General features: G+C 35.0%; 3 pseudogenes; 1 reads left to right on the top strand and 2 right to left on the bottom strand.

The window, feature by feature from the left end:
- Positions 1-47,706: 47,706 nt before the first annotated feature.
- On the top strand, positions 47,707-48,651 carry LOC101326600 (tubulin beta chain-like; annotated as a pseudogene).
- Positions 48,652-67,188: 18,537 nt separating this feature from the next.
- Positions 67,189-71,347, bottom strand: LOC101317475 (elongation factor-like GTPase 1 pseudogene; annotated as a pseudogene).
- Positions 68,696-68,778, bottom strand: LOC117308886 (U4 spliceosomal RNA; annotated as a pseudogene).
- Positions 71,348-72,089: the final 742 nt, after the last annotated feature.

The raw sequence follows: 72,089 nt of genomic DNA on the forward strand, positions 1-72,089 counted from the left end.
TTCCAGGATACCACTTTGCATTTAGTTATATTGTCCCCCTCATCTCCTTTGCTCTGTGACAGTTTCTCAGTCTTTCTTCATTTTTTGTGAACATGAATGTTTTGGTGAGTACTGGTTAGATATTCTGTAAAGTGCTCTCAATCTGAATTTTTCTCATATCTCTCACAATTAGGTTAGAGTTATGAATATCGGGGAAGATTACCACAGAGGTGAAATGCCTTCTCTACATATCATATCAGGGTGCATATGATAAAAATATGACTTACAACTAATGATGTTATATTTGATCACTTGGTTAAGGTTTGACAGGCTTTTCTATTCTACAGTTATTATTTCCTCCTATATATAATTTATTCTTTAGAAATCAGTCACTATTAGTCTAGCTCACCAAAAGACTCTACCTCTTAGTGAGGGGCATACCTACATTTATTATCTGAAATTCTTGTATAAGAAAGATCTGTCCCTTATCACCTATGTATTTATATATTTATTTATATCAGTATGGAATTGTGCATATTTATTTTATATTTTATGTTAATGATAGGCAGGATAACGGCTCCCCAAATAAGTCCAGGTCCTAATTCCTAGAACCTGTGAACATTACTTTACATGACAAAAGAGACTTTGCAAACGTGGTTAAGGTTGACTACCTTGAAAAGAAGTGATTATCCTGAATTATCTTGGTGAGTTTATTCCTCTCATACAAGTTCTTAAAAGTAGAGTACTTTTTCCTGACTATGGTCAGAGGAAGATAAGACTTAGGAAGAATAGTCCCTGGAATGCAACAGTGCTGGCTTTGAAAATGGAGGAAAGGGGCCACTTGTCAAGGAAAGTGAATGACCTCAAAACTTCGGAAAAGTCAATGAAACAGATTTTCCCCTAGAGTCTCTGAAAATAATACAACCTTCCCAACACCTCAGTTTTCAGCCAATGAGCATTTTGTTGTACTTCTGACCCACAGAACTGTAAGATGATTTATGTTGTTTTAAGCCTCTAAATATGTGTTATCACAGCATTCATAGAAAACTAACAGAATGTAATAACCTAACACTAGAAAATTTATTTTACTGCACAAATCTTTCAAGTTTTTGTCATTGGGAACCCTTTCATGTTGGTCCTCATATTCTCTTCACCTTTCCAACTCTGCTTATTGAGGAAATGTCCTGCTTTCTGGTACTACAAAACGCTCTCGATTCATCTTGCATTTTCCTTTCACCAGTCCTAGAATCAGCCATTTTTCCATGAACCATGATTCTGTTTACTGTAGGATAGTACTTAGAAACCAGGATCTGAGTTCTGGGTATTTTTGTTGCTGCTGGTGTGTCACTGCTTTTAGGCAGTCTTAACAGACAGAAGTAGGAAATATATCTAAATATAAAAACTCACACATACACACATATTTATAATTATCATGTCATCTATATATCTGTGTGTATATTAAACTTAAGATTGATGTATAATGATATCTCTGACTTTACTGCATTTTGACCGTTTATTTGAAACTTCCTCTACTGCTTATTCCTAATGTTTTTTTTTTTTTTCTTACAGTGAGAAAACTGGCTCTCATCATCCTCCATTTATTTCCTTTTCTCAACACTAATTCACAGAAAGTACTTTCAGAATTGTTAATTTCAACTCAGGTGAGAAAAATAAATTACCACCTAGAGTACAGAGTTCTGTTTGCCTTTGGCATTGGAGTTTCCAGTCAAATCAACATTATTCCAAAATTATACAGGTCAGCTTCTTTCCCACCATGTCCTTCAATGAGATCATGTCATCAATGCGTGAGAGAATTCTATTAATCTGTGACAGTATAGATTGCATCATGTGATCCTCATTATCCTGTGTGCACTTTTAATTTTTATGTGTTAAACTACACTCTTTGTGATGAACAATTGTATGCTGTTTTAGAAATGTAGAGAAGTTATCAATTCATCACCCTAATAATTCCACTGTGTATTCCTTTTATAGACAATCAACTCTTCAGGGAAGTTCTGAATCTTCCTTTCATCTCTATAGTTTTGCTTCATCTAGAATACCGTGTGAATGAAAACACAATATGTATCCTTTTGTATCTGGCTTCCTTCTGTTAGCAAATTGCATTTAAATTCAGCCATATGGGTCTGTGAATTAATAGTTCAGTCCCTTTATATTTCTGAATAATATTCCATTGCATAGATATACTGTTTATTAATTTATTTGTTGAGGAACATCTTGATTGCTTCCAGTTTGTAATTATTATGCATAAAGCTGTTGTAAACAGTCACGTACAGGATTTCTGTTAACATAATTCCCAATATACTCTTGTTACATAAGAGTACAATTGCTGGGTCATATAAGTCTATGTTCAAACTCATAAGATACTACCAAACTGTCTTCCAAAGAGGATGTGTCATTTTGCATTCCTATAGCCAGTAATGGTAATTTCTTTTGCTCTGCCTCTTCATCAGCATTTATTATTGTCTGTGTTTTGTATTTTAATCATTCAAATAGGTGAGTACTTGTCACAATGTGGTTTTAATTCACATTTCCTTAATGATAAATGATATTGGACCTCTTTTACATACTTATTTGCCAATTACATATCTTTTGTAAAGAGTCTGTTCAGATGCTTTGCCCACATTTTATTATTTTTCTTTTATTTTCTCATTGATTATTTTAGAGAGATCTTTATATATTGTGGATGAGTTATTTATCATATATGAAGTTCCAAATATTATTTTGTGTTTTGTGACTTTGCTTTTATTTCTTTTAACAGTGTCTTTCTTAAGGCAACGGTTTTATTTTAATTTTGTTATGTTGAATTGTTTATGTATTTTTGATAGCATTCATTTAAAAAAATGTATTGGACTTTTAATATTACATCTAAAAATGGATCACTGAAGCTGTGGTCACATATATTCTCTCATTTGTTTTCTTCTAAAAGTTCTATAGTGTTACATTTTACAATTTGTACTGTTCATTTTTTGGATATGGGCACACAAATGTTCCAGGATATTTTATTGAAAAGATTATCCTTTTTCCATTGAATTGCCTTTGCACCTTTGCCTCTCACTTAACCAGAGTACTTTCTAATACTGACAATTCATTTGAGACACTGTGGTTGCTGCATAAGCTATTATCATGGGCGTGAAAACATTTGGTGTTCTCAGAGAAAGCATAACAATGCTTGTCATATGCAGTAACTTTATGTTTACTATATTTGTTAATCAAGTCAATTTAACAGTCTAGTTTCATGTACTATCTCTTTTTATTTTCACAACATCAAAGAAAATATTAGCTTCATTCTTTATGTGCTTATCAGACCAGTTTTTATATCATACCACCTTGTGTTTTATGAATATAAACTTCCTTTAAACTAATATCAACAATATTTCACACTTATTATATTCAAGGGTATTTTGCCATAGACTCTCAATATCAATAACACATGTACTTTTCCTTTAGTTCTATTTTTACCTGTTAGGGCTCTGAGATGGGCAGACTCTAGGTTGACTCCCCTCTCCCAATAATCCCTGCTTGTTAATTGTCCTGTTTTGTGTCTCTCCCATTGATTATGGGTGGGACCTGTGACTTCCTTCTAACCAATAAGATATGGCCAAGGTGAAAGGAAGTCATCCATTGATTAGATTATACTACAAGTATAAACTTATGGGATATCACTCTCTTGGGAGTAAGTTATTTTTTAGAAGATTCTGTCTTAACAGAATGGATGTAAAGACTTTCTCCTTTGCTGTCTTGAACAAGTAAACTGCCTGTTGTGAGAGGGCTTATGGAGAAGATCAAATGGGAAGAAACTACTGGGACCTCTAGGAGCTTGGAATGAACCCCAGTCAACAGACAGCAAGAACATGGGGACCTCTGTCCTACAACCACAAGGAGATGATTTCTGCCAAGAAACCAACAGAACTTGAAAACATCTTTTTTCAATTGAGCTTCTGATGGAAACATGATCCAAGTAACATTTTAATTGCAGCTCTGTAATTAACCCTGAAATAGATGATCCAGCTAAGCCAGGAACGGACTTCTGAACCAGGAAGTGTGAGGCAACAAATGTGTTGCTTTAAGCTGCTAAGTTTATGGTAATTTGTTAGACAGAAATAGAAAGCCAATATAGAATGGTTTATATAGTTTCTCAGGTTGTATAATGCACAATTATAGAGAATTCCATTCACATAACAGTCTAGCTTTATGTGATACACAACCTGCACAATTATATGGCAGTTCTGTTTCCCCATATATTAAATTTCCTCAAGGAAAATGTTCATATTTTCCTCCTTTATGTATTCATACTAGTCTACTTATGAAAAATACATTTTCACTGAGTTGAAACGAAACAAGTTAAATTGGGGGAAAAAAGAAAATTGCAATCTTTGCATAAACTTCCAGCATACTTTATATTTTTATTAACTCTTAATGTTAAAAGGTCCTTAGAGATCATCTATTCTATTTTTCATGTTTTATAGATAAATAAAATAACACAGTTTTATTCTATAACTTATCAAAGGACACATTCTTAGTTAATGTTGGAGTTGGCCAATATTTCACATATTCTGACACCCAGTCTTATGGTCTGCTTTATATTATTCTGCCAAATTTCCATCATGCATGTATTATAAAATTTTTATTATATTCTAACAATGAAAAATAAATGTAAAATATAAAATGTATTTATCTATGAAATCTGTAAATGTAATAGTTTAAAAATATGAACTTAGAACAAATATGGATATGTTGATTAAATATTAATGATTTTTCCCCAAATGGTAGACTCATACTTAATGAATTAAATTGTAGAATACAAAATCTTAATGATTTTTTTTTTCAATTTATAGGAGTTAGGAGAAAATTTTTCAGCACTTTTTGTGATCAGAGGTACTGATTATCTTTAATGTAGCTTATCTTTATGAGGATGTTTTTATAGTAAAGAACTTGGAAGATAGAGGTGTCTCCCTCCAGAATGAAAGGTGAGCATGCTTTACTCTACAGGACAAAAAGTCTGGATTGCCTAAGGTCAAGGCTTCTCCTATGTAATTCCACTTAGTGAGTGTGCAGGGATCCTCTTCATATCACTCTATGGGAATCAAGGCTCCAGAAAATGAAACCCACAATGCTGATACTGTATCTATTGCTATTTCTGTTAGTAATAATATCCTTTTTCTCTGATCCAGGAGTTTCCTATCTTCTGTCACCAACAAAGAAATGGTAGTAGGCCAATTGATTAGATTACAAGTAGGGAAATTGCAAATCCTTCATAGTTGTTGGTGGTAAAAAAAAAAATTGTTTTTCTAAATGGTGCACTTCTGTTTTTTGTTTTTCAAGAAATGATCAAAATAATGAAATAATACAAAAGATTAAATATAACTTTATTATGAAATGAAGAGGAAATATTACTTTTGCCACTTAGGGGTGCTATTCTTCAGCATTCAACTAATATACATATTAATCTTCTAATTTAATATTCACTTTATCAATAAAAATCCTTGCTTAGCAAATTTCTATTTTTATATCAGTGTATTATAATTAAATTTATGTTTTCTCTAAGAGCAACCTCTCTTTAACATCATGTGAATTTAAAAGAAAACAATTTGCAACAGAGAAAGGAAGGACACACAATTTATCCTTTAAATTACTTTCTTTTTACTTTTCAAAATTCTAACCAATACAATTTATGTTTATTCACACATATATAATTAACAAAGTAAAGTTTCCATGAAAAGCCATATTCTAGTCTCATTTCTCTAAAGTCGAAAGGAATATATTGTTTTAAACTTCAATAAAAGTTTCATGTTAACAAAATTTCAAAAATGAATGTGCTGGTTAAAAAATTGGCAAACACTACATTTCTTATTCTGATACTAAAATATTTATCCCACTTTTTGTACTGTGCAATGGCTTCCAGGCAAATACTCTTTCTTTTGTCTCAGAAATTTCCTCAAGAGATAAAATTCTTAAACTATACTAAATTAACATTACTGCTGTTTTATGGAAGCCATGATTATTCATAGTATCCTCATTTGTGTACTTGTGGTTCTATTGGGAAAGAAATACTGTTCATTTTAGAAGGAACTTCTGCCATGATTACAGAGTCCTACTGTGAGGTTTAAAAATGTTTGTAATTCTACAATATTTGTGAGAATATTCACACTGTTTACATGCAATGATGATGTTAATAAAACTGGGTCATCATCTTTAAACAAATGTTTAACCCTATTAGTGGAATAAATATTCACTGTTGAAATTATTTGTTAATTGCTTTCCCTGATTCAAATACTACTTGGCATTTGTTCTTTTATTCATTGTATACATTGTTTTATTCAAATTGAATAATAATTCTAAATTTAAACACTATGTCATCTTATTATGAGTTTTACTATAATAATAACATTTAAGACCACATATTCTGTACATCCAAGATTAAATAACAAAAATATGTTGATATATTTCTGAGTATAAACACAAACAGGATTATATTTACATCCTATACTTTAAATTATTTACTTTTATTTGATATGCTGTGAACATTTTTTTTAAATTTTTCTATAAACAAATTTTAGAATTGTATTGCATTTTATCTTAGTTAAAAATGGAACTATTTGTGATACTCAAAAGCACAAGTTTTGGGGTCTTACCAACTTGGGATAACCTTATGACTCCAGCACTTATGCCTACCTATATACATTATTATGCTGATTAAATAAACTACACACACACACACACACACACACACACACAAACACTTTGCCCATAAAATACAAAATATTCAATACATGCTTGTTCTTCTCATAAAGGTAACTGTTATTTTAACCAATCCCTATAACAGTACATAATATTGTTTAAAATTTCTCACAACTTTAGGTGATTATTTGTCATATATCATGTTGAATATTTCTAAATATAAAATAAATAAAATCATAGAAATAAAAATACTGGTTCAAAGCATACTACTTAAGATTGTTGATTAATTATGTAATGCTACCACCACCTTTAATGATATACAGTTGTATTGATTGTAAGAGAGATTTATCTGTCTGATACATTTGAGTATTAGTATTTTTTAAAAAAAAATTTGAAATTTCAGCAACATTATTTCATTATTTATATGTGTATTTCCTTGATTTCTAATAAGACTGAGATTATGTACTTATTTTGAATATGTAATTTAGTATTCATGAATGAATTTTCTAGGTCCTGTGTGATTCCCCTATTTATATAAAAATGAAAATATTACTTTTGTGATATATGTTGCAAATAATTTCCCAAAGTGTTATTTCCTTTTTTTTTAGTTTTTATTGGCGTATAGTTGCTTTACAATGTTGTGTTAGTTTCTACTGTACAGCAAAGTGAATCAGCTATACATATACATATACCTCCTCTTTTTTGGATTTCCTTTCCATTTAGGTCACAACAGAACATTGAGTAGAGTTCCCTGTGCTATACAGTAGGTTCTCATTAGTTATCTATTTTATACGTAGTATCAGTAGTGAATATATGTCAATCCCAATAGTGTACATATGTTAATTCTCATGTGCTAGTAGTTTTCCTTTCTGGTATGTTTAAAGATGTGCTATTATTTTAAGCTATTTATTATCTTATTAACATAGCACTCATATGCCTTACATAATTAACTAAAATATAATACAAATTTTAAAAATTGAAAGAAATATTGAACCTCCTGTTAAGATAACAATTGTCAATATGTAAGTAATTATTATTTCAGACATCCTGAGATATCTAATGGATATTCTTATATACACAAAGAAATTTAGGGGGAAGATATGCTTTTCAAAATCATACATTTTCTATGCACATGGTTTAGATAAATTTAAGAATCAATATGGGAAATTTAAAAAGAAAACAAGCACTGTGTTCAGTAATCTTAAATAAAGAAAGAAGTCAGTGGTAGTACTTCATTATCCTGTAGTTACAGTCATGGTGCTGGAGCAGCCTACCTACCTGCAATGAGAATATTTGGAATAAGTGTGGATGAACTTATATGAAATGAATGATTTCCTAATCATCATGATGGTACTGCTTCTGAGCTCCCTTGGCCAGTTGTTAGCTCCATCAGAAGAAGAGGGAAAGAATCAAGTTGTATCTGAAAACTGGAAGTGTGTATGTACTTCTAAAGTTACCCCTGATTATACCTTGGTCTTTCATTGAACTTCCTCTTCAATCACTGGTGTATAGGCCGTTGTCCTCGAAGACATTTGGAGAAATAGTGTTTCTCTCTCTCACACACACAGTGTTTTATATGTATGTAAAATATTATAATCTTACAACAATCACATATTGTGGTGCCAAGATATTAAAGTAAGGGTGCAAAATTTAATGTCATGGGATTGCATTACATGAATGCACTGTGTTTTGCCTAACTGATAATATAATGATGAATATTGTTCTAAACCATAAACATCCCTTGTATTAGGCAGTATTATAAAAATATATGTATTATTTTAAAAGGTCTTTCCATCTGCATGTGAATCTCCTTCGATAATTTCTTAAATATTTTGGATCACACAAAAGGACCATTTGAAATGTAACAGGTAGGGCTTCCCTGGTGGCGCAGTTGTTGGGAGTCCGCCTGCCGATGCAGGGGACACAGGTTCGTGCCCTGGTCTGGGAAGATCCCACACGCTGCAGAGCGGCTAGGCCCGTGAGCCATGGTTGCTGAGCCTACGCGTCCGGAGCCCATGCTCCACAATGGGAGAGGCCACAACAGTGAGAGGCCCACGTACCGCAAAAAAATAAAATAAAATAAAATAAAAATAAAATGTAATAGGTAATAATAAAGCAACTAGTACTTCTAATACTAAGTACTAAACACCATCACTGTGTTAATGCCATAACATTAATATAACAAAATCTGCTCCTTTCATGTACTCCATAAAATAAAATGAAGTAAAATTAAATTACATTTAAAAGGAAACAAATAAAAGAAAGAAGGAAACAAAAAACTATGATAAATTCATTCACTTTATAAAAATGACCTCCAGAATAACTGTAAAAATCCATCATAGTTCTTTGTGAAACTACTTCATCTGCTCTGGCAAATTGTTTCTAAATTGTGTTTCTTGTATAAGCAATGGAATTGAATTCATTCCTTTTTATTTAAATTTCTCATTTTTTGAATTACCTACTGATGTTTTTTAAGCATTTTTGTTTGGAGTATTGCTATCCTGTTTTACATTTGTAAATGTTTCATGTGCAGAAATGCCTGATCTGAAGGAACATCAATCTGTAGCAAACACTTTCTCAGGATTCCCAGTGTACTGAAAATTGTGTTTCTCATAATTTAAATTTTATTTAGATTAATATTTTAATTTTTGCTCATACAGATTTTTTTCCAACTTTTACTTTTATGAAATTGTCAAATTTGTTGGCTCTTGTGATCTCCAGCTCTAGTGTCTTATAAGGAAAGTATTTTTCCACTTTTTGGCCTTTGAATATGTATTCTTGTTTATAAGTGGACAGAGAAAGAAAGATACAGAGAGAAAGGAGGGATTGAGACTTTGTAGCCAGTTTCCTCAAATAATTATCAGGAACAATGTAAGACAGTGTAAATATTAAAAAGTTTAAAAATTAAATCAATTTGTAGACTATCTTCACTTTTGATTCCATCAGAATCTTCTTATTGTCTTTGTAAATTTATCTCATTTCCAGGCAAATTTCTCTTTTCAGATTTCTGGGCCTTGAGTCATTGTTTCAAATTGGATTCTCTTAAACAGTGATTTCCATATGCCTGTCGTATAAGTGTTGTTTTATTCAGACTTTATAATTGCCAAGTAGTTGATTCTGACTACTCGTAATTTCATCATCTTCCTCATATAAGATCTACTCATACCCGTAAAAGTTCAATGTCTCCCCATAAAAGACACCCTCACTCAGCTCAGCCACTGAAGCAGAGAACAGTTCTCCTGCTACAGGTAATCCTTGCATAATTAGGCAATCTTTGTTTATAGCTGGATGTGATATCTATACAATGTCCCAACTGGAATTAGAATCATGACCCATCTTCAGTCAGATTCACTGTTCTTCCAGTATCTGGACCTTTACAATTTCCCAGAAGAGAAGGGGTTTTTGAATAATCTTATCCTCTTATCCCTTGATGATGACTTGAGATGCCCCCAATCACCTTAAGTTCTATATTAGAAATACTGTTTTCATTAATGGATAAGGGTACCATTAAATGTTTTTATTTTGCACAAGCAAATGAAAAACAGGGAGCTTACATTTTCTAAACTCTTAAAGGCTTACTTAGAAACATACCCTTGCCAAACAAACATAGGAAGCCTAATCTCTAGATTTCTTATGAAATCCAATATTTCTCTAAGCACCACTAGCCACCCTCACAGCATGGCAGGTTGATTCTGTTGGGGGACAGTTGTTCATGTGTCTTACCTTTTGGAAAGTCTTGTCAAGTGACATTAAGTTTTGTTCAAGAATGTTTGTATAGCACACACCTTTGAAAGACAGATATAATGTCTCCCTCCAGGACAGAGGGCAGATTTTTTTCTTGACTAAGACAATAAAGATAACATATTTTTCCAGAGAAAATATTGGATAGATATGCCAGCATCCCCTTCACAATGTTGAGGGTTTCCTAAGTTGGAGATTCCTCAGCTGTGGCACAAACCTACTGTGTGTACAGCAATCACCTTTTAGAACAAGGGAAACTGATGTGAACACCAACCTCATGCTTCCTGCTCTGCTGAAAGGAATTAAATCCCTGGTTTCTGACACAGATGTCTTGTGTCTTTTGTCAAGATCTATGAAACAGTTCTACTACGTGCTATTATGGAAGTAGGGTCAAATCTCAGATCCTTCAAATTCTTGACAGTCTTACTGTTAAAAGTCTCCATCAAAGATAATGTTTGACAGGAAAAGCTCAATTATCATGAAAAGTAGAATAGACAAAAATGTCTTTGAGGGACCAAGTATATAAAAGAAACAAGGTAGAGCCACACAAGATAGTAGGGTAAAGAGTGAATGAGCAAATGCTGATAAACCTGTCCTGCATAAAGTGTTCACCTTTTCATATTGTGTTTCTTCTTTTGCTTTCCTCTCATTTATTTAACCTTTTGCTTGTCAAATAAACTACATAATTAGACCAAACTTTGCTTTAACATTGGCACTTTGTGAACATACAGTAGCAGTTTTAAATTATGGTAATTTTCTATGTTCCCTAGCTAGAGAGCTTAGTTTCTGCTAACAGAATAAAGAGATCCAACGATAAGGTTTTGAAAAATCTCTTGCTTCTACCTCTCTTTCTAGTTATTTTCCAGGAAGTCAAGAGGATTTGAAGTATTCAGCCGTTTTTAAATCCTTCACTCATTCACTTTTTCTTTCTTCTGGCTACTGTTTCTGGTAAGTATTGTAAAGACTCCATAGAATTATTTTAATTCAGTCTCATCATAGTTCAGTGACATTGCTATAATCAGCAGTAACTTTTGAGAAGACACCTGCTCTCTGAAATCAATTATTCAGCAAGTTCCAAACACTTGCATAAAAATGAATGCTAATTTTTTAATGATTTTTAATTAGTTCATAGCATAGCACATGCACCACATGGAAATTTTTAGCCATGTGTAATAAATAATAATCTAAATCCATAAACTGCTCACAAGAAAACAAATTCTCTCTGTTTTCCATGATTCAAACTAATTTTGCTTTTATGCCCCCTCCAATGAAGTGATAGAAAATTTTAACTTCAAACATTCTTAGAGTTACCTTCCTTCCCATTCTCTTACTATTTGCCAAAGTTTTAAAGGTCTAATGCAGAGCCAATAAGTTGGGATTGTCCTCCCCAGTCATCTGTCCAGAAATTTCTGAAATGTCCATTTCTCTGATCAGCACAGGCCTTTGTGTCTTATAGACTCCCTCCACAATGTTACTTTAATTAAATTTATGTTAGAAGATCAGCAGAACAAAGGACTGAAGAAAGGTGGGAAAAGAGAGGGGTGGAGCCATACCATAGGCAGCTCTATCAGTGGATTTTCATCTTTATAATGCTTTTCTTGGTCTATTTTGGACCTGCCAATTATAAATTCTCTCTGTTTCTATCCAGTTTTAGTACTGCCTACAATTCCCTGCCATCTGGAATTTTTGGCTTTGTTGTCATGTAACCTAAATAAACCGGGATGTGTTGATATCACTTATAGGCTCATGTCAGTATGTTATCTATAAAACATACAGGTGCACATACATACATGTCCAACAGCAAATAGGAGTTCATTTGAAACATATGTCTTTATAATTGTATTCTGCAGGTAGAAAAAGGAAATTATATCACAGAAAACTCAAAGAAACTCAAAATCCTTTTTACTCATCTATCTTTTAAAAATCACAGTGGCTCATAGTAACTCTCCAGATCTCTCATTCCTTCAGCTTCCAACCTCTGTTGTTTCTCTCTTCACTTTTTTTCACTCTTTCATATTTGACTTTGTGTTCTCTTTTTTATATTTCTTTTTCTTCTAGAAAGTAGTATTAGTCTCTTTTCTTGTGAAAGAATAAATTGTCTTTCCAATTCTATTTTTCTTGTCATCATTTGTATATTAACTCAACCAATTTTGTTGTGCAATATGGGTGGGGGGTGGTAGACTTATTTTTCTTCCAGTATATTTATTATACAAATAATATCTTCCATTGCCACTGCTTTCAAACATTACATATGACTATTAAACAAATATAAGTTCCATATTTTGTTAATTATACAAATATGTATTTGTATTCGAAACCACTATTCTAGCTTTCCTTCCACAATGCAATTGATAGTCAATAATTTAATTCATATTTTAAATAATTTGAAATTCTTTTTTCTTAATTATGAAATAATCTTCCAAGGACTACTATTAATAAATATAAGATTAATTATCTTGAAGGAAGTATTTAAAGTCTGTTGTATTCCACTTTACTTTGAGATGACCTTTAAACCCTTTGGTGTGTGGTTTTTAATATTGTCATGTACAGTCACATTTAAATTTCATATCATAAATATAGGTTGATTCATCTTTGTCTATACTTATTGTAGAGATGTCAAAATGCTTTTCAAAAAATGTGGCTATAGGGGCTTCTCTGGTGGCGCAGTGGTTGAGAGTCTGCCTGCCGATGCAGGGGACATGGGTTCGTGCCCCCGTCCAGGAGGATCCCACATGCTGCGGAGCGGAAGGGCCCGTGAGCCATGGCTGCTGAGCCTGTGCGTCTGGAAACTGTGCTCCGCAGCAGGAGAAGCCACAACAGTGAGAGGCCACAACAGTGAGAGACCTGCATACCACAAAGGAAAAAAAAAATCTGGCTATAATTTCGAACTGAGGATAAGGTTATTTTTAATAAGATTACTATAATAAAATGACATTAAACTACATATGTTTATGCTTATAATGTTTTATTTGAATCAAAATTTAAAAATTAAATAGTATTTCTTAATTGGAGTAAAAGTTTCATGTGCAATTACAATAGATAATTACTTTTCAAAGTATACTGTGTTTTAGAATAACTTATTTTATTTAATCAACTTTATTGCAAGTTTTAAGTATTTGTGTGATGGCCTGAATATGAGTCCCTCCAAAATTCATACATTGAAGCCCTAACCACCAGTGTGCCTGTATTTGGAGTAAGGAAGTAATTAAGATTAAATGAAATCATAAGAGTAGCATCCTGATCTGATAGGATTAGCATCTTAAAAGAAGAGAAACCAGAGTGTGTTTTCCCTCTCTCTCCCTCTCCACAAAGAAGAGGCCATATGAGTATAAAGTGAGAAGGTGACTTTCTGTAATCTAAGAAAGTCTTCTCTTCAGAAACCATATCTGCTTGCAGCTTGTTCTTAGACTTCTTGGACTTCCAGTCTCCAGAACTGTAAGAAAGTAAATGTCCATTGTTTAAGCCACTTATTCTATATTTTGTTATAACAGCCTGAGAAGACTAACATAATTTGTAAACAATTTTTTACATATACAATAAAATTCATTAACTGTTAACTTGTTGAGCTAAAAAATTTAGATTTATCTATGATCATTTTTCCTAATTAGGGAGCACTTATTGTTATAGATTTCTTTATGGATCTGTGCATAAATGTAAGTTTATGATAATTTATGTACCAATGATACAAATAAACCAAAAATACATATAATTATATGTAAATATATTTTTATTTAGGTTAATGTTAATAGATGATCACAAATGGCATTTGGGGAAAATAACTGAAATATTATTCATGTTACCCAACTAAACTTGGGTCTACTAGCCTGTGCACAGCAGAGCCAATGTATTGACACCAGGTTGTGGTGAAGGAAAGTACAGTGTTTACTGCAAGGTCAAGCAAGAAAAACAGGCAGCTAATGCTCAAAAGACCCAAGCTCCCTGATGACTTTCAGGGAAGGGTTTTAAAGGCAAAGTGTGAGAGAGGGTCATGGGGTGCCTGATCAGCTTGTGTACATCCTTCTGATTGGTTGCTAGTAAGGTAACAGGTGAAGTCGCAGGGTTACATTATCAAAACACAGGCCTGGGAGCTATATGCTCATGGTCATCAAGCAGTTAACTTCTTCCATATGGTGGGCATTTTAGTATCTGCAAAACAACTAAAGGTATAACTCATAATATTATCTATAGCCTTGGAAAAGGAACTAAAGGTCTTTTACTTTGTTTTATGTCTAAACTATTATTATTTTGTCTTCCTTGAGTGATTTCCTTTGTTTCTGCACTTTCATACTTCTCTGATTAAATTTTCTCTTTGGAACTTGGGGAAGGGATGGGAGGTTAAAGTTTTTCTACAAACAAGAAGCAGCGGTCATGGGGGTTTGCCTGCAGGAAGGCCCCACAGAGTCCTGCTCGATTTCATTCATGTAAACTTGGTAAACAATGCAAATATTACTTAGATTTTTTAAATAATTGAATGAGAATGTTGTGTTAGAGTTGTTTTGAAAAGTTGAGAGAGTGCTTTTTTGTTGATAGTTGATCAATATGTTTTTAGTTGAATCAATATGCCCAGAGGTCTAGAGCAAACAAAGTTAAATAAATTGAAAAGAAAGCACATATTCTTCTAGGATAAGAAATATAAAAGAGATTTAACCTTATATCAATGATAAAATAAGATTACTGGGTCATGATAAAACTACAGATGAACTGAAGTGAGTGAAAACATGTCAGTAGGGATCCTGGGAACAAACAAAAAGGGAAAAATATGTTGTATATGTAAAATTTATAAACCATGTTATACTTTGTTCAGAAAGTACCTTTCTAAACTGTAATAAATGGAGAATATTCAGTAGAGCTCAATATAAAACCTCATTTGTGAAAAGGATAGGGATCAAAAAAGACTGACAAATCTACTATACTATATATGTATTCTATACAAGATGGACTTATGTAGAAAATGATTATTTGCAATTACATAAAGGTTTTATTTTAAGATTCTTTCTTCAAACTGTTTGAAGAAAAAAAAAAAAAAGAATGGGCTTCCATTACAGTAGATGAAATGTCCATTGTATGAGACATATATTATTTGAAGATTTTTTTTTTTTGTATTGCATTGATCAGACAAATGTTTACAGGATAGCTTGGACAAGGATTTACAGAAAGTAATTATTTTTTAACAGCATAGAATCTTTAGCTATTGATATAAAAACCCATTTTAAATTTTAAATATACTATTCTTGTAGTAACAATGTATTGCCAGGATTTCAATTTTATGTTTCTCTGTTAGATTGGACATTATGTATGGGTTTATGTAAATTATTTATTGATTAGAAGGCCTTATATTTACTAATAAAATTGTAAATTTGAAAGGGAAAATATTGAAAATAAATACAAGAATAATAATATTCACATTGTAAAAAATCTACAAAATCTACTCAAGATTTATTAGTTTTCATTTGTTTGTTTAAAAATAAAAAAATAAATACCTTTAAATCCTTTATCACTTATTCTTAAAATAAAACAGTAACAAATGGAATGTATTTCATACTTATAAGCAGTGGCATAAATATCATCTGAACAGTTTGTGTCAACTTGCAGCTATATAAATGAATACAATTGGATTAGTTCTAAAAACAGTGCAAATAATTAACATTCCAGAGGCATTCTGCAAGTAACAGAGTCAAGCACTGAAATTAAAAGATTGATAATGCTTTTTATTAAATATATATACTTTCAATCTCAATATTCACTCTGATATATTTTAGGTACTTTCATTGTATCTTAGAAGACAATAAGGAATACCAGCTAATCATGTTACAAGTGCTAATGCTAGAGTTAAGGTATGTGCAAATGAAATAAGAGCAGAGAACAGATAAAGAGTTTGGAAAATGCTAAACAGAATTTGGACCATTGATCCTGAACTTTCAGGGTTAAAAAGAACTTTATTTAACTAAGGAAGGAGCAGCGAAAGTACTTCAATAAGACATGGGCTATGCCATTAATGATTGGGCAAATTATTTTCCTTTATATTTCCACCTCTATAATGGATATAAGAAATGTGTCCTATGTGTCAATCACAAACAAAGTTTGAATCTCAATTTTTATAATATTTCTATAGTAAACAGTTGTTTCCCAGAGTTCATTCCCCCTTTCTCAAAGGCAGTAATTCACTCTATTTGATCCCCCTTAGAAGCTACAGTGGTCTGTGGTAGACATTACTGGTGCTCAGCAAGATCTCTCTTGTCAAGAAAATGTTCTTGATGTTTAGTAAGGTCATGAGACAAGTTAACAAATGATCTATAAGTAGATGGAAAATGTAGTATTTCTTTGCAAATAAAATTAAGTGCCAATACAAGATTATCCATACTCTCTTCATCTGTCAAGACAAACCTGAAAGTTGTCTATTGCAGTTGCAGTGTTATAAGATGGTGAAGCTTCTGTGATCCTAGCTTTTGTATGAATGGAATTAGTGGAACCCAACTGCCAAAAGTCTTTGGACAGGTCATGTAAGTACAACATACACTTTTGTTGTATTAAGCCGCTGATATTTTAAAGTTGTTGCTGCAGCATTACATAGCCTATCCAAACTTTGAAGGGTCCTGGTGGCTTCTTTTACCAGAACCTTCCTCTTACCATCATGGCTTAGCCATCTATTAGATAAATACATTTAAAAAAATTAATTTTGAGAAAAGTGGGGGAGAAAATAGAATAAAAGTTGAAATATCTTTAATTCAGTAGATAAATGTAGGCAAAACTGATGAATTATTTCTACTTCTAAGAACATATGGAGCTACCTGGGTTCTATATTCTCCACTAAAAATTTTCAACCTTCCCTTTGACTCAAGAAACTTCCACATAGCTTGTCAGTACATCATATCCATATCTTGTTTTCTCTTACTGTGAACTGGAGAACCATAACTCTGAAAGAATCTGGTATTTGTGATAATCTACACACCTGCATTCAAATCTATTATGATCAACATGCCTCATGGTATTCGTATGTAATGCTACCATATTTAATTAACTTAATCTTGAATGACTCTCCAAAACCACTAAGACGTTTTTAAATATTTCATTTTAAATATAGCTTATTTGATGTGTGATTCTAAATTTAAATAAATAGAAACCTGATATACAACACTTAGTGATGATTTCTCAATTATTCCTCCACATTCAAGATCACCTCTCTTTTCCCACCGTTCTCTCTTTCCACTGTGGAGTGAAGATAATGGCCCTTTTCCCACTCTTTTCCTTGGTTTTGTGGTATTCCTGGTCTCACTGCCCTTTGACTGGATCACCTCCAAATAACATTTTGGTATTTCACATTAGGTACTTATTTGAAGGGAAAAAAATCTTCTTAATAACTGTGCTATATCTGATATCTAGATATGTAGTATCCCACTCTCTACTTAAATTCCATCATTCACTTGCTCTTGGAATCACTCCATTCCCCACACTCTTAATATCTTGCTCCTCCTTCACTCCACCTCTCACACTGGATAAACCCAAATATTTTTCCGATTTCAATCTCTATATTTCATGTGTGATATTGGATCGATTATTCATACCTATCTGTGTATTTGATGTTGTAAAAGAATGTATATATTTAAAGTATTTAGTACACATAGTACAATAATCATTAGTGATTATTAATATTAAAGTTAGCCTAGTCCTCACTGGCCCCTGCCAAACTGATTATATCTAGGAGAAATCACACATTCATTTTGAGTGACCTACTCTAATTCACACCAAAAATCTCAAATAGTAACTTAACACTGCCCATAAATCCTATCGTCCTTGATTATAATGTGCACTTGCCCACACTCTACACCTGTTTTCACACTATCTCTTTTCCCCTCAAACCTCCAACACTTTTTCTCACTTCTCACTCTGAGTGGATGATGTAACCTTATATTTCTCTAAAATATTGATGTCACAATAGGTATCTATTTACATAGATACTAATAACAAATATAAACTTGGTTGCTTAGTAATGACCTCCTCTTCTTTGAACCAATTGTAACAAACCACCTGCATCTAATCCACATCCTCTGTTTTCCTTCCTGTTTCTCCTAACTCATATCAGAAGTTAGTTAACTCATCTTCATTCTCAAGCTTTAGAATCATGTACTCTTACCTTCTCAAGGACATTTGATCCTATAAATATAATCACCTCTTCTGAATCACTCTTTTATGCTCTTTCTTAGACTAATGGCATCAAAAAATTTCAAACATTGTGCATGCATCTAAACATGCAGATGCACAGTAAAATTTAAATCATTCCTTTGAATGGTTCCACCTTTCTGGAGGTATAGTCAGGGTCTGAGAAGTTTTCTAATATAGAGACTAAATCTTGAATGGAGCCAGGAAAATGATTGGCCTACCTTCAAGTTCATTGGGTCAGTAAACATATAGATACCTTCTCATCACACTTTCGAATTCCTTCAGCTTACTCTGAAAAACTGTCATAGCATTATGTTCCCTCTAAAATGGGTTGAAAAAATACCAATATTGAAGAATAGTTCAAGTTAATTAACCTCTGTTTGTGTTTTCCAGCCTCCCAATTCTGTTGCTCTGCTCCTGTGTTTCCTTTCCAGGTTTTCTTAAGGCTGTTTACTAATCAAAGACAGCAGGACTCTTTGTGATATTTTAGATGTAATCAATTTAGAGAGCTGAAGTTAATTAATATATTGAATTAGCTAATATGTTAAATTAACAAACAGAAAATAATTATAAATATTATCAAAATATGCACATTAATACAGTGAATAAAGTTCTACTATCAACAAATAATTATATTTCATTTTAAAATAGAAATAATTAAAACCAATTTTCTTGAAGAGGTTCTAATACTTAGTGAAAATAATATATTTACATTCTTCTCAAGTTTTCCAGTACTTATACCAGAGGTTACAAACTAAAATATTGAGAAAGCAAGACAAAGTATAAGTGAATAAAGTGAGTTGGGAAAGGGAGATATTTTTAACTGGTGAGTATATGTCTTCTCTAGATTATGCAACTAATAGTTGACATTAATTGATTCTTACCATGAGAGAAAGAAGGTCTAGGTTTACTATGAAATATATGGAGTTTAAACTTAAATATACTTGTTTAAAATATTGGTTAATAATTTAATTTTTAAGTCCATATTATCAGAGCAAAATGAAGCTCATAGCTGGACCATGTATAATCCCACATATTACTAGCTTGCAGTGTCTGCCAATACAACTTGCATATTAATTATTTGTGTGGGTCTTATATAACAGAAAACTAAGCCTAAAATAAACAAATAAAATACCTCCCGATCTGAAGGACCTTATTAGTGAGAGAAAGATAGTTACGTGCATACAGCTGTTACACAATGAGAATATATTCCTTCAAGTAATATTTACAGAGAATCTGCTATATGCTTAACATGGGCACTGTTAGCATTACTTGTTAGCAATGAGCAAAACAGACAAAATACCTGCACTCATGGAATTTTCGTATAGTATAACATCTAGAATATTATCCAAAGTATATATGTTCAATGAGAAAAACTACTATGTAAAAAGCAGTCTAGGAATGTATATAGAATTTGCTAAGCAGGGAGGGTAGTGGCTATAACATTTAATATATTGTTTAAAGATGTTTTTTCTCAGGAAAAACTTGATGAGTACCTGAAAAGAATTAAATGATACAATATCCAGGGAAAGAGCATTTCAAATAGAATGGACAGCAACTGCAAATGCTCCAAGGAGGGAGATGGCTGGCATGTGTATTGATCATAAAGGAGATTAGTGTGGCTTGAGTAGAGTAGTGGAGTAAAGAGTAAAACAAATAGCCAGGGAGGTTTTGGCAGAGGGGGTGGGGGCTTAAGCATGTTGCATATGGCTCATTATATATTAAGAGGTGATAATTGCTATGGAGTAAAATATTGCTGGGAAGGAGAATAGGGTGCTGGGTTGGGGTTATTAGTATTTGTGGACATGAGAAGACTTTGCCATATTATACACTTTGGTATACATTAAATATGGTGATCAATAAGTAATCTAATAATATTCTCTACTGAAAACTGTTCTGTACTTCCCCACCATTTCTGATTTGATGTGCAAATTTTTATCTTGACATACATATTTCAGACACTTTAACTCTTAGTAAGCCCTTACGTTCATATCTTTCTACTGCTCACTACATACCATATGCCTCAGTCTAAAGAAGCAATGCTCTCTGACTTTTAAAACTCTTTACTCAAATACTGAAAAGCTGATTTTCACCATTGCCTACCTTTAAAGGCCTCTGGTATATTTTTATATTTCTATTGAAGCATATATTACATTGTATTCTTTTTTTCCTTTTTCGTTTCCCTATCCAGCTGATATTTTCTTCAAGACTAATAGGATGTCTAGAAACCATCAGTGGTGCCCTGCTTAACAATTCTTCCTCTTTTTCCTTGTTGGGTGAGCCTATCTCCCACAAATCAGTCTGAAATTGTCAAATAGTCATGTTCCCTTTAACCTCTGCAGCTAGTTGTGCCCATGGGGACTGTTAAAATAAATAAAATGTAAATCAAGTTTGTGCAGTGTCTTCTAAGAAAGATTTTCCTTTCCAATATAAAGACCAAGAAATAAGAGAACCTCATCAATTCCCTTCATCCTTAGATGTTCTGAATGCAGATCTGATTCTTGGAGCTTCAGGAAACATGTGTCCATAAAGAGCCACACTTGGATACCTTAAGGATGGTACATTCAAAAGATGAGAAGTATTTAGGCTTCTGATTGAATTTATGAACTCCTGAAATAACACTTGGATAATAATAAATTCGAGCTTCTGGTCAGGATGGAAATTTATATTTAAGTTCCTGCTAAACAGTTGTTGTTTGACTCCTCATCAGATAAGTTTCTCATTTCTGGTTGTTTTAATTTTATGGCCTAGAGCTACAGTGTACAAAGAGGTAGTCACTAGCCATTTATAGATATTTAAAATTAAAATTAAATTAAGCTCCATTAAAAACTCAGTTTTGCCAAGATAACAACATTTCAAGTGTTCAATACCATCGTGGAGTTAGTGGTTATTGTAATACACAGCACAGATATAGAACAACTCTATCATTTGTATCGTTGTTTCACACAGTGCTGGACCAGAGTTTTCTATATTTTAAACTTTCAGTACAATTCTAGTTGATCCCTACAGTCAAACAATTATAGTAAGTTTCCATGTATGTGTACTGTATCAGCATCATTCAGCTCAACCACAATCTTGGCAGAAGACAGACTCTTCACCTAAGAAGCATAATTCCATAAACAATTTTTCTGAAGTACGTGTGTAACCAGAAGGCTTCGGGCTACATCAGCCAGTGAAGGACAATGTGTTACATTTAAACTGATACCACAATTATTATGTATTTGGCATTAGTGCTCTGGAAAATACAACACCATTGTATTTCAAAGTTCCCATATTGCCTGCATTTTAACAAATCTGAAGGGCTGCAATTCTGCATTTTCAATGTCATGCCACCATCACTCCTGTGACTGTTGATCTCTGAGTGGATAGTCAAATAGTTTAATTGTAACCCTCTAACCTGTCTTCACCCTTGTCACGGTCTTTCCTCAGAAGTGAGATTTGATCTCTATTTCCAAATGAAAGCCAGGTCAATTTGTGAGTGAACTGATTGTTTAGTACCACAGGAGGGCTGCTTGTCACACTGAACCCATTCTGTTACCTGAGTGTGTCAAATTATACAGTAAATCCCCTATGACTCTGTGAATGAGACTGCCCAGCTAATTTTTTGGGACCAGCCTGCATCATTAGTAGTTTCTCAATTACTTCCCCACTAGACAGTACACTGACTTACTTTAGTCTTCCACTGTTTTGTTACAGCTCTAGTAAACCTTTTGTGTGAGAATATGCTAGTTCTCTCAGCAGGTGTTCAGAATGGCCTCCACAAATATCTGAGTGACCCTGTTCATCGTTTTTCTCACCTCGTTACAGGCAACTACACAGCATTAAGTGAAGTGACTGTGACCAGAAAAACTTAACGGGTTTTAAAAAGTGAATATAAGACAGCAATCACTGGGAGACTGTATTTATTTATAGAATCAGAGATAATTTTGACAAATGGACAACACTACTCAAATGGTAATGTAATGTACTACATTAAAAAAAGAATATGAAATCTTGTTAAGCAAATAGAATATTCCCTTTCACTGATTCATGTCATATGTAGATATATATATCCACATTCAAAACATCACTCTGATCATTAGGATGTTCCTATTTTTAATTTACTTAGTTTCTCTTTACTAGCTTTCACGACATAATTTCACAACCTGATCTGGCATCCTTTGATCTTAGTTTCACAAAACATTTCTGCCCAGTGAAGAAGATCATGCTGTGCGTGATTTGGTTGCATTCTTCAACTTCAAATGCATATTTAAAGTTATTTCTCCTATACTCTAGGCACCGTTGAAGTTTCATTTGAGTTCGTTCTTGCACAATTTTTCATCCTGCTAGAGCTCTACCAGTGATCTCTGAGGGAGAAGATTCTGCCTGTCAGCTTGCTCTTAGACCCAATAACACTCATACTTCAGACTTAAACTGGAAAGACACTTGCCTATGATTTGTTCATTTTTCAAGCAACACATAAACTAGGCTACACTCTTACATTTTTCTTATATATTGCTCCATCAAATTACATGGATATGGACAACTTATGAACATCAGAGGAAACACATGTTTAATTTACCATTTGAACTTCTTTGCTTTGCTTAGAACTTCAAGAATATATCTATTCATTAATAAAAATTGCTACATAACCTCACTCATATGATTGTCTAAGGCTAGAATGGAGTTTTAACTTTCTTTGAATTTAATTACATAAATATTATTTTCTCTTAAATGAAAATACATCTCTTAAATATACATCATGTGGATTGAGAAATTAGGTGCATTAAAACATATGAATAAAAGAGATAAGGTACCCTTATTGTATTTGTATATTATTAGAATATAACACCCCTCCACATGAAAATGAAAACTTATATGTTATTCTCTGTGATACAAGCTGTTGTATGACACTAGAGCTACATATTAGCATATCATATGAGAATAAGTCTATCTAAGAAGAAATATTTTTTTACACAGCTTTAATTTCATTTAGAGGTCTTTTGCCTACACACATTTTACCCCTACATTCTGGCAGAGTTAGAAAAGAATCCTTTATCAAAAGAATGGGGAAAAATCATACTTCCGTTTACATGATGGTTGCTTTAGAAATTTAGCTTTCAGTGATGCTGATCATTCTTCCTGTTTGGTCTTGACAATTAGCTGTGATATTTTTTGTTTCTTTATAACGTTTCATGCACCTTCTCAGGTTCAGAGGCAGAGGAAATAAGACCAGCAATCTATAAAACTGTAATACAGAAAACCTTAAGCTGAATATTTGTTAGTTGCATTTATTGACATATATAATAGAAAGTTTATTTTAAAAACGTGTTCTCCCCACACCCATTAGATAAACTCCTTAAGAATCATATATTTAGGGGCTTCCCTGGTGGTGCAGTGGTTGAGAGTCCGCCTGTCGATGCAGGGGACGCGGGTTTGTGCCCCGAGTCCAGGAATATCCCACATGCCGCGGAGCGGCTGGGCCCGTGAACCATGGCCACTGAGCCTGCGCGTCCGGAGCCTGTGCTCCGCAATGGGAGAGGCCACAACAGTGAGAGGCCCGCTTACCACAAAAAAAAAAAAAAAAAAAAAAAAAAAAATCATATATTCTGTATAGGGAAAGGGGAAATAAAAACTTTATCAGAGATTAAAAATAAGGTATTATTCTTTTTCCAATTCTATTTATCTAAAGGTATTCCAATTCAGAAATGGTATTCTCATAAGAAGATAACATAATTAAACAAATGAACGATACAATTAAAAAGCCTAATTTTATATAAGTATTATAATTAAATTATATTCACTACATGAGAACTCATCTTCAATAAATGCTAATAATTTTACCTTCTCTTTCCATAACTTTGGGCATGATCCCATGGAGAAGCACTAAGAATGTGTCCTCAATTTTTTTTTTGTTTGTTTTTCTTTAGAATTTTTTTTCTTTAACATCTTTATTGGAGTATAATTGCTTTACAATGGTGTGTAAGTTTCTGCTTTATAACAAAGTTAATCAGTTATACCTATACGTATGTCACCCTATCTCCTCCCTCTTGTGTCTCCCTCCCATCCTCCATATCCCACCCCTCTAGGTGGACACAAAGCACCGAGCTGATCACCCTGTGCTGTGTGGCTGCTTCCCACTAGCTAATTATTTTACATTTGGTAGTGTATATATGTCCATGCCACTCTCTCACTTTGTCGCAGCTTACGCTTCCACCTCCCCATATCCTCAAGTCCACTCTCAAGTAAGTCTGCATCTTTATTCCCGTCTTGCCCCTAGGTTCTTCATGACCATTTTTTTTTAGATACCATATATATGTGTTAGCATATGGTTTTTGTTTTTCTCTTTCTGACTTACTTCACACTGTATGACAGACTCTACATCCATCCACCTCATTACAAATAACTCAGTTTCGTTTCTTTTTAAGGCTGAGTGATATTCCATTGTATATATGTACCACATCTTCTTTATCCATTAATCTGTTGATGGACACTTAGGTTGCTTCCATGTCCCGGCTATTGTAAATAGAGCTGCATGAACATTTTGGTACACGACTCTTTTTGAATTATGGTTTTCTCAGGGTATATGCCAAGTATTGGGATTGCTGGGTCATATGGTAATTCTATTTTCACTTTTATAAGGAACCTACATACTGTTCTCCATAGCGGCTGTATCAATTTACATTTCCACCAAGACTGCAAGAGGGTTCCCTTTTCTCCACACCCTCTTCAGCATTTATTGTTTGTAGATTTTTTGATGATGGCCCTTCTGCCCGGTGTGAGATGACATTTCATTGTAGTTGTTTTTTTTGGTTGTTTTTGGGGTTTTTTTGTGGTACGTGGACCTCTCACTGTTGTGGCATCTCCCGTTTCAGAGCACAGGCTCCAGATGCACAGGCTCAGTGGCCATGGCTCACGGGCCTAGCCACTCCATGACATGTGGGATCTTCCCAGACTACAGAACGAACCCGTGTCCCCCCCATCAGCAGGCGGACTCTCAACCACTGCGCCACCAGGGATGCCCCTTCATTGTAGTTTTGATTTGCATTTCTCTAGTGATTAATGACGTTGAGCATTCATTCATGTGTTTGTTGGCAATATGTATATCTTCTTTGGAGAAATGTCTATTTAAGTCTTCTGCTCATTTTTGGATTGGGCTTTTTGTTTTTTTTTTTTTTTTTTGATATTGAGCTGCTTGTAAATTTTGGAGATTAAGCCTTTGCCAGCTGCTTCATTTGCAAATATTTTCTCCCATTCTAAGGGTGGTCTTTTCATCTTGTTTATGGTTTCCTTTGCTGTGTAAAAGCTTTTAAGTTTCATTAGGTCCCATTTGTTTTTTTTTTTTTTGTTTTTTTTATCAATCAATGGGATACACCATATTAACAAATTGAAGGAGAAAAAACATGATCATCTCAATAGATGCAGGAAAAGCTTTTGACAAAATTCAACACCGATTTATGATAAAATCTGTCCAGAAAGTAGGCATACAGGGAACTTTCCTCAACATAATAAAGGCCATATATGACAAACCCACAGCCAACATCGTCCTCAATGGTGAAAAACTGAAAGCATTTCCACTAATATCAGGAACAAGACAAGGTTGCCCACTCTCACCACTATTATTCAACATAATTTTGGAAGTTTTAGCCTCAGCAATCAGAGAAGAAAAAGAAATAAAAGGAATCCAAATCGGAAAAGAAGAAGTAAAGTTGTCGCTTTTTGCAGATAACATGATACTTTACATAGAGAATCCTAAAGTTGCTACCAGAAAACTACTAGAGCTAAACAATGAATTTTGTGAAGTAGCAGGATACAAAATTAATGCACAGAAATCTTTTGCATTCCTATACACTAATGATGAAAAATCTGAAAGTGAAATTAAGAAAACACTCCCATTCACCGTTGCAACAAAAAGAATAAAATATGTAGGAATAAACCTACCTAAGGAGACAAAAGACCTGTATGCAGAAAATTATAAGACACTGATGAAAGAAATTAAAGATGATACAAATAGATGGAGAGATATACCATGTTCTTGGGTTGGAAGAATCAACATTGTGAAAATGACTCTACTACACAAGGCAATCTACAGATTCAATGCAATCCTTATCAAAAGACCACTGGCATTTTTCACAGAACTAGAACAAAATATTTCACAATTTGTATGAACACACAAAAGAATAGCTAAAACATTCTTGAGAAAGAAAAACGGAGCTGGAAGAATCAGGCTCCCAGACTTCAGACTATACTACAAAGCTACAGTAATCAAGACAGTATGGTACTGTCAGAAAAACAGAAAAATAGATCAATGGAACAGGATAGAAAGCCCAGAGATAAACCCACACACATTGGTCACCTTATCTTTGATAATGGAGCCAAGAATATACAGTGGAGAAAAGACAGCCTCTTCAATAAGTGGTCCTGGGAAAACTGGACAGCTACATGTAAAAGAATGAAATTAGAAAACTCCCTAACACCATACACAAAAATAAACTCAAACTGGATTCAAGACATAAATGTAAGGCCAGAAACTATCAAACTCTTAGAGGAAAACATAGGCAGACCACTCTATGATATAAATCACAGCAAGATCCTTTTTGACACACCTCCTAGAGAAATTCTTTTTTTTGCTTTAACACTCTATTTTTGTAGAGCAGTTTTAGGTTTATAGCAAAATTCATAGAAGGTATATAGCATTCCCGTATAACCCTTGCTCACATAATGCATAGCCTCCCCCATTATCAGCATCTCCCACCAAAGTGGTACATTCATTACAACTGATGAACCTACATTGAAACATCATTATCTTCCAAAGTCCATAGCTTACATTAGGGTTCACTCATGGCATTTTACATTCTATGGTTGTGGGCAGATGTACAGTGATATGAATCCACCATTATAGTTTCACACAAAATATTTTTGTGCTCTGCCTATTTGTCCCTCATTCCCACCACCTCATCCACACAAAATATTTTTGTGCTCTGCCTATTTGTCCCTCATTCCCACCACCCTATCCACCCCTGTGAACCACTGATCTCTCTCCTTGCTCCATAATTTTGCTTTTACAGAATTTAGTTGGACTATAGTTGGAATCATATAGTAGGTAGCCTTTTCAGGTTGGCTTATTTCACTTGTAATATACTTTTAAGATTCCTCCATTCTTTTCATGGCTTGATAGCTCATTTATTTTTAGTGCTATATCTATTACCTGTGTGTACCATAGTTTAACCTTTCATTTGCTGGGCATTCACCTACAAGAACATCTTGGTTGCTTCTAAGTTTTGGCAATTATAAATAAAGCAGCATTAAAAACCATGTGCAGGTTTTTGTGTGAACATAAATTTTCACATCCTTTGGTGAAATACCAAGGAACTGAGATGTTGAATTATATGGTAAGGGGATATTTAGTTTTGTAAGAAGCCACCAAACATTCTTCCAGAGTTGGTGTACCATTTTACATTCCCACCAATGAGTGAAATTTCCTGCTGCTTCACATCCTTGCCAGTGTTTGGTGTTGTCAGTGTTCCAAATTTTGGACATTTTAATAGGTGTGAGTGGTATCTTATTGTAATTTGTATTTCCTTGATGACATATGATATGGAGCATCTTTTCATATGTTTATTTATCATCTGCATTTCTTCATGAGTAAGGTGTTTGTTAAGGTATTTCATCCATTTTTAAATCAGGTTGTTGGTTTTCTTGTTGGGTTTTAAAAATTCTTTGTATATTTTATGCAACAGTCCTTTATCTGGTGTGTCATTTAGAAATATTTCTCCCAATGTGGCTTTTCTTCTAATTCTCTTGACCTTGTCTTTTGCAGAGCAGACGTTTTTTAACTTTAATGAGAATCAGCTTATTAATTATTTCCTTCATGGATTGTGCCTTTGGTGTTGTATTTGAAAGGTCTTCATACTCAAGATCATCTAGGCTTTGTCCTATGTATTTTCAAGGAGTTCTATAGTTTTGTATTTTACATTTAGGTGTGTGACCCACTTTAAATTTATTTTTGAAAACGGTGAATTGTCTGGGTCTACATTCATTTTTTTTTTTTTTTGCATGTGGATATTTAGTTATTACAGCACCAATTATTGAAAAGGCTACTTCTGCTCCATTGTATTGCCTTTACTCCTTGGTCAAATACCAGTTTGTGTGGGTCTATATCTGGGCAAACTCTTCTGTTCCATTGATCTAGTTATTTATTCTTTTACCAATACCTCACTATCTTGGTTATTGTAGCTTTTATACTGAGATTTGAAGTCAGGTAGCATAAGTGCTCCAACTTTGTTCTTCTCCTTCAATATTGTGTTGGCTATAATGAGTCTTTTGCCTCCCTACAGAAACTTTAGGATAAATTTGTCAAAATACACCAAATAACTTACTGGCATTTTGATTGAAATTGCCTTGAGTCTATAGATCAGGTTGGGAAGAAATGACATCTTGATGATACATTACTAGTCTTCCATGAACACGGAATATCACTTCATTTGTTTAGTTCTTTGATTTTATTCATCTGGTTTGTAGATTTTCTCATATTGATTGTGTACGTATTTTGTCAGATTTACACTCTAACATTTCTGTAATGAGGATGTTAAAGTAAATAGTAATAGTATTGTGTTTTTAATTTCAAGATCCATTTGTTCATTGTTGGTATATAGGAAAGACTTTTATATTTTAACCCGGTGTCTTGCACCTTGTTATAAGTATATATTTGTTTCAGGATTTTTTTGGTGATTTTTAAAATCTTTCTACAGAGATGATCATGTTATCTGTGAACAAAGACTTCTTTCCAATCTGTATACTCTTTATTTCCTCTTGTATTATTGCATAAGCTAGAATTTCCAGTAAAATATTGAAAAGAAGTGGCAAGAGGGGGGATTCTTGCTTTGTGTGTGATCTTAGTGGGAAAGCTTCACAGTTCTCACCATTAATTATAATGATGGCTGTAATTTTTTGTAGATATTCTTTATCAATTTGAGAATTGCTCCCTCTATTCCTAGTCTACCAATAAATTTTATCATCAATCGGTATTGAATTTTGTCAAATGTTTTTTCTGCATCTATTGATATGATAATGTGATTTTTTTTTTAGTTTGTTGATGTGATGGATTACATTAATTAATTTTCAAATGTTGAACCACCTTGCATACATGAGAGCAATCCCAATTGATCGTGATGCATAATTCTCTTTTGAACACTGTTCGATTCAAGTTGCTAATATTTGGTTGAGGATTATATTATAAATTCTTGATTGTATTTCCAAGAAAACATATACAAGTTTAATCCTGAAGTCCTATTGAAAGCAACTGATAGAATTATCTTCACTTTACCTGGAAATATTATATCATTCACTGAACTTTGCTTATCAAGGTAACTTCAAAAGAGTAAATTGTCTTCTTAAAAATCTATATCAAAAATTTAAAATACCATTTGAAGATAATTTTAGAATAAATGTGAAAATTCTCATTTGAGAGGGAAAATTCCCCAATAATTATGAATGGATAGGAGTTTCTTCAGGAAACCAAAACCAATGATGTTTATAGGTAGACCATTTTGTTCCTGATAAGCATGCCACAGCTCTTTGATTTTAATAAGTGAAAAAGAGTACAGCACAGGCGTATGATATTAAAATACCAAGGCTGGCATTTATTAAGCAGAAATTTAATGGATAAAAATTATCACAAACTTTCTATATTAAAGCACACAGAAAAATGTTTTTAAACCAAATATTAAGTATTTAATTATTTTTTGATATCTTCACTTAAAATACTGTATGACACAATAATATGTTTTTTCAGTGTGATTTCTTGAGTTGGAAAGAAAACCAAGAATAGTGAAATAAACTGTAAGTAATAGAACACCCTAACTTTCTGTGATTCCTGGCCAGATTTGAACTTGCAGATTACTACGTCATTCTTAAAAATCCCTGCCTTTAATCTGTGTGTAATTTCACACTACTGATCATTTTTTAGCTTTCTAACTTCTACAATAACTCCTTTGTTCAATTGTTATACTTTCCCCACCATATTGAGGACTTCTCGGGATTAAATCTTTATTTTTACGCTCTTTTCGTATCTATACACACTTGGTGACTGAAGACACTATAGAACATATTTGCATAAAGGCATGCTTTCTATGTTCCCAATGCAGGAATATCTTCTGAATTTGGAATTTTTTTCTCCAATATTTTAATAATAGTTACCACTTATTTAAATGTACTATGTGGTAAGCAAAACTTGTAATACATATCTACATTATCTCATATGATCCTTAAATCCTATACAACAGTGGCAAAAAATAGTGATTAAGCTTGTAACCCATTCTGCTTTCTTATTGAGGATTTTGGGATTAATTATTAAGTCGCTGTGTAGTTAGTACTGGACTCCTATTTGTTCATTGATATCATTATTTAATCATGTCAATAATTCAGGTTTAGAATATCAGCAAACATACAGACGTTTTCAAGTGTCCTTTCCTTCCTTTTATACAGATTCTTTTGTATTTTTAATAGTTGTAGATACCTAGCATTTTGCTGTTTCATTTACCAATTATTTCCTTATGAGACCTCTGTTAAATATTTAAGCCCGTTTGCTTAAAGTCAGTTACAGTAGAATTCCATAAAAAATGAAGATTAGGATAGAAGAAGAATATATATTTTCCATTCCATATGACGTTTGTAATCTAGAAAATGTATAATATTTTATTTAATTAAAATTGATGATGAAGTTATGGCTTATTTGTAATAATACAGAATTAAAACTCCTACATAAGATAACATCAGAACACTTCCTGTGAGCTTTGGGTGGATATGCCTATGTCCCCCACTTGAGAGATGTAATGTTGCCAATATGTTCACATAATTCTTCTCTCTGTAAGTACAGGGTAAGTCTCAGCTGGTCTGATAAAACATGTGTTTATATGCAGGGATGCTTGAAGTCATAACACTAACAGATCCTTAGCCAAAGTTGAATCACTAAGAATTGACTAATATATTCCAGCGTCCACAAAAAGGGTTTAATTTCCAAAATACAAACAGCTCATACAACTCAACAACAAAAAGCAAACAGCCCAATCGAAAAATGAGCAGGGGACATAAATAGACATTTCTCCAAAGAAGACATGAAGATGGCCATGAAAAGAAGCTCAGCATCACTAATTATTAGAGAAATGCAAATCAAAACTACAGTGAGGTATCACCTCACACCAGTTAGAATGTCCATCATTAAAAAGTCTACAAATAACAAATGTTGGAAATGGTGTGGAGAAAAGGGAACCCTCCTACACTGTTGGTGGGAATGTAAGTTGGTGAAGCTGCTAAAGTAAACAGTATGGAGGTTCCTCAAAAACTAAAAATAGAGTTGCCATATGATCCAGGAATCCCACTCTTAGGCATATATCCAGACAAAACTATAACTCAAAAAATACATGTACCCCCTACATTCATAGCAGCACTATTCACAATAGCAAAGACATGGAAACAACCTAAATGTCCATCAACAGATGATTAGATAAAGAATATATGGTACATATATACAATGGAATATTACTCAGCCATAAAAAATGAATGAAGTAAAGTCATTTGCAGAAACATGAATGGAACTAGAGATTATCATGCTAAGTGAAGTAAGTCAGAAAGAGAAAGACAAATACCATATGATATCACTTAGTGTGGAATCTAAAATATGACACAAATGAACTTTATCCATGAAACAGAAACAGCCTCACAGACATAGAGAACAGACTTGTGGTGGCCAAGGGGGAGGGGAGAGGGGGAGGGATGGAGTGGGAGTTTGGGTTTAGCAGATGCAAACTATTATACATAAAATATATAAACAACAAAGTCCTACTCTATGGCAAAGGGAACTATATTCAATATCCTGTGATAAACTATAATAGAAAATAATATAAAAAAAGAATGTATATATATTATATATATATATTATATATATATATATATATATATATATATATGAATCACTTTGTTGTACAGCAGGAACTAATGCAACATTTTAAATCAACTATACTTTATATATATATATATATATTCCACTGCCCAAAACAAAGGGACAACCTGTACCAACTTATCAGCACTGTTTACAGAAAATATACAGATTGACAGTTTGCATGTGGTTTCTATTATATTCTCTTGGTTTCTGCTATTGATCCTAATCTAGCAGCCTGATACAGGTTATGTTACAAAAGAAATATAAAAGACCTCTCCTCAGATGAGCCTGTGGATTGCCTGAGTCTAAAATATTTTATATGTGTTATGATCCAAAGATGAAACATGTCCTGTAACATAAAGAATCTTGACACCTGGAATTCTTGAATATCTCCGATATGTGCTTGTGCTTCATTTATCTTGCTGTTTTGTATATTTTGCATTACTTTGTTTAACCACTTTTTTGTGATGGCTTTAAAATTTTATTTTCATCACTTTCATTGAGATATAATTGACATACAACACAGTATACCTTTAAGTTATACAGTATAATGATTTGACCTACATGCATGATTAAATGATTACCACTACAAGTTTAGTGAACATCCATTTTCTTATACAGCCAAAAAATAAAAGAAAATTTGTCTTATACAGACAAAAAATAAAAGAATATTTTTGTGATTTACCATAAAAATCTTCATATATAGCTTACAGCAGTGTTAATTATGTTTATCATGTTGTATATTATTTATATCTTTAGTACCTATTTATCTTATAACTGGAAGTTTGTACCTTTGGGCCACATTCTTCAACATACAAAGATATTACATTACTTTTTTTCTTGGACAAGTAATTTAAAAAAAAATAGCACTACAGTGAGTTAAGTATAAATAAGTCAGAAACAGATGGATCACATAGCCATTGAGACCCACATGTTTGAAAAACAAGTGAGAAATTCCTACTGTTTTGTATCCTCAAATATAAAAATGTCTTTTACTTTTAAAAAAGTTTTGTAGTTTTTATCATGTTTTAACTCAAAAGTCGTGTTTCTTTTTTTTTTAATTGAAGTATAGTTGACTTGCAATATTATATTAGTTTCATGTGTACAACATAGTGATTTAGTATTTTTATAGATTATAATCCATTAAAAATTATTACAAAATAATGGCTATAATTCCTGATGCTATACAATATATCTTTGTTGTTTATCTATTTTATGCATAGTAATTTGTGTCTCTTAATCCCATATCCCTATCTTGCCCCTCCCTTCTTCCCTCTCCTCTCTGGTAACCATTAGTTGGTTTTCTATGTGTTTCTATTTTGCTATACATTCATTTGTTTTATTTTTAGATTCCACATGTAAATGATAACATAGAATATTATTCTTTCTCTGTCTGACTTATTTCACTAAGCATATTGTCTAAGTCCAGCCACATTGCTGCAAATGGCAGAATTTCATTCTTTTTTATGGCTGAGTAATATTCCATTTTATCAATATAGGTAGGTAGATAGATAGATAGATAGATAGATAGATAGATAGATAGATAGCTCATCTTCTTTGTCTGTTTGTTGATATACACTTAGGTTACTTCCATATCTTAACTATTGTAAATATAGCTGCTATGAAAGTTGGGGTGCATGTAGCTTTTCAAATTTATGCTTTCCTTTTTTTCCAAATATATACCCAGGAGTGGTACTGCTGGATGGATCATGTGGTAGTTCCATTTTTAGTTTTTTGAGGAACTTCCATACTGTTTTTCATGGTGGCTGCACCAATTTACATTCCCACCAACAGTATAGAAGTGTTCCGTTTTCACCGCATCCTCACCAACGTTTGCTATTTGTGGTCTTTTTGCTGATAGCCATCTGACAGGTGTGAGGTGATACCTCATTTTTATTTTGAGTTGCATTCTCTAGTAATTAGTGATTTTGAGTGTCTTTTCATGGCTTGTTAGCTATCTGTATGTCTTCTTTGTAAAGATGTCTATTCAGGTCTTTTCCCCATTTTTTGATTGGGTTGTTTATTTTTTTGATATTGAGCTGTATAAGCTATTTTTGTATTTTGGAACTTAACATTTTGTCAGTCATATAGTTTGCAAATATTTTCCCCCATTCTGTAGGTTGTCTTAGAGTTTTATGGATGTTTTCCTTTGCTGTGCAAAAGCTTTTTGTCCCATTTGTTAATTTGTACTTTTGGTTCTTTTTCCTTAGGAGATAGATCCAAAAAACATATTTCTACAATTAATGTCAAAGAGTGCTCTGCGTATGTTCTCTTCTAGGAGTTTTATGGTTTAATATCTTGCATGTAGGTCTTTAATCCATTTTGAATTGTCTTTTGTATATGGTGTAAATGTTCTAACCTCATTCCTTTACATGTATGTGTCCAGATTTCCCAGCACAAGGTATTGATGAGACTATCTTTTCTCCATTGTATATTCTTGTAGATTAACTTTGTTGTAGATTAACTGACCACAGGTGTGTGGGTTTATTTCTGGGCTGTCTTTTACTTTCCACTAATCTAAGTATCTGTTTTTTGGGCCAGTATTATACTGTTTGGATTACTTTAGCTTTGAAGTATAGTCTGAAGTCAGGGAGGGTGATACCTCCAGCTTTCTTCTTTTTTCTCAAGATTGCTTTAGAAATTCTGGGTCTTTTATGGCTCCATTAAATTTTAGGATTATTTGTTCTAGTTCTGTGAAAAATGTCATGGGTATTTTGTAAGAAATTGCATTGAATCTGTAGATTGTAGTATGGCCATTGTAACAATATCAATTCTTCAAATTCAAGAGCACAGGCTATCTTTCCATGTCTTTATTATCATCTTCAACCTTCTTCATTAATATTTTATAGTTTTCAGAGTTTGGTCTTTCACCTCCTTAGTTAAGTTTATTCATAGGTTTTTTTTTTTATACTTTTTTTGTAAATAGAGCTGCAATGAATATTTTGGTACATGACTCTTTTTGAATTTGGTTTTCTCAGGGTATATGCCCAGTAGTGGGACTGCTGGGTCATATGGTAGTTCTATTTGTAGTTTTTTAAGAAACCTCCATACTGTTCTCCATAGTGTCTTACCAATTCACATTCCCACGAGCAGTGCAAGAGTGTTCCCTTTTCTCCACACTCTCTCCAGCATTTATTGTTTCTAGATTTTTTGGTGATGGCCATTCTGACTGGTGTCAGATGATATCTCATTGTAGTTTTGATTTGCATTTCTCTAATGATTAATGATGTTGAGCATTCTTTCATGTGTTTGTTGGCAGTCCGTATATCTTCTTTGGAGAAATGTCTATTTAGGTCTTCTGCCCATTTTTGGATTGGGTTGTTTGTTTTTTGTTATTGGACTGCATGAGCTGCTTGTAAATTTTGGAGATTAATTCTTTGTCAATTGCTTCATTTGCAAATATTTTCTCCCATGCTGAGGGTTGTCTTTTGGTCTTGTTTATGGTTTCCTTTGCTGTGCAAAAGCTTTGAAGTTTCATTAGGTCCCATTTGTTTATTTTTGTTTTTATTTCCATTTCTCTAAGAAGTGAGTCAGAAAGGATCTTGCTGTGATTTATGTCATAGAGTGTTCTGCCTATGTTTTCCTCTAAGAGTTTGATTGTTTCTGGCCTTACATTTAGGTCTTTAATCCATTTTTAGCTTATTTTTGTGTACGGTGTTAGGGAGTGATCTAATCTCATACTTTTACATGTACCTGCCCAGTTTTCCCAGCACCACTTATTGAAGAGGCTGTCCTTTCTCCACTGTACATTCCTGCCACCTTTATCAAAGATAAGGTGTCCATATGTGCGTGGGTTTATCTATGGGCTTTCTATCCTGTTCCATTGATCTATCTTTCTGTTTTTGTGCCAGTACCATACCGTCTTGATTACTGTAGCTTTGTAGTATAGTCTGAAGTCAGGGAGCCTGATTCCTCCAGCTCCGTTTTTCGTTGTCAAGATTGCTTTGGCTATTCGGGGTCTTTTGTGTTTCCATACAAATTCTGAAATTTTTCGTTCTAGTTCTGTGAAAAATGCCAGTGGTAGTTTGATAGGGATTGCATTGAATCTATAGATTGCTTTGGGTAGTAGAGTCATTTTCACAATGTTGATTCTTCCAATCCAAGAACATGGTATATCTCTCCATCTATTTGTATCATCTTTAATTTCTTTCATCAGTGTCTTATAATTTTCTGCATACAGGTCTTTTGTCTCCTTAGGTAGGTTTATTCCTACATATTTTATTCTTTTTGTTGCAGTGGTAAATGGGAGTGTTTTCTTGATTTCACTTTCAGATTTTTCATCATTAGTATATAGGAATGCCAGAGATTTCTGTGCATTAATTTTGTATCCTGCTACTTTACCAAATTCATTGATTAGCTCTAGTAGTTTTCTGGTAGCATCTTTAGGATTCTCTATGTATAGGATCATGTCATCTGCAAACAGTGACAGATTTACTTCTTCTTTTCTGATTTGGATTCCTTTTATTTCCTTTTCTTCTCTGCTGTGGCTAAAACTTCCAAAACTATGTTGAATAACAGTGGTGAGAGTGGGCAACCTTGTCTTGTTCCTGATCTTAGTGGAAATGCTTTCAGGTTTTCACCATTGAGGATGATGTTGACTGTGGGCTTGTCATATATGGCCTTTATTATGTTGAGGAAAGTTCCCTGTATGCCTACTTTCTGCAGGGTTTTTATCATAAATGGGTGTTGAATTTTGTCAAAAGCTTTCTCTGCATCTATTGAGATGATCATATGGTTTTTATCCTTCAATTTGTTAATATGGTTTATCACATTGATAGATTTGCATATATTGAAGTATCTTTGCATTCCTGGAATAAACCCCACTTGATCATGGTGTATGATCCTTTTAATGTGCTCTTGGATTCTGTTTGCTAGTATTTTGTTGAGGATTTTTGCATCTATGTTCATCAGTGATATTGGCCTGTAGTTTTCTTTCTTTGTGACATCCTTGTCTGGTTTTGGTATCAAGGTGATGGTGGCCTCGTGGAAGGAATTAAGGAGTGTTCATCCCTCTGCTATATTTTGGAAGAGTTTGAGAAGGATGGGTGTTAGCTCTTCTCTAAATGTTTGATAGAATTCGCCTGTGAAGCCATCTGGTCCTGGCCTTTTGTTTGTTGGAAGATTTTTAATCACTGTTTCAATTTCAGTGCTTGTGATTGGTCTGTTCATATTTTCTATTTCTTCCTGATTCAGTCTTGGCAGGTTGTGCATTTCTAAAATTTGTCCATTTCTTCCAGGTTGTCCATTTTATTGGCATAGAGTTGCTTTTAGTAATCTCTCATGATCTTTTTTATTTCTGCAGTGTCAGTTGTTACTTCTCCTTTTTCATTTCTAATTCTATTGATTTGAGTCTTCTCCCTTTTTTTCTTGATGAGTCTGGCTAGTGGTTTATCTATTTTCTTTATCTTCTCAAAGAACCAGCTTTTAGTTTTATTGATCTTTGTTATTGTTTCTTTCATTTCTTTTTCATTTATTTCTGTTCTGATTTTTATGATTCCTTCCTTCTGCTAGCTTTGGGGTATTTTTGTTCTTCTTTCTCTAATTGCTTGAGGTGCAACGTTAGGTTGTTTAATCGAGTTGTTTCCTGCTTCTTAAGGTGGGCTTGTATTGCTATAAACTTCCCCCTTAGAACTGCTTTTGCTGCATCCCATAGGTTTTCGGTCGTTGTGTCTCCATTGTCATTTGTTTCTAGGTATTTTTTTATTTCCTCTTTGATTTCTTCAGTGATCACTTCATTATTAAGTAGTGCATTGTTTAGCCTCCATGTGTTTGTATTTTTTACAGATCTTTTCCTGTAATTGATATCTAGTCTCACGACGTTGTGGTCAGAAAAGATACTTGATACAATTTCCATTTTCTTAAATTTACCAAGGCTTGGTTTGTGACCCAGGATATGATCTATCCTGGAGAATGTTCCATGAGCACTTGAGAAAAATGTGTATTCTGTTGTTTTTGGATGGAGTGTCCTATAAATATCAATGAAGTCCATCTTGTTTAATGTATCATTTAAAGCCTGTGTTTCCTTATTTATTTTCATTTTGGATGATCTGTCCATGGGTGAAAGTGGGGTGTTTAAGTCCCCTACGATGAATGTGTTACTGTCGGTTTCCCCTTTTATGGTTGTTAGTATTTGCCTTATGTATTGAGGTGCTCCTATGTTGGGTGTATAAATATTTACAATTGTTATATCTTCTTCTTGGATCGATCCCTTGATCATTATGTAGTGTCCTTCTTTGTCATTTTTAATAGTCCTTATTTTAAAGTCTATTTTGTCTGATATGAGAATTGCTACTCCAGCTTTCTTTTGGTTTCCATTTGCATGGAATATCTTTTTCCATCCCCTTACTTTCAATCTGTATGTGTCTCTAGGTCTGAAGTGGGTCTCTTGTAGACAGCATATATAAGGGTCTTGTTTTTGTATCCATTCAGACAATCTGTGTCTTTTGGTGGGGGCATTTAGTCCATTTACATTTAAGGTAATTATCGATATGTATGTTCCTATTCCCATTTTCTAAATTGTTTTGGGTTCGTTATTGTAGGTCTTTTCCTTCTCTTGTGTTTCTTGTCTAGAGAAGTTCCTTTAGCATTTGTTGTAAAGCTGGTTTGTTGGTGCTGAACTCTCAGCTTTTGCTTGTCTGTAAGGTTTTTAATTTCTCCATCAAATCTGAATGAGATCCTTGCTGGGTAGAGTAGTCTTGGCTGCAGGTTTTTCCCCTTCATCACTCTCAGTATGTCCTGCCACTCCCTTCTGGCTTGTAGGGTTTCTACTGAGAGATCAGCTGTTAACCTTATGGGGATTCCCTTATGTGTTATTTGTTGTTTTTCTCTTGCTGCTTTTAATATGCTTTCTTTGTTTAATTTTTGACAGTTTGATTAATATGTGTCTTGGCGTATTTCTCCTTGGATTTATCCTGTATGGGACTCTCTGTGCTTCCTGGACTTGATTCACTATTTCCTTTCCCATATTAGGGAAGTTTTCAACTATAATCTCTTCAAATATTTTCTCAGTCCCTTTCTTTTTCTCTTCTTCTTCTGGAACCCCTATAATTCAAATGTTGTTGCGTTTAATGTTGTCCCAGAGGTCTCTGAGACTGTCCTCAGTTCTTTTCATTCTTTTTTCTTTATTCTGCTCTGCAGTAGTTATTTCCACTATTTTATCTTCCAGGTCACTTATCCGTTCTTCTGCCTCAGTTATTCTGCTATTGATCCCATCTAGAGTACTTTTACTTTCATTTATTGTGTTGTTCATCATTGCTTGTTTCATCTTTATTTCTTCTAGGTCCTTGTTAACTGTTTCTTTTATTTTCTCCATTCTATTTCCAAGATTTCAGATCATCCTTACTATCATTATTCTGAATTCTTTTTTAGGTAGACTGCCTATTTCCTCTTCATTTGTTAGGTCTGCTGCATTTTTATCTTGCTCCTTTATCTGCTGTGTGCTTTTCTGTCTTCTCATTTTGCTTATCTTACTGTGTTTGGGGTCTCCTTTTTGCAGACTGCAGGTTCGTAGTTCCTGCTGTTTTTGATGTCTGTCTCCAGTGGCTAAGGTTGGTTCAGTGGGTTGTATAGGCTTCCTGGTGGAGGGGACTAGTGCCTGTTTTGTGGTGGATGAGGCTGGATCTTGTCTCTCTAGTGGGCAGTTTCATGTCTGGTGGTGTGTTTTGGGGTGTCTGTGGCCCTATTATGATTTTAGGCAGCCTCTCTGCTAATGGGTGGGGTTGTGTTCCTATTTTGCTAGTTGTTTGGCATAGGTTGTCCAGCACTGTGGCTTGCTGGTCGTTGAGTGAAGCTGGGTGCTGGTGTTAAGATGAAGGTCTCTGGGAGATTTTTGCCGTTTGATATTATGTGGAGCTGGAAGGTCTCTTGTTGACCAGTGTCCTGAAGTTGGCTCTCCTACCTCAGAGGCAGAGCCCTGACTCCTGGCTGGAGCATCAAGAGCCTTTCATCCACACGGCTCAGAATAAAAGGGAGAAAAAGTAGAGAGAATTAGTAGAAGTATGAGGAAAGAAAGCAGGAAATGAGGGAAGGAAGGAAGGAAAAAAGAAAGAAAGAAGCAAAGAAGGAAAGAATGCAAGAAGGAAAGAAAGGAGGTAGGGAGGGAGGGAGGAAGGAAGGAAGGAGGGAAAGAAGGAAAAAAGATAGAAAGAAAGAAGATACAGTAAAAATAAAATAAAGTATAATAAAGTTATTGAATTAAAAAATTCTTATTTAGAAAACAAAGGGACGGATAGAACCTTAGTACAAATGTTGGAAGCAAAGCTATACAGACAAAATCTTACACAGAAGCATACACATACACCCTCACTAAAAGAGGTAAAGGGGGAAAAATCATAAATCTTGCTGTCAGAGACCACCTCCTGAATTTGGGATGATTCGTTGTCTAAAGGAGGGAAGGAAGGAAAGAAAGAAAGAAAGAATGAAGGTAAAGTATAATAACGTTATTAAAATTAATTATTAAGAAAAAAAATTAAAAGAAAAACCATGGACGGATAGAACCCTAGGACAAATGGTGGAAGCAAGACTATACAGACAAGGTCTCACACAGAAGCATACACATACACATTCACAAAAAGAGGAAAAGGGGAGAAGATCATAGATCTTGCTCCTAAAGTACACTTCCTTAATTTGGGATGATTGGCTGTCTATTCAGGTATTCCACAGATGCAGGGTACATCAAGTTGATTGTGGAGCTTTAATCCGCTGCTTCTGAGGCTGCTGGGAGAGATTTCCCTTTCTCTTCTTTGTTCTCACAGCTCACAGGGGCTCAGCTTTGGATTTGGCCCTGCCTCTGCGTGTAGGTCGCTGGAGGGCATCTGTTTTTTGCTCAGACAGGGCGGGGTTAAAAGAGCTTCTGATTTGGGGGCTCTGGCGCACTCAGGCCGGCGGGGAGGGAGGGGCACGGAGTGCGGGGCGGGTCTGCTGCAGCAAAGGCCGGCGTGACGTTGCACCAGACTGAGGCCTGCCGTGCGTTCTCCCGGGGAAGTTGTCCCTGGATCCCGGGAACCTGGCAGTGGCGGGCTGCACAGGCTCCGCGGAAGAGGGGTGTGAAGAGTGACCTGTGCTCGCACACAGGCCCCTTGGTGGCGGCAGCAGAGCCTTAGCATCTCCCGCCTGTCTCTGGGGTCCGCGCTTTTAGCCGCGGCTCGCGACCGTCTCTGGAGTTCCTTTAAGCAGTGCTCTTAAACCCCTCTCCTCGCGCACCAGGAAACAAAGAGGGAAGAAAAAGTCTCTTGCCTCTTCGGCAGGTGCAGACTTTTCCCGGACTCCCTCCCGGCTAGCCGTGGTGCACTAACCCCTTCAGGATATGTTCAAGCCACCAACCCCAGTCCTCTCCCTGCGCTCCGTCCGAAACCGAAACCCGAGCCTCAGAGCCTCAGCTCGCAGCCCCGCCCGCCCCGGCGGGTAAGCAGACAAGCCTCTCGGGCTGGTGAGTGCTGGTCGGCACCGATCCTCTGTGCGGGAATCTCCCCGCTTTGCCCTCCGCACCCGTTGCTGTGCACTCCTCCGGCTTCGAAGCTCCCCGCTCCGCCTCCCGCAGTCTCCGCCCGCGAAGGGGCTTCCTAGTGTGTGGAAACTTTTCCTCCTTCACAGCTTCCTCCCACTGGTGCAGGTGCCGTCCCTATTCTTTTGTCTCTGTTTTTTCTTTTTCCCTACCCAGGTACGTGGGGAGTTTCTTTCCTTTTGGGAGGTCTGAGGTCTTCTGCCAGCCTTCAGTAGGTGTTCTGTAGGAGTTGTTCCACGTTTAGATGTATTTCTGGTGTATCTGTGGGGAGGAAGGTGATCTCCGCGTCTTACTCTTCCGCCATCTTCCTTCATTCCCCTATTCATAGGTATTTTATTCTTTTTCATATGATTTTAATTTTTTTCTTTCTCTTTCTGGTAGTTTATTATTAGTGTATAGACAAGCAACAGTTTTCTGTATATTAATCTTGTATCCTAGAACTTACTCATTTTATTTATTAGGACTAAGAGTTTTCTGCTAGACAGTTAAGGGTTTTCTATATAGAGTATCCTGTCACCTGAAAGTTTAAATTCTTAGCTTACAATATGGATTCTTTTTATTTCTTTTTCTCATCTAGTTGCTCTGACAAGGATTTCTCATACTATGTGTATAGAAATGGCAAGAGTGGATATCATTGTCTTGTTACTGAATTTAAAAGAAAGACTTTCAGATTTTTATTGTTGAGTATGATGTTAACTGTGGGTTTGTCATAACTTGCCTTTATTATGCTGAAATATGTTCTCTCCATACAAACTTTGATGAGAGTTTTTATCATGAATGGATGTCAAATGTTTTTTCTGCCTCTATTGAAATGATCATGAGATTTTTATTCTTTCTTTTGTTAATGTGGTGTATCACACTGATTGGTTTGCAAATATTGAAACATCCTTGTGTCTCTGGAATCAATCCAACTTGATCATGGTGTATGATACTTTTTATATATTGTTGGATTCCGTTTGCTAATATTTTGTTGATAAATTTTTCATCTATATTCATCCAAGATATTGGTCTGTCATTTTTTTTGTAATCTCATTGTCTGGTTTTGATATCAGTGTAATCATGGCTTCATAGAATGAATTTGGGTGTGTTCTGTCCTCAACTTTTTGGAATAGTTTGTGAAGGATAAGAATTAACTCTTCTTTATATGTTTGGTAAAATTCCCCTGTGAAGCTGTCTTGGACTTGGCCTTTTGTTTGTTGGATTTTTTTTTTTTTTTTCATTACAAATTCAATTGCACTACTAGTAATATGTCTGTTCAAATTGTCTATTTCTTCTTGATTCTGTCTTGGCAAGTTATATGTTTCTAGAAATTTGTCCATTTATTTTAGCTTTTCCAATTTGTTGTCATATACATATTTGAGGTATTCTCTTATGGTTTTTTTGTAGCTCTGTGGAATGTTGTTGTATATTTCTCCTCTTTCATCTCATATTTAGTTTATTTGGGTCCTCACTATTTTCTTTTTAGTGAGCCTGGCTAAAAGTTTATCAATTTTGTTTATCTTAAAAAAAACTCATTTTTTCATGGATATTTTCTATTGCTTTTTATTTCCTATTTTATTTATTTCCTCTCTAATATTTTGTTTCCTTCCTTCTGCTGACTTTTGGCTTTTTTTTTTTTTCCTAATTACTTTAGGAGGCAGGTTAGGTTGTTTTTGAGTCTTTTTGTTTGTTTGTTTCTAGAGGAAGGCTTGTATAAACTTGGTATAAACTTCTCTCTTAGAACTAGTTTTGCTGCATCCCATAGATTTTGGAGAGTTGTGTTTCCATTTTCATTTGTCTTCAGGTATTTTCTGATTTCTTTTTTGATTTCTTCATTAAGGCATTTGTTTTTTAGTAGCATGTTGTTTATTCACCAACTGTTTTTTCTTTTCCCATTTTTCTTCCTGTGATTGATTCTAGTTTCATACCATTGTGATCTGAAAAAATACTTGATAATTTCTATCTTCTTAAATTTGTTGAGACTTGTTTTGTGGTCTAGCATATGATCTACCTTAGAGAACATTCCATATGCACTTGAAAAGAATATGTATTCTGATGTTTTGGGATGTAAAGTCCTATGGATTTCTGTTAAGTCCAAATGGTCTATTGTGTCATAAGACTGGTATTACCTTACTGATTTTCTGTCAGGATGAACTGTCTATTGTTGTAAGTGGGTTGTTAAAATCTCCTACTGTTATTATTTTATTGCTAATTTCTCCCTTTATGACTGCTAGTATTTGCTTTATATATTTAGATACTCCTGTATTGGGTCCATATATGTTAATGGGTGTAATATCCTTTGTTTGTATTGATTCCTTTATCATTATATAATGCCTTTCCTTGTCTTCGGTTAGGGCCCTTGTTCTGAAGGCATTCTGCCTGATATGAGTATTGCTACTTCAGCTTTCTGTTTGTTTCCTTTTGCATGAAATATATTTTTCCATCCCCTAATTTGCAGTTTGTGTGTGTCTTTAGCTCTAAAATTAGTCTCTTGTAGGTTCCATATAGATGGGTCTTATTTTATTTTATTTATTTTAAAATCCAGTCAGCCACCCTATATCTTTGGATTGGAGCATTTAGTCCATTGATATTTAAGTAGTTATTGATAGGTATGTGCTTATTGCCATTTTATTACTTGTTTTCTGGATTTTTTTTAGTTCTATGTTCTTTTTTCTTCTTTTTGTTTCTTCCCTTTTTGTTTGATGATTTTCTTTAGTATTATGCTTGTGTTCTTTTTAGTTTTTGTGTATCTATTGTAGGTTTTAAATTTGTGGTTACCATGGGGTTCATATATATTTACCTATAACTATGTATACTTGTTTTAAACTGGTAGTTATTTAAATTCAAACATACTCTAAAAGGTCAACATTTTTACCCTCCTTCCCCATATTTTGCCTTTTTGGTGTCATATTTCACATATTTATGTTTATCTCTTAACTGTTTATTGTAGTTATAGTTGTTTTTACAGTTTTGGTTTGCTTTTTTTGTCTTTTAATCTTTGTACTGGCTTATTTAAGTGCCTGAACCTTAGTCCTTATATATATTTGCCTTTCCTAGTGATATTTTTCTCTTTCCTATAGATTTTTACTTATTTTTCACTTAGAGAAAACACATTAAAACTTATTTTAGGGTGGGTATAGTGTTGATAAATTCTTTTACTTTGTGCTTGTCTGAAGAGTTCTTTATCTTTTCTTCTAAACTCTCTCTCTCTCTCTCTCTCTCTCTCTCTCTCTCTCTCTCTCTCTATATATATATATATATATATATATATATATAATGGAAAGGCATTTTCTTTTAAATATAGCAATGTGTACAGGTCTATCCCAAACTCCCAATCTATCCCTCCTCTCCTTCCTTCCCCACCACTGACAGTAACCATAAGTCTGTTATTCAAGTCTGTGAGTTTTGTAAATAAGTTCATTTGTATCTTTTTTTTTTTTATATTCCACATGTAAACAATATCATGTGATATTTAGCTTTCTCTGTCTGACTTACTTCACTTAGCCTGATAATCATCAGGTCCATCCACATTGCTGCAAATGACATTATTTCATTCTTTTTAGTAGCTGAGTAATATTCCCTTGTATAGCTGTACCACATTTTCTTTATCCATTAATCTGCTGATTGCTTCCATGTCTTGGCTCTTGTAAAGAGTGCAGCAATGAACATTGAGGTGTATTTATACTTTCAAACCATGTTTGATAGGTAATGACACTTTGCTGGGTATCCTGGGTTGCAGATTTTCCTTTTTAGCAGTTTGAATATATCATTCCACTCTTTTTGGCCTGCAAAGTTTATGCTGAAAAATCAGCTGATAACTTTATGGGGGTTCCTTTGTATAGGATTATTTGCTTTCTCTTGATGCCTTTAGTATTCTCTTTTTAACATTTTACCATTTTAAGTATGATATGTCTTTGTGTGGGTTGTTTGGGTTCTTCTTCTTTGGGGACCCTGTGTGCTTCCTGTATTTGGATATCTGTTTCTTCCATCATGTTTGGGAAATTTTCAGCCATAATTTCTTCAAATACATTTTTGATCCCCTTCTCTCTCTCTTCTCCTTTTGGGACTCCTATAATGCAAATGTTGGTATGCTTCATGTTATTCCAGAAATGTCTTCATTTTTTTTTTTCCTTTTTGCTGTTCTAATTGGGTGATTTCCTTTACTCTGTTTTCCAGAGCACGTCTGTTTATCACCTAGTCTGCTATTAATGCCTTCTAGTATGTTTTTCATTTCAACTATTGTATTCTTTAGTTCTGACTGGTTCATTTTTATGCTTTCTATTTCATTTTTAAAATCCTCACTGTTTTCATCTGCTTTTTCCTCTAACTCATTTAACATTCTTATTAGCATGCGTTGAATTCTTTATCTAGTCTATTGCTTATTTGTTTCATTATTTATTTTTTCAGTTCTTTTAGTTGAGACCAGTTCCTTTGCCATTTCATTTTGCTTAACTTTCTCTGCCCCTATGAATTTAGGTGAAATGATTACCTATTAAGTCTTGAAGCAAGCACTGTTCTTATGTTGACCATCACCACCCTATTGGTGGCAAGGTCTGATTCCAAGTTGCTGGAGCAGAAGACATGAGGGTCAGGCTTGAGCTGGCTTTGTTCCCTTGAAGTTGTTTTTTTTCCCCCTCTCCCAGTACAAGACACTTACCCCAGTGAGAAGGAGTGCTGATGCGAGTGAGATCTATGTGGACTATCAGCTCATGTTGGCTGCACACAGAGTTTGGAGCTGTCTTTGATGCACCAGTGAGCTGCCTGTGCAGCTGTCAGCAATTGTTCCCCTTGCTCTGCTCAGACAGAGCCTCAGGTCCCCTTTGTCCCTCACTGTCAATTACTCCCCCAGGATAAAATTGAGAGTCCTATAACAACAACAATAGCATTTTCATATAATTCCAATAGAATAATCTTTTTGAAATATTCAAAGACTTGCTGTGTACTTTAAAAATGTGTCAAGATCAAAATCCCAGTACAGCAAAATAGTATACTAAACAGAACACAACTAATAAATGATTTGAAATAAGATTATGACCTTGAAATCTATGATAGCACAGAACAATGGATAAGTATAAATTTAATTTATTCATAGAAGGAAACAAAAATAATTCTGCTTAAAAACAAATAAAACTTAAGGATTTTTAAAGAGGTAATTAAAATTTCTAGGCATGTGATGAAAATAGGCTGGAAAAAGTTTTTTAACCTTTGGAAAAATAGAAGAAGAAAGGGATGGTTTGTAAGGATTTGTTGTATGTATTAATTTTTTCCTTTTAATCACTAGAAATCAATAAACAGTTTTATTTCTTATTTGGAGTTGTTGAGATATCTAGGAAAATAATAAACTTATTTGGAGTTAAAAACACTATGAATAAAAACAAGATATGTAGAATACAATTTGACAAAGAAAATATAACTTCCTAAAAAGTAAAATAAAATTAAAAAAAAGCAAGGAACCATGAAACAACATTACCAGCAGAAGCAACAATATTTTAAAAATTTAAAACCACTTAGAATTAATACCAATTTAAATTTTTACATAATAATATGTATTTAAAGAAGATTTTTCTCATGTGGGTAATATAAGACCAAGTAAAAATCAAATCTATTTGATGTCCACAAGAGCAATGACTAAAACAAAGAAAAAAATAAAAATTGACAAGTGTAGAACAGGAATAATTTTTAATTGGTAATCATATTAATATCTGAGATATTTGAATTAAAATCTGCGCAGATCTGCGACTGCCTTTAGGGTTTCCAGCTGACCCACTCGCTGGAAGGGGCACAGATTCTGGAATGGGCACCTTGCTCATCAGCAAGACATGTGAAGAGTATCCCAATGGCATCATGAAGTCTTCAGTGTAGTGCCCTCACCCAAAGTGTCCGAATCTGTAGCTGAGCCCTATAATGCCACCCTCACCATCCATCAGCTGGTGGAGAACACTGATGAGACCTACTGCATCCACAACCAGGCCCTTTACAACATCTGCTTCCACACCCTCAAGCTGACCATGCCAACCTAAGGGGACCTGAACCGCCTCATCCTGACCACTAAGAGTGGTGTCACCACCTGCCTCCACTTCCTTAGCCAGCTCATTGCTGACCTCTGCAAGCTGGCAGTCAACATGGTGTCCTTCCCATGTCTTCACTTCTTCATGCCTGTTTTTTCCCCTCTAACCAGAGGTGGAAGCCAGCAGTATCAGACACTCACTGTGCCCGAGCTCACCCAGAAGATCTTCTATGCCAAGAACACAATGGCTGCCTGTGACCCCCACTATGGCTGGTACCTCACCTTGGCTCCTGTCTTCTGTGGGTGAATGTCCATGAAGGAGGTGGATGAGCAGAAGCTCAACATGCAGAACAAGAACAGCAGCTACTTCCTGGAATCAATCCCCAGCAACGTCAAGACAGCTGTCTGCAACATCCCAATCTGTGGCCTCAAGGTTGTGGTCACTTTCATTGGCAAGAGCACGGCCATACCGGAGTTGTTCAAATTCACCTGAGTGCAGTTCTCTTCCATGTTCTGCTGGAACGCCTTCCTCCACTGTACACAGGCGAGGGCAGGGACGAGATGGATTTCACCAAGGCTGAGAGCAACATGAAAGACCTCATCTCTGAATACCACCAGTAGCAAGATGCCACAGCAGAAGAAGAGATTTTTAGTGAGGAGGCTGAATAGGAGGCCTAAGGTCAAACCCCATCACCTAAGTCTTCTCAGTCCCTTCAGACTTCTTCCTCAGTCATCCCTTTCCTCTCCCTCAGAATTTGCATTTTCTGACTCTTTTTTTTTTCTTTTTTTGGGAGGTGGGTAGAGGTTCTAGAACAGTGCCTGGCACATAATAAGCACTCAATAAATATTTGTCATTTGTTAAATATCTCCTCTCTCTTTCCACTTCTGGCAGAACCGTTTCTGCCATTCTGGGTAACCCTGTATTTCCTTCTGGTACCCATTCCTCCCATCTGTCCAGTTAACATTTCCAACTTCGTTTTCAAGATAACTCATCAAGAAGCTGTGTCTCATCAAATCTCACGTAGAACTGTGGGCTGACAAGCCAGTTAGATGACCACCAACCTAGACCTGTGTGGTAGCCCAGGGGAAAGGAAACCAAGCAACAGGTAGAAGTCCCTACAAGGAAGAGATGGTTTTTGTTTTGTTTTGTTTTTTTAACATCTTTATTGGGGTATACTTGCTTTACAATGGTGTGTTAGTTTCTGCTTTATAACAAAGTGAATCAGTTATTCATATATTCCCATATCTCTTCCCTCCTGCGTCTCCCTCCCTCCCACCCTCCCTATCCCACCCCTCCAGGCTGTCACAAAGCACCGAGGCGATATCCCTATGCCATGCGGCTGCTTCCCACTAGCATTCTACCTTATGTTTTTTAGTGTATATATGTCCATGACTTTCTCTCGTCCTTTCACAGCTCACCCTTCCCCCTCCACATATACTCAAGCCTGTTCTCCAGTAGGTCTGTGTCTTTATTCCTGTCTTACCCCTAGGTTCTTCATGACATTTTTTTTTCTTAAATTCCATATATATGTGTTAGCATACGGTATTTGTCTTTTTCTTTCTGACTTATTTCACTCTGTATGACAGACTCTAGGTCTATCCACCTCATTACAAATAGCTCAATTTCGTTTCTCTTTATGGCTGAGTAATATTCCATTGTATATATGTGCCACATCTTCTTTATCCATTCATTTGTCAATGGACACTTAGGTTGCTTCCATGCCCTGGCTATTGTAAACAGAGCTGCAATGAACATTTTGGTACATGACTCTTTTTGAATTTTGGTTTTCTCAGGGTATATGCCCAGTAGTGGGATTGCTGGGTCTTATGGTAGTTCTACTTGTAGTTTTTTAAGGAACCTCCATACTGTTCTCCATAGTGGCTTACAAATTCACATTCCCACCAGCAGTGCAAGAGTGTTCCCTTTTCTCCACACCCTCTCCAGCATTTATTGTTTCTAGATATTTGATGATGGCCATTCTGACTGGTGTGAGATGATATCTCATTGTAGTTTTCATTTGCATTTCTCTAATGATTAATGATGTTGAGCATTCTTTCATGTGTTTGTTGGCAGTCTGTATATCTTCTTTGGAGAAATGTCTATTTAGGTCTTCTGCCCATTTTTGGATTGGGTTGTTTGTTTCTTTGTTATTGAGCTGCATGAGCTGCTTGTAAATTTTGGAGATTAATCCTTTGTCAATTGCTTCATTTGCAAATATTTTCTCCCATGCTGAGGGTTGTCTTTTGGTCTTGTTTATGGTTTCCTTTGCTGTGCAAAAGCTTTGAAGTTTCATTAGGTCCCATTTGTTTATTTTTGTTTTTATTTCCATTACTCTAGGAGGTGGGTCAGAAAGGATCTTGCTGTGATTTATGTCATAGAGTGTTCTGCCTATGTTTTCCTCTAAGAGTTTAATAGTTTCTGGCCTTACATTTAGGTCTTTAATCCATTTTTAGCTTATTTTTGTGTATGGTGTTAGGGAGTGATCTAATCTCATACTTTTACAGGTATCTGTCCAGTTTTCACAGCACCACTTATTGAAGAGGCTCTCCTTTCTCCACTGTACATTCCTGCCACCTTTATCAAAGATAAGGTTTCCATATGTGTGTGGGTTTATCTCTGGGCTTTCTATCCTGTTCCATTGATCTATCTGTCTGTTTTTGTGCCAGTACCATACTGTCTTGATTACTGTAGCTTTGTAGTATAGTCTGAAGTCAGGGAGCCTGATTCCTCCAGCTCCATTTTTCGTTGTCAAGATTGCTTTGGCTATTCGGGGTCTTTTGTGTTTCCATACAAATTCTGAAATTTTTCATTCTAGTTCTGTGAAAAATGCCAGTGGTAGTTTGATAGGGATTGCATTGAATCTATAGATTGCTTTGGGTAGTAGAGTCATTTTCACAATGTCAATTCTTCCAATCCAAGAACATGGTATATCTCTCCATCTATTTGTATCATCTTTAATTTCTTTCATCAGTGTCTTATAATTTTCTGCATATAGGTCTTTTGTCTCCTTAGGTAGGTTTATTCCAAGATATTTTATTCTTTTTGTTGCAATGGTAAATGGGAGTTTTCTTGATTTCACTTTCAGATTTTTCATCATTAGTATATAGGAATGCCAGAGATTTCTGTGCATTAATTTTGTATCCTGCTACTTTACCAAATTCATTGATTAGCTCTAGTAGTTTTCTGGTAGCAACTTTAGGATTCTCTATATATAGTATCAAGTCATCTGCAAACAGTGACAGCTTTACTTCTTCTTTTCTGATTTGGATTCCTTTTATTTCCTTTTCTTCTCTGATTGCTTTGGCTAAAACTTCCAAAACTATGTTCAATAAGAGCGGTGAGAGTGGGCAACCTTGTCTTGTTCCTGATCTTAGTGGAAATGCTTTCAGTTTTTCACCATTGAGGATGATGTTGGCTGTGGGCTTGTCATATATGGCCTTTATTATGTTGAGGAAAGTTCCCTGTATGCTTACTTTCTGCAGGGTTTTTATCATAAATGGGTGTTGAATTTTGTCAAAAGCTTTCTCTGCATCTATTGAGATGATCATATGTTTTTTCTCCTTGAATTTGTTAATATGGTTTATCACATTGATAGATTTGCGTATATTGAAAAATCCTTGCATTTCTGGGACAAACCCCACATGATCATGGTGTATGATCCTTTTTTTTTTTTTTTAACATCTTTATTGGGGTATAATTACTTTACAATGGTGTGTTAGTTTCTGCTTTATAACAAAGTGAATCAGTTATACATATACATATGTTCCCATATCTCTTCCCTCTTGCGTCTCCCTCCCTCCCACCCTCCCTATCCCACCCCTCCAGACTGTCACAGAGCACCGAGCCAATATCCCTGTGCCATGCCTCTGCTTCCCACTAGCTATCTACCTTACTACGTTTGTTAGTGTGTATATGTCCATGACTCTCTCTCGCCCCGTCACAGCTCACCCTTCCCCCTCCCCATAACCTCAAATCCATTCTCTAGGAGGTCTGCGTCTTTATTCCTGCCTTACCCCTAGGTTCTTCATGACATTTTTTTTTCTTAAATTCCATATATATGTGTTAGCATACTGTATTTGTCTTTTTCTTTCTGACTTACTTCACTGTGTATGACAGACTCTAGGTCTATCCACCTCATTACAAATAGCTCAATTTCGTTTCTTTTTATGGCTGAGTAATATTCCATTGTATATATGTGCCACATCTTCTTTATCCATTCATCCGATGATGGGCACTTAGGTTGTTTCCATCTCCGGGCTATTGTAAATAGAGCTGCGATGAACATTTTGGTACATGACTCTTTTTGAATTTCGGTTTTCTCAGGGTATATGCCCAGTAGTGGGATTGCTGGGTCATATGGTAGTTCTATTTGTAGTTTTTTAAGGAACCTCCATACTGTTCTCCATAGTGGCTGAACCAATTCACATTCCCACCAGCAGTGCAAGAGGGTTCCCTTTTCTCCACACCCTCTCCAGCATTTATTGTTTCTAGATTTATTGATGATGGCCATTCTGACTGGTGTGAGATGATATCTCATTGTAGGTTTGATTTGCATTTCTCTAATGATTAATGATGTTGAGCATTCTTTCATGTGTTTGTTGGCAGTCTGTATATCTTCTTTGGAAAAATGTCTATTTAGGTCTTCTGCCCATTTTTGGATTGGGTTGTTTGTTTTTTTGTTGTTGAGCTGCATGAGCTGCTTGTAAATTTTGGAGATTAATCCTTTGTCAGTTGCTTCATTTGCAAATATTTTCTCCCATTCTGAGGGTTGTCTTTTGGTCTTGTTTATGGTTTCCTTTGCTGTGCAAAAGCTTTGAAGTTTCATTAGGTCCCATTTGTTTATTTTTGTTTTTATTTCCATTACTCTAGGGGGTGGGTCAGAAAGAATCTTGCTGTGATTTATGTCATAGAGTGTTCTGCCTATGTTTTCCTCTAATAGTTTGATAGTTTCTGGCCTTATATTTAGGTCTTTAATCCATTTTTAGCTTATTTTTGTGTATGGTGTTAGGGAGTGTTCTAATTTCATTCTTTTACATGTACCTGTCCAGTTTTCCCAGCACCATTTATTGAAGAGGCTGTCCTTTTTCCACTGTACATTCCTGCCACCTTTATCAAAGATAAGGTGTCCATATGTGCATGGGTTGTGTATGATCCTTTTAATGTGCTCTTGGATTCTGTTTGCTAGTATTTTGTTGAGGATTTTTGCATCTATGTTCATCAGTGATATTGGCCTGTAGTTTTCTTTCTTTGTGACATCCTTGTCTGGTTTTGGTATCAAGGTGATGGTGGCCTCGTAGAAGGAATTAAGGAGTGTTCATCCCTCTGCTATATTTTGGAAGAGTTTGAGAAGGATAGGTGTTAGCTCTTCTCTAAATGTTTGATAGAATTCGCCTGTGAAGCCATCTGGTCCTGGGCTTTTGTTTGTTGGAAGATTTTTAATCACTGTTTCAATTTCAGTGCTTGTGATTGGTCTGTTCATATTTTCTATTTCTTCCTGATTCAGTCTTGGCAGGTTGTGCATTTCTAAAATTTGTCCATTTCTTCCAGGTTGTCCATTTTATTGGCATAGAGTTGCTTTTAGTAATCTCTCATGATCTTTTATATTTCTGCAGTGTCAGTTGTTACTTCTCCTTTTTCATTTCTAATTCTATTGATTTGAGTCTTCTCCCTTTTTTTCCTGATGAGTCTGGCTAGTGGTTTATCTATTTTGTTTATCTTCTCAAAGAACCAGCTTTTAATTTTATTGATCTTTGTTATTGTTTCCTTCATTTATTTTTCATTTATTTCTGTTTTGATTTTTATGATTCCTTCCTTCTGCTAACTTTGGTGTATTTTTGTTCTTCTTTCTCTAATTGCGTGAGGTGCAAGGTTAGGTTGTTTATTCGAGATGTTTCCTGCTTCTTAAGGTGGGCTTGTATTGCTATAAACTTCCCCCTTAGAACTGCTTTTGCTGCATCCCATAGGTTTTGAGTCATTGTGTCTCCATTGTCATATGTTTCTAGTTATTTTTTTATTTCCTCTTTGATTTTCTTCACTGATTGCTTCATTATTAAGTAGTGTATTGTTTAGCCTCCATGTGTTTGTATTTTTTACAGATCTTTTCCTGTAATTGATATCTAGTCTCATGACGTTGTTGTCGGAAAAGATACTTGATACAATTTCAAGTTTCTTAAATTTATCAAGGCTTGATTTGTGACCCAAGATATGATCTATCCTGGAGAATGTTCCATGAGCACTTGAGAAAAATGTGTATTCTGTTGTTTTTGGATGGAGTGTCCTACAAATATCAATTAAGTCCATCTTGTTTAATGTATCATTTAAAGCTTGTGTTTCCTTATTTATTTTCATTTTGGATGATCTGTCCATGAGTGAAAGTGGGGTGTTATAGTCCCCTATATGAATGTGTTACTGTTGATTTCCCCTTTTATGGCTGTTAGTATTTGCCTTATGTATTGAGGTGCTCCTATGTTGGGTGCATAAATATTTACAATTGTTATATCTTCTTCTTGGATCGATCCCTTGATCATTATCTAGTGTTCTTCTTTGTCTCTTTTGATAGTCCTTATTTTAAAGTCTATTTTGTCTGATATGAGAATTGCTACTCCAGCTTTCTTTTGGTTTCCATTTGCATGGAATATCTTTTTCCATCCCCTTACTTTCAATCTGTATGTGTCTCTAGGTCTGAAGTGGGTCTCTTGTAGACAGCATATATAAGGGTCTTGTTTTTGTATCCATTCAGACAATCTGTATCTTTTGGTGGGAGCATTTAGTCCATTTACATTTAAGGTAATTATCGATATGTATGTTCCTATTCCCGCTTTCTAAATTGTTTTGGGTTCGTTATTATAGGTCTTTTCCTTCTCATGTGTTTCATGTCTAGAGAAGTTCCTTTAGCATTTGTTGTAAAGCTGGTTTGGTGGTGCTGAACTCTCTCAGCCTTTGCTTCTCTGTGAATGTTTTAATTTCTCCATCAAATCGGAATGAGATCCTGGCTGGGTAGAGTAGTCTTGGTTGCAGGTGTTTCTCCTTCATCACTTTTAGTTTGTCCTACCACTCCCTTCTGGCTTGTAGGGTTTCAGCTGAAAGATCAGCTGTTTACCTTATGGGGATTTGCTTGTGTGTTATTTGTTATTTTTCCCTTGCTGCTTTTAATATGCTTTCTTTGTATTTAATTTTTGACAGTTTGATTAATATGTGTCTTGGCGTATTTCTCCTTGGATTTATCCTGTATGGAACTCTCTGTGCTTCCTGGACTTGATTAACTATTTCCTTTCCCATATTAGGGAAGTTTTCAACTATAATCTCTTCAAATATTTTCTCAGTCCCTTTCTTTTTCTCTTCTTCATCTGGAACCGCTATAATTTGAACGTTGGTGTGTTTAAAGTTGTCCCAGAGGTCTCTGAGACTGTCCTCAGTTCTTTTCATTCTTTTTTCTTTATTCTTCTCTGCAGTAGTTATTTCCACTATTTTATCTTCCAGGTCACTTATCCGTTCTTCTGCCTCAGTTATTCTGCTATTGATCCCATCTAGAGTTCTTTTACTTTCATTTATTGTGTTGTTCATCATTGCTTGTTTCATCTTTAGTTCTTCTAGGTCCTTGTTAACTGTTTCTTGCATTTTGTCCATTCTATTTCCATGATTTTGGATCATCCTTGCTATCATTTTTCTGAATTCTTTATCAGGTAGACTGCCTATTTCCTCTTCATTTGTTAGATCTGCTGCATTTTTATCTTGCTCCTTTATCTGCTGTGTGCTTTTCTGTCCTCTCATTTGTCTTATCTTACTGTGTCTGGGGTCTGCTTTTTGCAGGCTGCAGGTTTGTAGTTCCCACTGTTTTTGATGTCTGTCTCCAGTGGCTAAGGTTGGTTCAGTGGGGTGTGTAGGCTTCCTGGTGGAGGGGCCTAGTGCCTGTTTTGTGGTGGATGAGGCTGGATCTTGTCTCTCTAGTGGGCAGTTTCATGTCTGGTGGTGTGTTTTGAGGTGTCTGTGGACTTATTTTGATTTTAGGCAGCCTCTCTGCTAATGGGTGGGGTTGTGTTCCTGTTTTGCTAGTTGTTTGGCATAGTTTGTCCAGCACTGTGGCTTGCTGGACGTTGAGTGAAGCTGGGTGCTGGTGTTAAGATGAAGGTCTCTGGGAGATTTTCGCCGTTTGATATTATGTGGAGCTGGGAGGTCTCTTGTTGACCAGTGTCCTGAAGTTGGCTCTCCCACCTCAGAGGCAGAGCCCTGACTCCTGGCTGGAGCACCAAAGCCTTTCATTCACACGGCTCAGAATAAAAGGGAGAAAAAGTGAGAGAATTAGTAGAAGTATGAAGAAAGAAAGAAAGAAAGAAAGAAAGAAAGAAAGAAAGAAAGAAAGAAAGAAAGAAAGAAAGAAAGAAAGGAGGGAATGAAGGAAGGAAGGAAGGAAGGAAGAAAGAAAGAAAAAGAAACAAAGAAGGAAAGAAAGGGGGGAGGAAGGAAGAAAGGAGGGAAGGAAGGAAAAAAAGACAGAAAGGAAGAAGATACAGTAAAATAAAATAAAGTATAATAAAGTTATTGAATTGAAAAATAATTATTTAGAAAAAAAAGAGGGACAGATAGAACCTTAGGACAAATGTTGGAAGCAAAGCTATACAGACAAAATCTTACACAGCAGCATACACATACACCCTCAGAAAAAGAGGTAAAGGGGAAAAAATCATAAATCTTGCTCTCAGAGACCACCTTCTCAATTTGGGATGATTCATTGTGTAAAGGAGGGAAGGAAGGAAAGGAAGGAAGGAAGGAAGGAAGGAAGGAAGGAAGGAAGGAAGGAAGGAAGGAAGGAAGGAAGGAAGGAGAAAGAAAGAAAGAAAGAAAGAAAGAAAGAAAGAAAGAAAGAAAGAAAGAGAGAAAGAAAGAAAGAAAGAAAAAAGAAAGAAAGAAAAAAGAAAGAATGAACGAAGGTAAAGTATAATAAAGTTATTTAAATTAATTATTAAGAAAAAAATTAAAAAAAAAAACATGGACGGATAGAACCCTAGGACAAATGGTGGAAACAAAGCTATACAGACAAGATCTCACACAGAAGCATACACATACACATTCACAAAAAGAGAAAAAGGGGAGAAAATCATAGATCTTGCTCTCGAAGCCCACCTCCTCAATTTGGGATGATTCGTTGTCTATTCATGTATTCCACAGGAGCAGGGTACATCAAGTTGATTGTGGAGCTTTAACCCACTGCTTCTGAGGCTGCTGGGAGAGATTTCCCTTTCTCTTCTTTGTTCTCACAGCTCACAGGGGCTCAGCTTTGGATTTGGCCCTGCCTCTGCGTGTAGGTCGCTGGAGGGCATCTGTGTTTTGCTCAGAAAGGATGGGGTTAAAGGAGCCGCTGATTCATGGGCTCTGGAACACTCAGGCCGGGGGGAGGGAGGGACACTGCGTGTGGGGCGGGCCTGTGGCGGCAGAGGCCGGCGTGACGTTGCACCAGACTGAGGCCTGCCGGGCGTTCTCCCGGGGAAGTTGTCCCCGGATCCCGGGAACCTGGCAGTGGCGAGCTGCACAGGCTCCCTGGAAGAGGGGTGTGGAGAGTGACTTGTGCTCGCACACAGGCCCCTTGGTGGCGGCAGCAGCAGCCTTAGCATCTCCCGCCCGTCCCTGGGGTCCATGCTTTTAGCCGAGGCTCGCACCCATGTCTGGGGTTTGCGCTTTTAGCCGCAGCTCGCGCCCGTCTCTGCAGTTCCTTTAAGCAGTGCTCTTAAACCCCTCTCCTCACGCACCAGGAAACAAAGAGGGAAGAAAAAGTCTCTTGCCTCTTCGGCAGGTGCAGACTTTTCCCCGGACTCCCTCCCGGCTAGCTGTGGTGCACTAACCCCTTCAGGCTATGTTCAAGCCACCAACCCCAGTCCTCTCCCTGTGCTCCGACTGAAACTGAAACCCGAGTCTCAGCTCGCAGCCCCGCCCGCCCCGGCGGGTGAGCAGACAAGCCTCTCGGGCTGGTGAGTGCCGGTCGGCACCGATCCTCTGTGCGGGAATCTCTCCGCTTTGCCCTCCTGCCCTCCTATTGCTGTGCACTCCTCCGCGGCCCTGAAGCTCCCCCCTCCGCCTCCTGCAGTCTCCACCCAAGAAGGGGCTTCCTAGTGTGTGGAAACTTTTCCTCCTTCACAGCTCCCTCTCACTGGTGCAGGTGCCATCCCTATTCTTTTGTCTCTGTTTTTTCTTTTTTTCTTTTGCCCTACCCAGGTACGTGGGGAGTTTCTTGCCTTTTGGGAGGTCTGAGGTTTTCTGCCAGCCTTCAGTAGGTGTTCTGTAGGAGCTGTTCCACGTGTAGATGTATTTCTGATGTATCTGTGGGGAGGAAGGTTATCTCCGCGTCTTACACTTACGCCATCTTCTAGGTCCCCCCCGAGGTGGGGTTTTTAAGAAGGGCATCCAGGTTATTGAAGTCCTAGTTTCCAGATATCTCCCCACTCCTCTCTCAGTTTCTGGGGAGGTGTTAACAGTACTATCTCCATTTTCAGTCTCCTCCAAGCTCTGTCCTTGGTGGTTTCCTTTGCAGGGGTCTGACCCCCACCCTGTCAAGGGGGATCCTTCCCTCTTCCACTTTGCCTCCTTCATAATGTTGGATTCCTTCCTTAACCCTGGTGGGAAAAAGGGGTCAAGAGGAGTAAGAGAGAGACTAGCCTTGATCCCTAAGTCTCCAGAAAGCCCCTCTACAACCCTATCATTTCTTACAGAAAAAAATATATATATATCAGTCATTCTGTACATATATGTAAAGGTATGTGCTGTCATCTAAATGTCATTCCCCAGATAGGGGACAGGACACCCTCCATCTTTTGGCAACATCTCATCTCTTGCTTTTACTATTGCCTTTTCCCCCCTACCCTGCTTTTGTCCTATTCTACACTTCAGATTTCTAATTTTTGCTGAACTTGTTGCTTTTTTTCATATTGAAAAGATGACATTTCCCCAAGAGCCAAAAATAAGTGGGAATAGAAAAAGAAAGAAAGAAAGGAAGAAAGATCTCAAGCCAAAAATAAATTTGGCAAACATAGATTCCCCTTTTAAGTTCACGCTATGACTTAACACTCTGATATGCTCCATAATAGAATAAAACCATTTTACAAATTAAATAACAGACAGTTTTGCAGTGATAGATATTTTCCCCCAAAGAACTTGCTCTAGTATATTTTGTAAACACTATATACATACCTAACTCTATTTGTATTGACCATAATAGACACAAACTATTTAGTTAAAAAGGAAGTGTACAAAATAATGTGTGTATAGTTATCCAGTTTGTGTAGAGCTAAACAGACAAACATATGTAAATATATATAACAGTAAACACATGTAACAAGATTTTAATAAATTGAATTTTCTTGGGGATAAACTTTAGAGTATGACCAAATTTCAAATTTGTTACATTCCTATCTTGTGTGAAATTTTTAGGAGAATATACTATATTATTGTGAGAGAAATGAAGTTAAAATGACTTTATCATAAGATTATTGCTTTTTGATTTATTCCTTCATAATTTCATTAACCAACAGCATATTTTCTTAAAACTTTGTATCAACATAAAAATAATATGACTTGTATATCTTTAAGTAGCATGGTTACTTAATTGTTAAATTTGCATCACATGTGTCAATACATTTCACAGAAATAAAATTTATGATTTAGTTATTAAGCACAGCATTCAGTTCCAATTTTTCTTGAGCACGTCTTTTATTTCTTTAGTAGTACATTTGTTACAATTGAATTGCCTACCAAAATTTAAAATACACAAAGACATATGAACCCACATTCAAAATAGCTAAGCTCATATTTTTAGTTAGTGTGGCTATCTTTTGTGAATTGATACCCTTGACTGAAATATTTTGAGGAATTTTGCTGAAGTTTTCTATTAATCATGCAATCTTATGCATTTTCACAGGATGAAAGGTGAGTAAAATATTCATCTATTTTACAACTCAGTACAGATTTTCAATGTTTTGCTTATTGTTGCTTTTTTTCCAGCTAAAATCATAAAAAAGTTATTTGCTATAAAAATAAAATGGGACATATTGATAAAACATTAACCAAGTAACAAACTATCATTTTACCGTATTCCAGAATGCCCTGCATGGAGACAATATGTACAATAATTATACATTTCCAAATAAAAGAAAAGTTTAGTAGTTGTCACTCAGATGTGTATAAAATAGAGAAATCCTTAAATATTAAAGGTCAAAAATGGTCTAAAGGGTAAATGTCAGCAAACATATGATTTGTCCTATCTGGGGGAGTTTGCCTTCTGGATAAAAAAAACTTATGAATTTGTTCCCCTCTCTAATAACAAGAATCAAAGCATAAAGGTCAATGGGAAATCCAGTGGGATAAATCAAGCAGGTAAGACCAGAGTAATAAAATATATATTTTTTTATTTTAGAATTTTAATTTAGATTTGACTCATCTATATTTTTGCCTTTCTGAAATTAACTGTAGAGACACTATAACAAGCTAAATATAAAATATTTGTAGAAGAAGTGATGAATTATGTGATCCCCTACATTTGCCACATAGAGAAGCTCATAATTTGGAGCCCCATTTATAAAAATCTCCTTTCCCATGACAGGAAATGGAGGACACACAAAGCACTGAAACCCAATTCCCATTCCTGTCCCTGCACTATTATTACCTTGGAAACATCTTATCTTCTTTTTATGACACTGGTTGTAATGAATATTTATTTTGGATGATTCTATGCAAGTTAACCAGACCTTCTAGTAAGAACTAAGGGCTTCAAGTTTCCAAGAGTGAAATGGACCTGGCTAGGGAATTTCTGGACTAATTATTCATGGCATTCCAAAGGAGACTGTTTAATAATCTACCCCATAACATAACTATATTCTTTATTTCAGGTCTGCCTTCTGTTGTTACCATCCTCTCAATTGTTAAGGATATATTTTCCTTCTTACTCACTATTGATAATCTCCCAGTATCTCTCAGCACAATTGTAAAGAGAATATGGAATTTTCCTGGAAATCCCTTTCCAAACATATCATGTGGATTTTTTAAATAAATATCTTCAACATCCAGATAAAACTGTATTAAGTTACCTAATTGCTGCTGATATTTAATATTAAATGCTTTGGTAGTTCTATTTTTAGCTTTTTAAGGAACCTCCATACTGTTCTCTATGGTGGCTGTACCAATTTTCATCCCCACCAACAGTGTATGTGAGTTCCCTTTTCTCCACATCCTCTCCAGCATTTATTGTTTATAGATTTTTTGATGATGATCCAGCAATCCCACTCCTGGGCACATACCCAGAGAAAAGCTTAATTCAAAAAGATACATGCACCCCAATGTTCACTGTAGCACTATTTACAATAGCTATGACAAGGAAGCAACTTAAATATCCATCAACAAAGAAATGCATAAAGAAGATGTGGTACATATATGCAAGGAATATTATTCAGCCATAAAAAAGAATAAAATAATGCCATCTGCAGCAACATGAATGGACCTTGAGATTGTCATACTGAGTGAAATAAGTCAGACACAGAAAAATAAATATATGATATTGCTTATATGTAGAATCTGAAAAAAAAAAGGGTACAAATGAACTTATTTACAAAACAGAAGTAGAGTCATGGATGTAGAAAACAGACTTGTGCTTACCAGGAGATGTGGGGGAGGGATAAATTGGGACATTGGGACTAACATATACTCACTACTATATATAAAATAGATAACTAATAAGAACCTGCTGTATAGCACAGGGAACTCTACTCAATACTATGTAATGGCCTATATGGGAAAATAATCTAAAAAAAAAAGAAAAAAAGAATGGATATATGTATATGTATAACTGATTCTCTTTGCTGTACATCTGAAACCAACACAACATTGTAAATCAGCTATACTGCAATAATTTTTTTAAAAGTTTAAATGATTTTATCATTAAATCTATATTAAATAACTATTTTATATTAAATTAAGTACAGTTTAAATATCTAAAAATCTAACATTTCATAAATAAAAATAAAATAGTATATTTTCTTCATAATTGCATGCTGTAAAAGTATAAAAAGCATCAAATAGTGCAAATTGTTTCATGGTAGCTGATAAACTGAAAATTAAGCAAAGATGAAATAAATGTTAATTGTTATAATGTAAAATAAACCTGATCATTCTTTTGAAAAATAACAATATTCAAAAATAAATACACTCTCTAAAATAGAAAAAACTCAGAGTTCTGATTCTTTAAGATGATATGACCTGAAAACCCTCCAGACTAGAATCATATTAAAAAGACAATATATTAGCAGGCAACATCCACGAGATCACTAATTGTTCAGTTACTGAACCCACGTTCTGAGCATCTACTAATTTCTGCCTCTTCTCTCTTCTTAGGCAAGCTCATCCATCTCTGTGATTTTAAATGTCACCTCTATACCAAAATTTGGCAAACATGTTTCTCACTTAAGATTTTTGTAAGCTTTAAATGTGTATGTGCTGATTGCCTTTTTTCCCCAGGTGCTTGAGTATCTAATTCAATCCTAGCACAAACAACTTGATTTCTTCATCCTTAAGAAACTAATTACTTAAGATAGAATTAAATTTTTACTTTTGTTCAGAACTCAAAATTAATCTATTGCCAAAAGGTACTCATTCTGCTAGTGATGTAAAGCCATTTTCTTTCTTCATACTCTATTGTCATTATGTTAAACCAAGACACAACCATGACTGTCTTTCAATAGTCTATCATATCATAACTGTACATTAAATAATACATAATAATTCTAAGATATATCACATTTTAAGTGAAGTACATTACCTCCCATATGATGTACTTAGGGCAGATATTTTACTTATTTATAGCAAATAATCTATTACATATTACTAAAATATAAAAATTATCATGGAAATGAAATAAAAAGAGAGAAGGCAAAATACAAATTGGCCCCAAATTTACTGAAGGCATTCCTGTTTCTTTAAGGTGGTAGGGGAGACCACTTAGTATGATGGACATACAGAAGGAGTACTGAGAAAGACTACAGCATAATAAAACCTCCACAAATATATATTAATGAAATAGACCAGCAATCATTGGAAGAATGTTGAATACTACCTAACCTTCAATGAAAAGGGAATTATATTGTTTTTTTTTCTTTTCTCCTTTCCATCTTGATTCTCTCACTTTATAAAAACTGAGTATGTGGCCTGTAGTGAATGAAATAATCACAAGAGAGAAAGATGTGCCAGTTTTTTTTTCTTTGTGCTTTCTGTCTTATTTTGGCCTGGAGCTTTATTTTCTCTACTTAAGAAGAACTGTTGATTCAAGAAGACTAAAGGGGCTGACAGAGGACCTAGGAGAATCATTAAGGAGCAAACTGCTTAGAGCTCAAGGCTAGATTTCAAGTGAAAATTGGTCCAGTTGGGATCACCAAGTAGGAGTTGAGTCAGGATTTCAGAGTAAATTTCTCTCAAAAGTGTAAGATATGGATCTTTGCCTCAACCACTTTCAGTTGAGATTTGTAAAACTCCTGAGAATGGCAATCACAGTGCAAGACAGTAGGGAACTACCAACTTTACCTGTGTATGGATAATTGTACATAAATGAAATTTCTGAAGAACTTATTTCATTACCAGGAACAAAAATGTTCATATCTTAAATATCTATTGAAGTGCTAATTCCTAAATAAGTTAAAACAGAATCTCAGAACTACCCGAAGGGTCTATTAGTCATTCCTGAGGATCATCCATGTAGTATATTTGTTGTACAGAAAGTCTACAGTTATCGTTTGGAATTTCCATCCTTCTTTTTCTCTTACAAGCAAGCTACTTAGAGTAGCCTCCATTTTTCCATTCTCTTACACAGGCTTGCCAAGTATACCTGGTTATGATTGCTGTGTCCTGATGTTCCCAGAGAATACAAACATGCACTTCCTGAAGTGTACAAAATGACCTCCTCTCTTTGGGCCGGAAGCAGTTCTGCCTCTATTCAGACTATCAGAATATCTCCTCATTTTCATTTCTATCATAATAACAGGGGTGATATCCAATAGGAATAAGAGATTTTCACGACTATATACTTCTTTTTGCAGAATTCTCTCCAAGGTTTTTTTCTTTAACAAACATACACAGGAGGAATTCTGATGCATAAATGTGGCAGGAATCGGATCATTAGGGTGTGCTGTTAGGAGTTGTGTGTGTGTGTGTGTGTGTGTGTGTGTGTGTGTGTATAAGGAGATGGAGAGGTGGGAATTGACTTTTTACAGTAAAAAAGACCGTCATATAGAATAACTAAAATAAAATTTTCATTAGGATTTAATTGATTTGTTTTGTTTCATTTATGTAGATTTTTATACTCGTGCTTATTTTATAAACTTAATAATATCATGTGTATTTACACATTTGGGTATCTTGGTGTTACAGTCAGTCTTTCATAATTAAAAAGTTCTTATTGTGCCTGTGTTTATCAGCCTACCCTCTTGTGAGTTTTAATTTTTATAATACTGGAAACAAGCTAATCAAGCAAATGAAAATTGCGTGAAAATGGGCTATGAGTAAATAATCTATAAATAAAGGCTTTATTCAAGAACTGTTATGATCACTTATGTTCCTTTCTAGTTATTGGTAATCTCTTGATAGCTGAAATCACCAATTATGGGACTATGTGTAGGGTAGGGTGGTATGATATAGTTTAAAACATTGGTTAGATGGTACCCTTTTTCAATACTGAGACAGAGGTATGGACTTCAATAATTGAATGCTACTTGTCAAAATACACTTACAACTGTTGTTGACCTAAGCAAATACTATTTACCATCAGTTAAAATTTATATTTAATATTTACATTTATTGGACTGTTGACCTTCCTAAAATTAAATGATTTACTTAATACTGCATTGATTAAGATCGATAAAATTGGTATGCATCTCTTCATATGGAAGGAGTTCAGTGAATATCTTCTCGAACTGAATAATGAATAAGACCCATGTGTATTCATACTCGGATACACGTTTTATTATCATGTCTCCAAAAATACTTGAGGTTTCTCCATCACCCTTAGACTCTTTCATAGAATTAAGCTTCAAATATTTTCTTTCTCTCTCTAGAATTTTCCCTTATTTCCCTGCACCAACATGTCTCTCAACTCTTTGTAATAGCTTTAGAAATACACATTTGTAGGCTATTCACAGGGAGTAGGCTTTTATAAACAAAAGGCAGACCACCTCTTATATATCTTCCCTCAGAGAAAGAACACTAGACTAACAAATTGCTTGAATTGATGACACAAAACAAAGTGTTGATAGATTTTCAAAAAATATTTTCAAATATTCTGTCCCACTTGAAATTTGATCAACATTTTTATCACATGCAGCTAGCTTTCCCCTTTTATAACTTCTCAAGTATTATTTCTAATAAATAGTTTAAAAAAAACCACTGTGCAAAATTGGACATTATTCATAAAACATTACATTAGAATGAAATTAGTTTAGGACTGGTATTCAGAAACTCTGATGCTTAAAATTTAACTGAATAAAATAGTCTTGATTTCAAATTCAATATATGTCACTAAAAACTATCTATCTATCTATCTATCTATCTATCTATCTATCATCACGTGTCAAGCTTAACCATGGTTTTTGCTGAAGAGTAAATTTTGTATAAATCAGAGAACCAAATCTTACCTTTGAGTAATTAACTTTGAATTCAATGAATTTTCTGAAAAAAATAGCTGACCAGAGTAAATGATGTATTCAAGTACGGAGCTATTACTTATCTTCTAGGTGACTAATTTAAGAAAGCAAGTTATGTGGATTAGAGATATAAATTTTTGTATTTGCATTGAGGGTGCTTGTTTGAAGAGAAAAAACATTTGTTGATAAGATAAATGTTGCTTCAGTCACTTCTAAAAAATGTGAAACATTTTCCTTTGTCGATAAATATTTCTTGAATAGAGAAGGAGGAAGAAAAATTTTTGGAGACTCTTGTTGCTTCCATTACCATGTTTTCTGTTCAACATAAAGACAGAGTTAAATCGTATTTAGTCTCCTCCTATCCATTTCTAAAATAATATAGGGAAATTATATCAGTATGACATTGCCACCTCTGAATATCTAGGGCACCAGGAGGAAGCATAAGTATTAATTGAGTATCTTTCCATATATGCTTCTATTGTATTACTTCCTTTAGAGGAATAGAGCCTTTCTTTTAATATATAAATAATTTTAAGTCACGTACATATTTAAAGAATTTTTGCAGTGCACTGAAAGTAGTACAGCTCTATTAGAAGGAACATAGCTATTGAAAAATGTTATAAATATAGAAGCTAGTATATTGAGGAGTCTCAAAACAGAGGGGTATAAATGACATTTTTGTAAATTCACTGAATTTAATCAGGCCCTGTCAAATCTCCATGTTTATCTCTGTTATATCTTGAGCAGATACCAAAATTCTCTGGTGACTTAGAAGTTTTAAAGATCAATCAAGTTAAGGATGAATTGATTTTAATTTTTCTCCTCCTTCAAGTACAGAGCCCAATTCATGTTTTCTTCTGGGACTGTAAATGGTGGGAATAAAAAATGAAGTTTATGGTTAGCTTTAATTCACTTTTCCTTTCTTGAGGCTAGATTTTTTCCAAATTATTGAGGAGATTGAAAAAAGGTGAGAAAGGAAGCATCTTTTTACCCAACTGGCACTTGCTTTATTCTACTTTGTTGTTTTTGACACTCTGGTTGGCACTGACTGGCCATTCATGTCCTCTATTTGGCATAGTCCAAGGACTTGTTCTTTCAAAGGATTTATTTGTGAGTTCTTTGGAAGACCCGGGGAAGATTCTACCTATGTAGACTTAGTTTTACCTAGTCCTTTTATAGGAATCCCCTTACCTCCTGCCACCCATGGATCCACAGTTCATGCTCTTTGTGTTCATTATCTGTAGACAATCCTCTTGGGAGAAATAACAGCAGCTCAAGCTCTATTCATTTCTGGGGTGTCCACTTACCCTATGAAAAACTCACTCCTTCTGTCCAAGAAACACAATATGGAATGTTGTCTTTCCTATTGTTTTTATCCTTGCTCTATATCTCTTCAATTCTCTTCTCTATTGCTCAGAGATGGACAGGAGAATTTTGGCATTTTTAAAAGATACTTATATGGATGAACTTTATTGAAAGTGAATATACAGAGATATTGCAGCATGCAATATCTTCTCAATATCAAATGCTGGGTGATTCTTTTCAATTTATTATGAAGAAAATAATCTGCTTATAGTAGTAGTTATTTATTTTTGTTGAGGGTTCTCTGCTTTTCTGCCTGCTCCATGATCTTTTCTTCCATATAACGATGTGCTTTTCTATTTCCTGAATTAAGATCTGGACACAGGGATCAGTTTGGTTCAACAGCTTAATTTCTTTGACAGACTGAGGCATTTCACTTGGGTGTTTTAGTCCAACAGCAACCTTCACAATAAGGGTGCTTCAAAGTTGAGTGATATAAATGGCGGGCAGGATGACAAGTTGCACAGTGCTGCAGATTTCAGCACAAAGTCTTGTTGGCATTCTATTAGCACATTTCCTAGAAGTACCTCCTCTAGGTCTCCCAGCTCCCTTCCTAGCAGAAGATACAGGTTCTCCAGATTACAGTATGCCATGTGGGGAACTTGGGAAAGGTCATCTACTGGAGTTGAGAAGCCTAAACATACACACTACAGAAACTCAACAGAACTGTATTTGGGCCCCAAGACAAAATTTTCTTTCCCCTTTGAGCCACGCCACTGAATACTTGAACAAATGCAATAAAAGACCCTTAGTTGTTTCTTTCCTGGAGCACAGGTTTAGAGGTCATACTCTCCACCTGCTGCTCATCACCTTTTGGCTCTTCTACCTTTGGACTTGTTTCAAGAGGACGCCCATACTGGATGGGCTCCAAGGATGCCTGCCCCTGTGCTGCTACAAGCTTCTTCATGTGCCTTAGCCTTGCATGCTCACGTCTCTGACCGATTTCGTTTTGAATGGACAGTCTTGGCTTATTCTAAGGCAAAGCCTTAGCATCAATTGCAAACATTCTGGAAACAAAGATAATAACTAGAGCAGTATCTTCATTTCCATATTTCATAAAAGCTGCTTTAGTGTCTGGGTTTTGGTGAAAGAGAGTTAAGCTGTGCACATCATCTTGTTTTCTTTTCTCTCTCAGATGTAATATCCAGGAGACTAGGAATTTTCTCAAACACTGTAACAAGAACAGCATGGGATATGGGTAGTCACTGACTGCAGATGGCTTTAATTTGAACTTAAGGATCTGAATGTCATGCCACATGAGCTCCAATTTTTAATCCTAAAGAAGTCACCATTTTATCAACTTTTTCTTTGTCATTTTTCAAGACAGCATCACACAAATTCCATATATTTTACAGAGTCAATTCTTCAAGTAAAGGCTTTCTTTAAACCTTTTAGAAAGGTTTCTTTCCTTTTGCCTAAAATCCAGGTGACAAACTTTCAATCCCTCTTTTTAGAAAACACACATATTCACACATGTACATACCCTTGGCTAATGGGAGAGTAAACCACACTCTACTCTAAAGCTTGTACACTGACTACACTAACAGTGCACTTGTGTCTCCCTCTCTTCCACACTCACTCTGACTTTTTTCCTGCCCGGTATTTTTTATGGAGCCTGGAAATTTAGGGAATATGTCATGATCACCTCTTAGTCTTAATGAAATCTTCTGACTATGACTGACTCTCTCATTATTGGGAAAATTTTTCAATTAACAATAATCGTGCATCGGATAAACCTCTTTGGCTACGACACTGCCACTATGCAAAGCTGACTCTCTCATTATAAATGTGGCTTAGTTTGGGCAGTTCTTTGGCTCCAATTCTGATTCAATGTGAAAAGTACTACTAAATATCCTGTTTTCTTATAATGATCAATAGGTATTCTGTCTTTTACTCTGGACTATTCTAAGTTGAATTTATATTCTAACTAAGTTTCTTGTATCCCAATTAATTATAATATATTATTTGTTTTCTCTTGAAAGTTTGTGTTTCATGTAACCATGAATGTTATGTATAATTTATGAATGTATTATTGTCATTAGCACTGGATTCTAGATTATCAGTTTGAATTTATAATATGTAATTTAATATGCTGGTATTTTGTCTTCCTCTTTGTTACTAGAATTATTATAGCACATAAACTGTTTAGTCTTCCCTTCTCTTAAACTGTACTTGACACAAACATAGATATTTTAAGAAACTTTGGTATAATTTCTCTCTATCATATAAGGGGTTATCTGTAATTTTGATAAGTAAATATTATATATTTAGTTCCCAGAAATTATATATATATATAATATATATATATTAGTATATATTATATATATATACTTGTATAAGATACAAATTATACCTACATAGAAAGCATATACATATATACATAGATATAATTAATTTTCTCTTGTTATAACTTTTAACTTTTAGTTTACTTTTTAGGTAACAACATAGAGAATTGTATTTTCACATTGTTGCTGTTATTATCAACACTCTCCCCTTGAACATTTTGATTTTGAGAATAACTTAATTACATTTGATAATGTGGAAGAGATAACATGTATTTTAATTTGAAAAAAAAGATTTATTTCTGATAAATAATAATCAAATTTTAAAGCCTTAATGTTTATATGAAAAGGACAGAAAGTTGATAGACTATCAAAATATGCTAGTCATACATATTTCCAATTAGCTGATATTTTAGAATTATAACTACAGGCATACCTCAGAGATATTGTAAGTTCAATTCCAAATACCACAATAAAGTGAATATCACAATACAGTCACACAAATTTTTGGTTTCCCAGTGGATATAAAATTTATGTTTACACTATACTGTAGTCTATTAAGTATACAATAGCATTTTGTCTAAAAAACAATATACATACCTTAATTAAAAAAAAAAACTTTATTGGTCTAACATGCTAACCTTCATCTGAGCCTTCAGCAAGTCATAATTTTTTGCTGGTGGAGAGTCTTGCCTCGATGTTGATGGCTGCTGATTGACCAGGGTGGTGGTTGCTGAAGTTTGGGATGGCCATGGCAATTTCTTAAAATAAGACAACAATGAAGTCTGCCTCAACAATTGACTCTTCCTTTTGTAAATGATTTCTCTGTAGCATGCAGTGTTGTTTGATAGCGTTTAACCCACAGTAGAACTTCTTTCAAAATTACAAAACCTGCTGCTTATAAAAACCTGCTGCTGCTTTATCAGCTAAGTTCATGTAATATTCTAAATCCTTTGTTGTGATTTCAACAATCTTCACCTCATTTTCACTAGGAATATATTCCATCTCAAGAAACCACTTTCCTCACTCATCCATAAAAGGCGACTCGTCATCCATTAAAGTTTTATCATGAGATTGCAGTAATTCAGTCACTTCTTCAGTCTCCACTTCTAATTCTAGTTCTTTTGTTTCTTCTGCCACATCTGCAGTTACTTCCTCCACTGAAGTCTTGAATTCTTCAAGGTCATCCATGAGAGTTGGGATCGACTTCTTCTTAATTCCTATTCATGTTGATACTGTAACTGCTTCTCATGAATTATAAACGTTCTTAAGGTCACCTAGAATGGAGAATTCTTTCCAGAAGGTTTTCAATTTACTTTGCCCAGGTCCATCAGAGGAATCACTATCTATGGCAGCTATAAGCTTATGAAATTCATTTCTTAAATGATAAGACTTGAAAGTCGAATTATTCCTTAATTCATGGGCTGCAGAATAGATGTTGTATTAGCAAGTGTGAAAATAACATTAATTTTGTTGTACATCTCTATTAGAACTCTTGGATGACCAGGTACCTTGTAAATGAACAGGAATATTTTAAAGAATTTTTTTTTTCTGAGCAGTAGGTTTCAACTTTGGGCTTAAAATATTCAATAAACCATGTTGTCAACAGATGTACTATCATCCAGACTTTGATATTCAATTTATAGAGCACAGGAAAACTAGACTTAGTATAATTTTTAAGAGCCGTACAATTTTTGGAATGGTAATAAATGAGTGTTGGCTTCAACTTAAAGTCACCAACTATATTAACCCCTAAAAAAGAGTCAGGCTGTCCTTTGAAGAATTGAAGCTAAGCATTGCCTTATCCTGTCTAGCTACAAAAGTCCTAGATAACATCTTTTTCTAATATAAAGTAATTTTGTCTACCTTGAAAATATGTTTAGTGTATCCACCTTCATTATCTTGACTAGAGTGTCTGAATAACTTGCTGAAGCTTCTACATCAGCACTTATTTCTTCACCTTGTACTTCTGTGTTATGGAGATGGTTTCTTTCCTTCAACCTCATGAACCAGCCGCTGCTAATTTCAGACGTTTTTTCTGCATCTTCCTCATCCATCTCAGCCTTGCCAGAATTGAAGAGAGTTATGGCCTTGTTCTGGATTGGCTTTGGTTTAAGGGAAAGTTGCATTTGGTTTGATCCTCTATCCAGACCACTACAACTTTCTTCATGTCACCAAGAAAGCTGCTTTTCTTACTTATCATTCATGTGTTCACTGGTGTAGCACTTTTAATTTCCTTCAAGAACTTTTCCTTTGCATTCACAACTTGGCTAACTGCTGGGTACAAGAGACCTAGCTTTTGGCCTATCTCAGCTTTCTACATGCCTTCCTCACTAAGCTAAATCATTTCTAGCTTTTGATTTAAAGTGAGAGATGTGTGACTCTTCCTTTCACTTAGAAGTCACTGGAGGGTTATTAATTGGTCTAATTTCCATATTGTTGTATCTCAGGAAGAGGAAGGTCCCAAGAGAGGGAAAAAGATGGGGGAATGGCTGGTCAGTGGAGCAGATTGTCACACACAACATTTATTGACTAAGTTTGCTGTCATATTGTATGGTTTGTGGCATGTCAAAACAATTAGAATAGTAGCATCAAAACTCACTGATGACAGACCACCATAACAAATATAATAATAATGAAAGTTTGAAATAGTGTGAGAATCACCAAACTGTAACCAAGAAACACATAGGAGCAAATGCTGTTAGAAAAATCGTGCCTACAGGCTTGCTTTATACAGGGTTGCCACAAAACTTCAATTTGTATAAAATGCAATATCTGAGATACTCAATGAAGTGAAGC

Source organism: Tursiops truncatus, chromosome 18 (assembly GCF_011762595.2).
Source record: "Tursiops truncatus isolate mTurTru1 chromosome 18, mTurTru1.mat.Y, whole genome shotgun sequence".
NCBI lineage: Eukaryota > Metazoa > Chordata > Mammalia > Artiodactyla > Delphinidae > Tursiops > Tursiops truncatus.